The 72,089-nt window shown below is 47.1% G+C and overlaps 2 protein-coding genes across 2 annotated transcripts in view; both read left to right on the top strand.

Moving 5' to 3' along the window:
- Positions 1-1,390, top strand: part of LOC146838965 (uncharacterized) — a 1,593-nt gene extending 203 nt beyond the window's left edge. Inside the window, exon 1 of the mRNA XM_085599993.1 lies at positions 1-1,390. This exon is cut by the window's left edge and continues 203 nt beyond it. Within this exon, the coding sequence (XP_085456119.1) occupies positions 1-1,390 (1,390 nt within the window).
- A 40,369-nt stretch (positions 1,391-41,759) lies between these two features.
- On the top strand, positions 41,760-68,861 carry LOC146838964 (uncharacterized). Its single transcript, XM_085603009.1, has 3 exons — positions 41,760-41,942; positions 47,544-47,635; positions 65,779-68,861. The coding sequence occupies exon 3, from the start codon at positions 66,438-66,440 to the stop codon at positions 68,145-68,147; it is 1,710 nt and encodes a 569-aa protein (XP_085459135.1). The 5' UTR covers positions 41,760-41,942; positions 47,544-47,635; positions 65,779-66,437; the 3' UTR covers positions 68,148-68,861.
- Positions 68,862-72,089: the final 3,228 nt, after the last annotated feature.

The following is a 72,089-nucleotide window of genomic DNA, read 5'->3' as shown; positions in this document are numbered from 1 at the left end:
ATTATCGTACCTAAAGCAGCATCAGAAAACACACACTTGGGATAAACCATTCAAGTGCAATGAATGTGGGAAGAGATTTTGTCGCTTATCAGATATACATAGACATCAGCGAGCACACACTGGGGAAAAACCATACCATTGCAGTGAATGTGTAAGTAGTTTCAGTGAATCTTCAACATTAAGGATTCATCAGCGAACACACACTGGAGAAAAACCATACCATTGCAGTGAATGTGGGAGTAGATTTAGTGAATCTTCAACATTAAGGATTCATCAGCGAACACACACGGGAGAAAAACCATACCATTGCAGTGAATGTGGAAGTAGCTTTAGTGAATCTTCAACATTAAGGATTCATCAGCGAACACACACTGGAGAAAAACCATACCATTGCAGTGAATGTGGAAGTAGCTTTCGTGAATCTTCAACATTAAGGATTCATCAGCGAACACACACTGGAGAAAAACCATACCATTGCAGTGAATGTGGAAGTAGTTTTATGGAATCATCTAAACTCAGATGTCATCAGCGAACACACATAGGGGAAAAGCCTTTCAAATGCAGTGAATGTGGGAAGAGCTTTATTCAATCTGCACACTTAAAACTCCATCAGAGTACGCACACTGGAGAAAAACCATTTAATTGCAGTGAATGTCTGAAGAGCTTTAGTCCATTATCACACCTAAAAAAACATCAGCGAACACACACAGGGGAAAAACCATATCATTGCAGTGAATGTGGAAGTAGTTTTAGTGACTCATCAACATTAAAGGTTCATCAACGAACACACAATGGAGAAAAACCATACCATTGCAGTGAATGTGGAAGTAGTTTTAGTTCCTCTTCAGGATTAATGTATCATCAACAAACACACTCAGGGGAAAAACCATACCATTGCAGTGAATGTCTGAAGAGCTTTTGTAAATTATCGTACCTAAAGCAGCATCAGAAAACACACACTGAGGAAAAACCATTCAAGTGCAATGAATGTGGGAAGAGATTTTGTCGCTTATCAGACCTACATAGACATCAGCGAGCACACACTGGAGAAAAACCATATCATTGCAGTGAATGTGGAAGTAGTTTTAGTAAATTTTCAACATTAAGGATTCATCAGCGAACACACACTGGAGAAAAACCATACCATTGCAGTGAATGTGGAAGTAGCTTTAGTGAATCTTCAACATTAAGGATTCATCAGCGAACGCACACAGGGGAACAACCATTCCAGTGCAGTGATTGTGTGAAGAGATTTTGTCGCTTCTCAGACCTACATAGACATCAGCGAACACACACAGGGGAAAAGCCATTCCAGTGCACTGAATGTGTGAAGAGCTTCAGTCAATCTTCAAACCTACAAAGACATCAGCGAGCACACCACCATCCCTGAAAACACATTTGGTAATAATGTAATTACATCATCAATAATACTGACCCATCCGTGGGTGTGCAATGAAGCAAAAAAGTGTGGTTATTGTGAGATGAAGAAATTATACAAACTGATAAAATTACAAGAATGTGGGACATTCAAATACCAGCTGATAAAAAGCAGGGGATAGAAGACTGAACCAGTAGGAAAGAAGAAGAATACATATATTTGAACAATTATAAAAGTGTCTATTCTCTACTATTGCTTAGTTCCCGACAGCTAGGAAAAACATGAAATATCAGGGAACCCATTGGAAGACTAGCACAAAGTGGACTAAAAGTATAGAAACATTGTTGGGTTTTTTTCTGTGAGAGAGTTATAACGAAAAACTCCAAGCACACCTGACCATGCTACCTGTAAAATCAACACCCTGAACAATGCTTGGACTAACAAGGGTATTTTCAGCTAATTTTAGAGATTAGTAATAAAACATATAAACCCATCACACTCAAAACAATTTAACAAGCACAAAATGAAGATTCTTCAGAGCTGGCTGTGGTTTTGGTCATTTTATGCATCATTAATGGTTCTGTGACAGCGGCCAGAGAACTGTGTAGAAAAGCAGAAGTGAAAGCAGGAGAATGTGAGCTACAGCTCTCCGGGTTAATCCTTGCAGTGCATGACATTTACCTCTGAAGCTCTGATGTGGAACAAATGATAATCATTTCCATCATCATTCAGTCAAATCCGAGGAGACCGAGAAGTTGAAACCTTTAGGGTTTGAATTAGCTCTCGGCGGACGGGTTACTCCATCACAACGGTGACAGATATTCCATCCGCCAAATATCAATCCCATTATATCCAATGGGATTTATATTTCAGCGGACGGGATATTTGCCACCGTTGTGATGGAGTAACCCATCCGCCGAGATCTAAAACAGGCCCTTGGTTATTAACAGGTTTCTGAATGTTTGACGGTCAAGTAAAAATTGAATCTTGAAGAGCAAAGAATTCCAGCGCTTAAAAAATAGAATTCAGAACTCTACTTTACAGTTCTGGACCCTTGGCTTGGAAAATAAATCTGTATTTAGAACAGAAGGAACATTAATGAAATTAATTCTTGACTGAAATTATATTTTGGCTTTGTGTTTACAAGCAAAAAGGGCCCCTCATTTGATATAAGTTGCAGCTGTGTGATAGCCAGGCCGAGTACTTCACTTCAGAAGAGTGCAGGATCAATAATGAAGGTCACAGAGCTGCAGCTGCGTGATAGCCAGGCCGAACACCCAGATATTATCCCCAACTCAGTTAGTATTGTGAAACCAACCCAAAGCCAAGAAGAGTAAAAAAGTAAAAAGTGTTTGTTTTTGGATTTAAGCAAAAAGTGGGAGAGCTGTGACTATATTCCCCATGTTACACCCCGTTAAATTAAAGGAGAATAAATACCATTCACCCTTGCGTGTAGTCATTTTAGTGTAGTATGGCAGGTCACAAGAGTTGAAAGATTTCTATACATAAGTAAGTGAAGGAAGGACAAGACAGAAGTATCATGCTCCATGCCCAAGCTTATGTACGAAGGCGTGCCAGTCCACAAACTACGTGATTGTGAGAGACAATGCAGCCACCTCACCATAACAAACATCCTACTCACCAAATCCAGTATTTTTCTAAAAATTGTATTTGCCGATTATATTAATGGGACCAGAAATCCCTATATATCCTAAACGAAAAATCCACTTGTTACAATTCAAACACCTATTTCTGTTTCATATTTAAAGCAATAAGTCATTCATGTCTTAAAATACCTAGCATTCGTGGTCACCAGGAGTATACCTACTGCATCATATTTGGGGTCATTGTATGTTTGGACATTTGCTCAGGATAATCCTTCTAGGGATATGAAAATGATTCTATTTGTTTTTGTGAATGGGTAGACAAAATAATTATAAAACATGTTTATTTTTCTGCCCCTGGTTTTCTTTAAAACAGATGCTAGCCGATATGTTTATTAAGCTGGTGTGAGATACAGGCTAGGACACTAGGTTGACATCAAGTAGACTGGGACGAGGTCACTTTCAGAACTTGGAAATGAAACCTTTACAGGTCTTGAAAAATCCGCTTTCCCACTCGCTATGGTGAGCCAGATTAAATCAGGATGAGCTATTTTTAGGGCCTACTCGTCCATTGGCAGGCTGACAACAGGTGTTCTGCTTGCTCACAAAGTCAATGAGCAATAAAGATGCCTTTAAATCTTGTCACATTTTCTCGGCTTTCAGAGACAGAGGCCAAAAGTCAGTTTGACTTCTTACATTTACTTTTCTTTCTGTGACTGAAGTTAGAGGATTTTGTAGAGTAAACTGTGCGTTAATAAAGCGGTGTAAAGCATGTGAAATGAAAGGCTGTAAAATTCAGGCTGACGCAGCTAAGTGAAATGCTCAAACATTTCAAATATATTTCACTAGTTATGAAGAGACATTTTTGTAATTCTGTGGTAAAAAAAAGATTTTCATAGGATCAGAACAAATCAGAACACTTTATTTGGTGATGTGTACATTTTTTATATTTTTACTGAAATCCAATTTCCAAATATTGTTTATGTACTGTATATTTTTATCGGTAAAACTACATGTTAGTGGGAAACGTTTGTGGCCATTTCAATGGAAAATGAGCTATCTGTAACTGACAGTGCTCTACCACATCATGCTTTAGTAATCTATTTATGAAAAGTGAGTTTTATAAACATGAACTGGGAATTAATACTGCTCCTGCAAGGATGACAATGCTAATAGTGAACTAAGAGGCAAGCCAGAGAATATGTGTACCCTATATGTCAGCTCGATTCTTATTATACATGGAGCACATATTTAGTCGAGCAAATAAAGAGTTTTTTGTACAGCAGAAATAGTGAACTTGCATATTTGAAGGAGCGTACTCGTGATAATGAAGAAAAAGGCAGCTCCATAAGATTTTTGCCTAGGATCACGCAATTTGGGACCAGTTCCTGGGTCAAGTACATTACAGTTAGGCAGAGTAGAATATTCACGTTACTAGACCTGCAGGTCTAGTAAAGTTTTTGTGTTTTTTCTAGCCCTGATTTAGTTGCTCTTAAATGCTAGAAAGAGCATAGCACATCTATGGAGCCGGAGTGCCGTCCACCCTGACACGTTTGGTGTGGAAGGTCTTGTGAACCAATGACATTTAAGTAAAGAAGGATGACTTCTTATCGACTTGTCTACCTGTCCTGTATGGCATGGTGGGTGTTAACTGAGAACCAACTTCTCAGTCTAGGCTGAGGGCACTGGGGATGCTCCAACTAATTTAAACGGTAGTTTGATTGATCAACAAGACAGCTGTCCCCAGCTTTCACTGAAATGTACGGAATAAGGAGCTCATCAATTTCTGTGATGCCTAGTTGCAGACACCCAGGTGACAGATAAATGGATAACAAAGCGGCAATTTGCCAAGAGTTATGAGCTGAGCAACATTTTCAATGTATTAGGGCCCTTTAAACGAATTTTTTTTTTTAAAGAAAGCTAATGTGAGAATCTCTGGGTAAAGTTTCTTCCTAGCCTCAGATGATCCAGACGTTCTGTAGTAAGTAGCCAAACATATGAAACAAACTGCAACTAGAGAGTTTTAGCTCAAAAAGTGACTTCATTAGCTTAAGAATTCCTTTCATCCGTAGGTTGGAGGATGCTTCTGGTAACATGTTTCCTCAGGTTTGATTTAACTAGCGGTGTGATTAACCATGGACTCTTTTTTTGTCAGTCTGTGTATCCTTCAATGTTTAATCAATCGTGTAATCATTTTTAAATGTAGGATGTATCTTATACTTTTGATGCATCAGTTCCTTGTTTCCTACTAGTGTTTGTGAACTGATTAGTTAATGTAAAAATTCATTTTAGTTATTGACTTGTTCTTCTGTGCTATTGATGTATCAATTTTGTGGAATATTCATGATTTCTGAAATAAATATAGATTTATTTTTTCAATCACATTCTGCCCGCTGATCTGTGATTTTTTTATTCATGAAGAGAGAATGCTTTAAATGTATGTCTAGGGGGGCGCGGCCAAGATGGCAGTTCGAGCAGACGTGTAGTGTCTGGGCTCTGGCCGACGGCCTGTAGCAGCACCGGCCCTCGGGTCGCCATTGCGCCTGTTGACCCTCGCAACGGGGCGGTTGTGCCCCGGCATAGTGATGCAGTCAGTCCTGGGTGCCGGTGGTGAGCAAGGAAACCCACGGAAGGAGTAACGGCGCCGCATCGGTGGCGGGCTGCGGAGAGGCCCGCGGGGGACGGCGTATCCACAGTGAGGCCTAGGTGGCGGACTGAGCGACTGTCTACAGACGGAGGACGGCAGTCGGTCGCCGCGGGCCCGGTGAGAGCTGCCTCAGAAGAGCGGGGCCGCAGCGCTGGTGCAGGGAGACGGGCGTGGCGCCGTGGAGAAGGCGGGGAGCCTGATCACGGACGGCGGAGCGGACCCTGGCTGGAGCTTGCCTGCACGGTGACCTGGTGGGCCTGGCGAAGGCCTGCCCTCAGACAACTCACGGGGATCGCGGCCCCCGCTGTGGAAGCTGCACGAAGTGAGAGGCTGCTGGGTGAGCGAGGGTGCCCGGTAGGGGGTGTGGTCAGCATCCAGGCCCCCACAGCACGAGAGGCCTCGGGCAGTGAACAGCCGTCAACGAGGGTGAGTCCCGCCCCTGGACCCTGGTGAGCAGTGGACCACACACGGAGGTGGACAGTGTGATGCCGGTGGCGGCCGGAATGGAGCAGACATCCTTCTGGGAGCAGGAGGGAGGCGCCGCCGGAGGATTGCTGGAGGGCGATGTCCGCCATTTTGATGGGACGGAGGGAAATGGCGGCCTGATGCTTACCGGCGGCCTGGTTGTGGCATCTGGCGGCGAAGATCGCAACTGAATCAGCGCAGGAGTAGGCGGTGAGGTGTCTGGGCCATTGTCAGAGGGGTCCCTCTCCTGGAGTGGGTAGCGGAGGGGAAGGGACCCTGGTGTTTTCGGCCTTGCAGGTCCTGTGGCCTTCCATGGGGCCGTAGCCGGCTGAAGCGCATCTGGTGAGTGCCGGCTTGCCTCCTCTGTGTGACACCGCTCCGCGCCTGGCTGTAGTGGTGACTCGCTGTGCGCTGCCCCTACCGCAGGACGGGGGCTTAGCGCGGTGGTGGGCATCGGAGCTGGGGGCGTGAGCGCCCGGTGGGACTGAGGTATCTGGCTGGACACTGTGGAGAGACTGCCCGTTGGGGGGGTGCCTCGCATTTGGATTGTGGTGCCCCACTGGGACTGGGCCACGTGGGTGTTGGGGGGACGCCCACGCGTCGCGAGTTTGGACCACAGACGGTTGGCTTTCTGCCCTTTTGGCTTGGGGTGCAACACGGCATGGTCCCCCCCGAAAGGGCGCAAAGACAAAACCCTGAAGGACCTGTTCGCAAAGGCGCAGGCGGCCCAGCACTCGGACGACATGGCGACAGGTGGTGCACGCTCGGCAACCGAACGAGGGGATGGTGCAGAGCCGATTACCAAGGCCTTCCTGGAGTCCATGTTTGCAGGCCTAGGGGACGATATTCACACCCTCAAGCGGGAGTTCACGGCAGAACTCAGAGAGGTTTATAGAGATGTGGACGGCATAGGGGAGAGGGTGGCCGAGCTGGAGGGCAAAAGCGACGGACGGGACACAGAGTTGTCGGCCCTGCAGCAGGAAATCCTCAGGATCCATGACCAGCAGGTCGACCTACAAAGGCACGTGGAGGACCTGGAGAACAGGTCCCGGCGCCACAATATCCGGATTCGTGGAGTGAGGATGGATGACGCTTCGAAGGACCTTTTTAAGTACGCAAGAGAGCTCTTTAACCTTATTCTGGGCCGGCCGCTCGAGACGGAGTTACAGATTGACCGAGCTCACAGGGTGGGGACCCCGCGGGCGCCAACTGCCCCACCTCCGTTCATATTGGTGTGCGTTCAAGACTACCACACCAAAGAGGACATAATGCGAAAGGCCCGCCAGATGCACCCTGTGTCGTTTCGCGATCAACGGCCGGTTTGGTTCCAGGACCTCTCGGCCCTTACCCTGCACAAACGCAGGACCTTTAGGCCAATTACTGCACATCTCCAGCAACGCAAGATTCCTTACAGTTGGGGTCACCCTTTCCGACTGGTGTTCCGGATTGACAACACGCTCGATCAACTAAGCTCCTTGTCTGAGGTGGGTAGATTTCTCGGAGTGGAGCTACTGACGGGGGACAGCGAAGATGAGGGTTCCCCAAAGGAGGGCAGTGACACGGGACCCCGATGGCACCAGCAGGGACGCCGACGGCACCCCGGGAAACCTCCAATGGCAGAAATTCTCAAAGGCCATCGGGCCGCGCTGGAGTCTGTATCCACGGAACTGACCGGCTCCCAGTCTGGCTGATCCAGGCAGCAGCGAGGGTCGGGCTGGTTCAAAGTTTTCGATACGGGTCGTTGGCGAGAGGGGAACGTCCCACCGCAGGCTACCTACTCCAAGACACCATCCTTCCATTCACCGGGAGGTGAAGGACAATGGGTTACGATACATGTTTCGTTTTGGGGGTTCTTTCTGTTTCTGTATTTGGGACTTTGTTGAAGGGGGGATTGGGGTTCCATGTCCACCTTTGGGGGGGGACTCCAGGGATCACGTCAGGTGACACTACACAAGCAGATCCCTCACTCTGCACTTCCATCAGGCGTTTTTGCAGATTTGGACCACGCAATTTGGCTCTTTGAGACATTGTAGATGCCAGCTCCCACACTTAAAATACTAACTCTCAATGTTCGGGGTCTCAACAACCCTGTAAAGCGTAGGGCGGTCTTATCATGTCTTGAAAACTCACAGGCCGACTTATGCCTTTTACCGGAAATGCACCTACTAGCCAGGGACTGCCACCGTCTCCGCTCACGGAAATTCCCGACACATTTCTTTTCCTCTGGTTCCGCCAAGTCAGCAGGGGTGCCGATATTGGTGGCGCAGCGGTTCAAAGGGGAGGTCCTTCGGAACGAGGCAGAGATAAGGGGTCGGCTGTTGGCTTATAGATTCGCCCTGGGCACCATGACTTTCACTGTGGGTTCCTTTTACGCCCCGAACGAGGGTCAGGAGCAATTTCTCCAATCCGCCCTTACTGACATCACAGCTGCTGCGGCACACTGGATAGATCCTGCCAGCGGACGCATCAAGCTGGTGCGCTCTCTGCCTTGGGGAGGGAACGGATGCTGGATCTCGTGCTTTGTGACTTGTGGCGTAGTTTCCATCCACAGAGCAGGGAATATTCCTACTACTCGCACGCCCACAAGACTTATGACAGACTGGATTATCTGCTGGCATCTACCTCGGCCCGGGCGATCGCAACAGGGGTGGAGATAGTGGTTGCCTCACTCTCCGATCATGCACTGGTGATTGCCACCTTCGCCCTTCCGCCCCTGTCACAGCCTGCTAGGATATGGCGCCTGCGAGACACCCTCCTACATCGCACAAACGTGGTCACACACATACAGGGCTCTATTACTGATTTGCTGGCACATAACGCTAACACTGACACGACCCTCGCTATTCAGTGGGCGGCACTGAAGGCAGTTCTCAGGGGGAATTCATTGCCATATCGGCAGCAGATAATGTAGAGCGACGGCGTAAACAGGATGATATCACCCGGCGGACAAGAGAATTGGAGCAGATGCACCAGAGAACGGGAGCTCCCCGTGTGTGGCGTCAGCTAAAAGCGACACACCAACAACTCGCGGCCTTAGATCAGGATTGAGCAGAGTTTGCGGCCCTGAGGTTGAAACATGCCTACTACACGGGAGGGGATAGGTGCGGGCGCCTTCTTGCCCATAAGTTACGTGAAGTCCGACAAAAGCAGGGGGTTCACGAAATCTGCAGAGGAGACGGCACGCGAGTCTCGGAGGACGGTGCCATTGCCAAGGTGTTCCATGATTTCTACGCCACGTTATACACAGCCTCACCGTTGGATGAGATGGAGGGGGCCAATTTTCTGGACTCGGTCACTCTCCCAGCCCTGTCTCAGACTCAGGCCGATCTGTTAGACCAGGATATACGAGTCGAGGAGGTCATTGCTGCCATATCCCAGCTGAAGCTTGCAAAGTCCCCAGGTGTCAGGCGCTGAGCCTGGGCGCCTACCAGGAACACGCAAGAGAAGACTACATTTCCCAGAAGTCCGGCGGCCGAATGGGAGGAGCCGCGGCTTCATAAACAATGGACGCGCCGAGCCGGTGCGCGTAATTCTGACTATGAGATTAGAGTCGGGAGGGCTCTTGCTAATGGACCATTTTGCCTCGCTTCTTCATGCCATCAGTTGGGGGCTGCAAGCGAGGCTGTTTCCATTTCACTCGGGGCGCTGACGTAAGCGCCGCCGAGTTTTGCTCGGCGTCTGATCGAGATTCCGTAAGAATCTAACATTTCCTACGGGGCGCTGAGGCAAGCGTTGCCGTACTGTGCCCTGCTCCATTCTCGCACCAAAAGGGACGCGGGGGATGCCGGTTGGTACACCGGTGTACAGGGACACTACCGAGGAGGAAGCGTGGCGGATGCAGATGGCTCTGATGTAAGCGCTGTCAGCTTGCTCTGTGGTAACCGCGGAAGGAGAAGAGGGACAGGATCCTGATGGAGAAGGACTCCGGGCCGCCAGTGCTAACCAGGTTTGGGTTGTGATGGTGCAGAAGCACTACAGAAGAATAACGAACAATTTCTGTGGTGTTAATTTGTTGAGCCTGATCTCAGGAACACGAGAGACAGTGCTTCCTGGAACTTTTTGTTTTGGTGCTTTATTTTCCTGAGTTAGGGGAGAGGAGTTCAGTGGATTAAAGGCCGCAATTCCTTAGCTCATCAAACGGTCCAGTGCAGAGCAAGACACGTGAGGTTCACGGACCTGTTAAACTGTTGGGCCTTTCTTCTGCGGCTAAAGGGGGAACAGGGTATGTATGACTGGGCATGGGTGATTGATTCCAGTCAAAAAGGGGAATGCTGTGAAGGCTTGATGTGTTTGTTTTGTGTTTTATTGTATTAGGTGCGCAGTGTGACGAGCAGTGTGCGACCAATTTGTGTACAAATTATTACGGCTCCCTTGAGCTAACGGGCTGACGAGCCTTGGATCTGCACCTGCGCGCCATGAGAGGTACTTGACCTGTTTTTAATTACATTTTGGCAGTCCACACGGCACCCCTTTACACTGTCCTACTCCCTGCTGACGAGAGGCAACTACCTCGAAACACGTGTCCAGGGATGGCTGAATGCAACACATACTGTTCTCTTTACACATCGTGGCATAGGCGTACCCGCCGTCGCCACTTCATTTACCACAGTCCTTTGGGGCAACTTGCTGGTGTGACGAGCAGTGTGCGACCAATTTGTGTACAAATTATTACGGCTCCCTTGAGCTAACGGGCTGACGAGCCTTGGATCTGCACCTGCGCGCCATGAGAGGTACTTGACCTGTTTTTAATTACATTTTGGCAGTCGACACGGCACCCCTTTACACTGTCCTACTCCCTGCTGACGAGAGGCAACTACCTAGAAACACGTGTCCAGGGATGGCTAAATGCAACACATACTGTTCTCTTTACACATCGTGGCATAGGCGTACCCGCCGTCGCCACTTCATTTACCACAGTCCTTTGGGGCAACTTGCTGGTGTGACGAGCAGTGTGCGACCAATTTGTGTACAAATTAGGTGCGCAGTGGCACCACTGGAGAGAAGTATCTCTTGTTGACACGCAAGAACCCCGAACACACAAAGAGAGGGCTGAAGGTAAATAGGCGCGTGTAGTGAGACCTTATAAGAGTAGCAGTCTTGAGATATATATATATATGTGTGGTAACCGTGTATTCTTTTGTTACAGGTATCCTCCTCCCAGCTGCTCCCTTCCTAATTCCTTTCCCTCGCCTGATTGCCCTATTACTCTGTGTGGGTATAAAACAGAGTTGGGGGCGTCTGGAGGGGGACCCCTTTGTGCTTCGCCCGGATCCTATGGAGCCGCGGTGGACCGTTACACCAGGGCCTGATGGCTTCGAAGCCATCTTCTATAAAAAAAATTGTGCCAGGCTTGCTCCGCTCCTCACCCAGCTCTTTAACTCCTTTTCCGAACCTGGGGCGATCTCTCAAGATCTGTTAGAGGCCTTCATAGCAGTGATCCCTAAACCAGGGAAGGACGGGACTCAGTGTGGCGGGTACCGTCCTATTTCCCTTTTAAATGTAGACCTTAAACTGTACACAGGGATTTTGGCCAATCATCTCGCACCCCACATGCCCGGACTCATTGACCCGGATCAAGCTGGTTTTATTCCGGAGCGCCAAACATCAGACAATACGAAACGCGTTCTTCATCTGATTGAGAAGGCCTCGCGGACAGAGGGAGAGTATATGCTCCTCACAATCGATGCTGAGAAGGCATTCGACCGAGTGCATTGGCCGTATTTGGAATGGGTATTACATCGGATGGGTTTGGGGGAGAAATTTTGCACACATATATTTGATTGTTATAAGTACCCGTCTGCCTCGGTCCGGGTGAACGGCTACACGTCCACCAGATTTCCGATAGAGAGAGGCACCAGACAGGGGTGTTCTCTGTCGCCCCTCCTCTTTGCCGCTTATATGGAACCGCTGGCCCAGCGGACTAGGCAAAACCCAGCGATCTCTGGAATCCGGTTCGGGGGCTATGTCCACACCATCTGCCTGTACGCAGATGATGTGCTGCTTTCGTTATCGAGTCCGCGCACGGCGTTGCCGGCATGCCTGGTGGAGTTGGACGCTTTTGCACGGGTTGCGGGGTTCAAGGTCAGTGTCGACAAATCGTTGGCCCTTGATCTCTCCCTGTTGCGATTCACCCGGGAATATCTTCAGGGTCTGCTGACCATCCAATGGGCCCAAGACACAATTCCATATCTGGGGATTCAATTGGCGCCCACTCTTCCGCAGGTAGTGGCTATCAATTATGCTTCCCTGTGGCGGAAGATCCGTCGGGAGCTTGGCCAATGGAAGTATAGCCCTCGCTCGTGGCTGGGGAAATTTGCAGCGGTCAAGATGACCATTCTACCTCAAATTCTTTATCTCTTTCGCACCATTCCTCTATATCCGCCCACTGGCTGGATGCAGAAGACCCAGGCTGACCTCACCCAGTTCATATGGCACGGTCGGAAGCCACGTATGAAGCGGCTACTGTCGACTGGGAATCGGAGAAACATTGGTTATTTCAGGACCAAGCGGTGGCAGCGTGGCCACTGCAGGAGATCCCCTTTCTCTGCAGGCAACATAGGCCCCCTAACTTGTACGCCTCATATATAACTCGTGTTCCTCTTGAAGTGTGGGACCGCACTAATATTAAGCACGCCGTTACCACCTTTCCCTCCCCACTGACTCCCCTGCTGGACAATCCGGATTTCGCTCCGGGAAGGTACCAGGTGGCCTTTGCAGCATGGAAACCGGCCGGTTGTCGTTTCCTGTACCATTTATATGGGGCAGACGGAGTTATCCCCTTTCAGCAATTTAAACAGCATTACGCACTGCCGGAAGCGGAATGGCTCAGGTATTTGCAAGCCCGTTATTGGGCGCTTGATGCGCGTGTTCGTCCGGCGGCAGATAGACGCTTCTCCTCATATGAACGATGGCTCATTACCCGCACATCAGATAAACAATTAATTTCGGACTTGTATAGGATGCTTCAGATTAGACTTGCATACATTCACAACCCTGGCAGGGCTCGTTGGGAGAGGGAGCTGGGCCGGTCACTTAGCCACAAGGAGTGGGAGGGTATTAATTATAGGGCTCGGCATTCCGCTTACCATATGGGGCTCACAGAGACTCTCACGAAGGTGGTAACCTATTGGTACTACACTCCAGAACGTCAACATTCAATGGACCACACGAGGGAGGCGCGGTGTTGGAGGGGGTGCGACCATATTGGTACACTGGTGCACTTATTGTGGGAGTGTGAACACATTCAGCCCTATTGGACACAGGTGATTGATGAGGTCGATAAACACTTTAACACTGCGCTACCTAGATTCCCAGCGTACATTTTGCTTGGTCTTCCCACCCCCCTGACTTATCTGCTTCGATCACGCAGAGGTCGGCAAATAGCAATAGCGCTGGGGTCGGCGATACAGAACATACTTACTCATTGGCGTACCTATACGGTCCCGACCTTCACGGGTTGGCTGTATCGTTTGTGGTACGTCCTCGGAATGGAGAAGCTCACGCTGACCATGGCGGGTGAGGGCTCCAAGTACAGAGAGTTGTGGCAGCCTTTTCTGGCACTTTTGGCTACAGAGTTTTGTGAGGTTACCTTCCCACGTTATCTACGTTTATTGCGCCTAGCAGATACACCAGGGACAGACGAGTGAGGGAGTCATGGGGGGGGGGGGTCCAGGGTATTGCGAGGTGGACATGGAACAGGGGGGGGTTATTGGATGGGAGGGGGGGTCTTTGGGATCAGCTTACCGCATAAAATTGTTTTAAGTGTTTTGTTCCTTTGAAAACTCAAGAAAGACTGTCACCGATACATGGAGCACTTTCCAGAGCCCGTAGGCCTTAGCGGGTCTGCTTTTTAGGGACGAGGACTTCTTGCATTTCAAGTGTTCTGCTCGCTAGCATCAGCTCATAGTGGACAGTTCCTTTCCCCCTCCTCACCTTTTCAGAGGTGGCCGGCTAAGATGGGTTGTAGGCGGCATGCTGTGTTTAGGTTTGCAATGTCTGCTTTGACTTCTGCTGTGCTTTGCCTTGCTGATATACCTGAGCAGTAACTTGCCAGCCCACTGGGTTGTAGGCGCTAAGTGCTGATACCATTGACAGTGTTCTTTCAATAAAATAGATTTAAACCTAAATGTGAGGTGTGAGGGGCCCGATGTGACACTGTTAGTCTAAGCTTCAAAGGGAGGTTACACACACTCAAAGCCAGAGGATTTCAATGTTGAACCTGTATATCGCTACTTAATTGCCAGATGGGCTACTAGCTGGGTATACTCAGCACAGGTTTGTAAATCAAGGTTTTGTGATGTAAAACATGAAAGTGTTGGAAACATACAAGCATTGCAAAGTAACGGTGAGGGTGGTTTTCCCTCTTTTTCCAACTATCAGCCTATACCAAAGCTTTAGTCATTGCAATAGTTTGTTGTGGAGTATGTTGGCTTATGGTGTTGTCTCCAGAAGAGATTTTGGTTCTGCTGCACCATTGTGCATGTGTGTGTGTGCGCGCATTGTTGCACCTGCCAGGTAGGGGGCCTGTGAAACAGTGGAACATACATGTCTGTGCATTCTTAAAGTGCCTCAGCAGGAGGTTTTGTGTATTCAGGTTGGATGTGTGTGAATGTGAAGAGGGTAGGGATGCCTTTGCAGAGTGAGGAAGATGCGTGCACGCCTGACGGCCGTGTGGCGAACTCTGTAACTTTGGAGCCACAACAGGCCCTGCGACACGCTTCTCCAGAGATGCGGCGACGACGTTTGCGGTGGCGACACGCTTCTCCGGTGATGCGACGACAAGCAACTGCGGCGGCGACACGCTTCTCTGGGGATGCGGTGGCGGCCTCTGCGGCGGCGACACGGTTCTTCAGCGATGCAACGGCACAGCTGCGACTGCGATATGCTTCTTCACGTTGAGTCGCGCTTCCAGCGACACGCAGGCTTCTGCAGACAGAATTCCCAGCAAGAAAATTCAGAGGGGAGCTGGTGGTGAAGTCTTGTAGCCCTGAGATTTCAGCAGGAGGCAAGCAAAAGTTCAAGCCCTTGGAGAAATATTCTACAAGATGATGAAAGTTCCTTAAAAGTTCCTTCTCTTTTCCTTGGCAATAAAGAAACCACTGCAGGCCAACCCACCAAAACAGCACACTGGCAGAGGGGCAGTCCAAACTCCTGCAGCTTCCCTGGTTCTTCTCCTTGGCAAAGGTTTGTCTAGTTTTCCCAGAAGTGATCTAAAGTCTTGGGGTCTGGGCCCCCATATTTATACTACTATTTTCTTTGCTCTCTGAAGGCAGAGGGTTCTGTACCTAGTCCAAACCAGTTCTGGGTGCATTCTGCCAGTGCACACCTTCTTGCTTTGTCAGTGTGGGCCACGGTCATCAGACGCACCACAGGAGGTGGAGCCAGCATTGTGGAAGGCAGGCACAGCCCTATTCAGGACCAGGTGCTACTCCTCCCACCACTCCCAATGCAGGTAGGTCTATTCAGCCTTGTGCTGACTCACCCTGTCTCCTGGAGCCCCCCAGCCCCTTTCACTCACAAAACCAGACATACAATCTAGCAGAGGCAGGCTGGATGGTTAGGCAAGAAAATACCTACTTTCTAAAAGTGGTATTTTCAAACACAAAATGTTAAAACCAACTTCACTAAAAGATGTATTTTACCGTTCAGGCATACTAAATGTGAGAAGGTGGCCTGATATATGCTGTCCACTAGTTCTAGTGGGCACCCTGTATCAGTCCAAACAACCCCTTATGGTGATAGGTTAAAGACAACCTTTATTGAAAGCTCTCCTAGTGGTAGCTATGGAGAGCAGCCTTCAGGCTAAGTCTTGAAGGAATGTAAAGCACCTTGTTTTACCAGTCTATATTCTCTTGAATGATCAAATGAAAAGACAACCACACCAGGTAAATATTCAAATTATATGTATTTAAGATAAAACACACCCCTCTGGTCTCTTTATGAGACTGGAGTTCGGAGTTCTTTGTTTACAAGTCAGCAATTATCAGTAATAGCACTAATACACGTTTGGGCCCTAGGGGGGTACAAAACCATATACCAACAAAGTGGTATAAGAACCACGACTGGAATAGACACTAGGCCTAGATCCTGTAGAATCGCCTGGACCCCAAGGAATCACCCAAGGTAGTGACACAGGGGACCCACGGGGACTGTATGCAGTGTGTAAACACAACCGCGGGTTACCGTTATCTTCTATGGGCAATGTCGCGGTTGGAAATTTAAAGATTAGGGACACTTCTAATCGAGTCAGGACCAAACCCTTTTGGACTTAAGAAGTTCTAGGGCTAACACCCACAAGAGCACCGTAGTACTCGAGTTACCTCACCCAGGGAAGCCGGGTGCATAGGTGTCTTTTGGTGTCTGGTCGCGTCGTCGATTTCAATGGAAGCTTGCAAAGAACTGCTGCTGCCGTGAAGAGGAGAAGTGTCCGGGAGAGATCCTAGCCTGGATCTAGGATGGAAGGAACCTGAAAGCAGAGGGGACAGAGTCTGGGTCACTAGCCAGTGACCAAGGGCAGGATAGACCAATGCCCACAGATGTCGGCTGCTACAGGTGAGTTGAAGGGTGTCTTGACTCTTCAGCCACGAGGTCCAGGAGGCGTCGACGAAGTCCACGAGCCGGATTTGAGCTGTCCCACGAAGTCTGTCGAGTGCTGCGGTGTCAGCGACCAGAATGGACCCAACAAGCCTTGGCAATGGCAAGTCACTGGAATTCAGAGAAAGGACTGCGGTGCAGACCGGCAAGGTCTGAGGGACTCACCCAGTGAGGGTAAGTCAGGTCACGTCTGGAGCAACCAGGAAAGCCCAAGTAGAAAAGGAGTTGCCTTCGTGGGGACCTGCTAGCCAACGGGCTAATGATCGCGAATGAGCCTCGAGCGGTCGCACTTGAAGCTGGTCCACGGGTCACTCGTGGAGTGGAGGCCAACTATCTTCGGTGCAGGAGGTGCTCAAGGCTGGGGCTACTCGGAGCCCAAAGCACAACTTCGAGGAGGACCAGGAAGATAGTGTTGCTGCTAAAGTTCACGGTGTCCAGCGGTCATGGTTTCACGTCACCCACGATAGCCACGGGCCTCAGCTTTGCTGTGGACTCAGGGAAGCCTTGGTGAAGTCTGGAAATCCACCTCTAGTGATGCAAAAACTTCGGCGTCAGGCAGGAGCTTCAGCGATGCAGACCGGTCAGTTGCTTCTTTGGTGCCTGCTAAGCAGGGGAGTCACTCCTTGACCCCAAGGGAGATTTCTTCAGACTTCTAGTTGAAGTAGAACATCGACGGTCCAGGATATATGTTGCAGAGTTTCGCCCAGGGTAGTCCTAGGGACTGGATTCCTATAGTAAGTTTAGGGGATGGACTAACTCTAAGGCCCCACCTATGGGTGGGCTTGGAAAGAGGGGTGGTTACACCCATTTCCTTTGTCCAGTTTTGCGCCAGAGCAGGGGCAAGTAGCCCCTGCAACCGGTTTGAACTGGGCTATGCACCGGGACAGCAAACGTGCCCCCAATGCAGGACTTCAAAGCACCAGAGAGTGCTCCCACCCAGCCCCAATACACATCTGCCTGTCTGGGGAGGTGGTGACACCTCCCTTCGACAGGAAACCTATTGTCCAGGCCTCCCCTGCCGGAGTTTCGGTCAGCAGCAGGAGGCCAGACCCGTGTCTGTGGCAGAGGCATCCATTTTGTGATGCCAGGGCTCAGGAAAGTCTTACCGGGTTTGACCAGTGTGAACATGTCTTTCCCTCTGAAGGGTGGATTGCTACCCCCGCCGCCAGAACTGGCGGGGGGGGGGGTAGTATTCAAAAGCGTTTGACACCAAACATGACACGTTTTGATGCAGCCATTCCAAAGTTAGCATTATAATGCACTTAAGAGTATATGGTATGGCTGTATCACAGAACAGCCATAAGGAAGTATTTCCGAAAGCTGCAGAGGGGCTCAACTCATGCTTGGGCACCCTCTCACATAAAACCAAGCACTCTGCCTTCAGGATTGTCAAGGCCTGCCATAGGAGTGGCTTATAGGTTTATATGTGTCTGCATATATGTGTAGATATAGGTAGCCTATACCACTGTAAGGGGCACAAGCACACCCTTACCCAGGCTGCAGTAGCAGACCCGTGGTGCCATTTTGGAGTGCTTCCCAGAGGTGACATAATACATGCTGCAGCCCCTGGTAGGCATCTGAGGTATCTATGCCCTAGGTACATAGTATACCATATACTAGGGGCTTATAAGGCACTCCAGAATCCAATCCAATTAGATATGTACCTAATGTACATGCAAACAATTTTAGAGAGGAAGGAGCTAGGCTGTGGTCCTGATTAGCAGGGCCACAGCCAGACTAAGGTCGAAAAACAGTGAAACACCAGCAAAAGGTGGGGGTTCCCATGTGAAGCAGATCCTACTCTCATACACTAAACTCGAATTTCTACCATGTTCCCTGGGTCAGTTAGTATTATAAGATATTATAATTAAACTGCCCATTCTGGCCTATGGGGACAGGTAGCCTTGCAATAGTGAAAAACAAAATAGGCTGTAATTCACTATCGGGTCATGCGACACACATCAGGGCATGACCTACCTTTTACATACAATGCACCCTGCCCTAGGACCTACCTTAGGTGTGTCTGATACGTAGAAACGGTAAGGTTCAGGGATTGGCAAGTGGGTAGCACTTGCCAAGTCGACATGGCAGTCACAGACTGCACACAGGCTCTGCAATAACAGTCCTGAGACATAATGTTCAAGCTGCTTCTGTGGGTGGCACAACCAGTGCTGCAAGCCCACCAGCAGAATTTGATTTACACGCCCTGGGCACACATGGTGCCCTATACTAAGGTCTGACAGGTAAATCAAATAATCCAATCATGGAGACACTAATCAACACATACATTGACAATAGGGAGCACTTGCACTGTGGCACTGAATAGCAGTAGCACAGTGCCCAAAGCATCTAAACCAGCAAGACATATCAAAAACAGAGGAGGCAATCGGTGAAAAATGGAAGGGAGACTCATGCCAATGGTACCAGGTCTAACAGTGGTCATTGTGTTTCAGAGGCCCTCTTGGTCTGTATGCAGAGTCTGCTTGTCATCCTCAAGCTCTAAAACGTAGTCACCAGCCCATTCGTGGCGAAGTAGTCTAGCCAGTATTTTGCCTGCCCTATCCCCTTCGCCATTGCGATGGGCCATGCCCTTGTTGCATAGGAAACGTGTCTCTCACGTAGCCTTGTCATTCTTCTCACTTAGTGCCTAATTTAGATTTCAGTGGATGGATCAATCCGTCACAACGGTGATGGATATCCCGTCCACCGAAAATATGAATCCAATTACATCCTATGGGATTTATAATTTGGCCAACAGCAGATCCTTCACCACTTTGAAGGCGTAACCCGTGTGCTGAGATCTAAATCAGGCCCTTAGCTCTGTCTAAATGAGGGGAGGATACTCGCGTCCCCTAAAGCAAAGTACGTCAATTTAATATTGCAAAGGTCAGATTTGAGACAGCCCAGATGAGTATTTATCACTTTCAAGACCCCAGCTGGTTTGGCAATGCAGGCGCCCGTATTACTACCTTGAAGGCCTCCCGTGGAGTGGAGTAAACACAGCAAGATGATGGACGGAGTACTGAAACTATTCGACTACTCACTCCCAGTCAAGAGATCTGGGATGAATCCACTGTTCTTTTGTTCACTATGCCACTCAAGTTTGGACCCAGCCATATGCAAATCAGCATCCTGGGACTGGTTTCAGGGTATCACCCCTCAACAGCCAGGCTAGTTTGAATTCAGTGGCACAGTGAGCAAGGGATCCACCTCTGGGCATACCCTTGGCAACTTAGTACAAACATAGCAAACACAACAACATGATGGATGTATTGCTAAAACCTTTCGACCACTCACCCCCAGTCAAGAAATCTGGGTTGAATCCATTGTTTTCTTGCTTACTATGCCTCCCCAGTTTGGAAACGGCGATATGCAAATCAGTCTTGATCCTGCACCTCATGGGAACAGTTGAGCATGAACTGGAAGGCCAGGTCCTCCCTGGAGCGGAAACAAGCATCCTTGCTCACTGTGCAACTGGATTCAAGCTAGCCTGGGTGATGAAGGGTAATACCCTGGAGCTGGTCCGAGAATACTTGTTTCCGCTCCAGGGAGGACCTGGCTTGGAAGCTCGGCCTGGACTTTCCCATGAGAAGCAGGGTCAAGACGGATTTGCATATGGCTGGGTGTAACCTGGGTGGTATGGTGAGCCAAAGAATGATCGATTTAACCAAGGTCCCTTGACTGGGGGTGAATGTATGTCAGCATTCCGTCCATCATTTGTTTGCGTAGCACTCCCATAGAGTGGAGGCAGAGGTGACAGAAGGGAAGTAATGAGAGAGAAACAATCCAGAATGTCAGTTCTGATTTCATTACAGAACACTGGGTCACGGAGGGCATTAGCAGGGAGCCTCCACCAGTCTGCATGGGTGCGATTCACCTGGAGGGCCAACTCCAGGAGGACTGGTGCATGGACAGAGAAGGGTCTACGTAGATGTTCAGTCACCAGGGCCAAGGGACTACATCCCTCGTCACCAGCCAGTAATCTCTCCTAGACCACGTAATGTGTGCTTTTCCAATAAATGGGCCGTCCCTATCTTGAGAATACGTCAGGCTCCATATGTTTCCTAGTCCATGACCCTCCACAAGGAGGCGCAATTGAGCCGCTTCCCCCGGTTGCAGTCTTTTTGTGCCGCTGGAGTGATCACACTGGGGTCTAGTAGCACATTGAAGTCACCCCCCCCGCACAACAGTAGTTAGCCCCACCCTGCTAATCTAGCACCACAGCTGTGCAAAAAATTCAGAGTTGTCAACATTAGGGCTGTATACAGAGACCAGAGTAAAGTATTATCCCGAAGCGTACCATGTAGGATGGCATATCTGCCCTGCATATCACCGATGGACATTCACAATACACCATTGAAGATCTTACGAATAAAAAACGCTACAACGCATGCATAATTGGGATAGACTGCTGAATGTGTTTCAGCTAACCAACCTGCGAGTAGGGGAGGATGGGATGCAACAGGTAGATGAAGTTCTTGTAGGCAGCAGATATCAACGCGGTGACATTGGAGGTAAGCAAATATGAGGTGAGCTTTTCTCTGATCGTTAAGCTCACACAGATTTCAAGTATGACATCTAAGGGTAGTCAGATCATCATAATGTTTAGCGGTAAGGTGCCTCATGGCTGAGTCTACAGAGGTACCTTAGAGCTCAGTAGAGTACTGGGTGTGCGCTATGGCGCGCAAGTGGAAGTATGCTCTGCGAGAATATAACAAGCAAAAAACTGCAAAATAGTCCCAACACCCACTTCAACACTCCCAACTGGTTGAAGCATCCACGTCCTCTCCCTCCCCTCTCACATGTAAACAAGCAACAAACTTAGCACCTCCGGCATCGCAAGGCAGAGTACAATGTCAATGGGGGCCGCAACGTCGCCAGCGGCCCCCAGCCTCCGTCATGCCCCCTCATAGCGACTGCGGCAACGAGAGCAGATTCCGGCCTGTGGTTGTCAGCCTCTGAGATCATGAGCCGCATTTAAACATGCCGGGCCGCACCCCCACTGCTGCTAGCCAATGTCCTCGGTCAGCCGCAATGTCTCTTGCAGCCCCAGTATTTGCCACGCTCCCACTCAGCAACAATGGGAGCAGGCCCCAATCCGCGGGAGTCAGCCGTCAAACCCTGGAGTCACCGTGGTATGGGTTCTCAACCCCACCACACATGGGTAAGGTGCAGGCCCCAGGGGCACGACTAGTCAGGAGCAGGCCGTCCTCACCCTTCTCAACATGCACACATGAGGGCTAGATCTTCACCGCAGCCTCCTTCAAAGGGACAGAAGCTCCCTGGCCTGGGGGGCAGCTCCAGGAGACCCTGCGGGCACAGCACCAGCACGCCCTCCCCCACAAGTCAACAGGCCACCACCTAGCCGAGGAGGAACTGCTCCCCTGAGCCTTGCACAATCCCATAGGAGAATTTTACCAAGTCCAGCTGATACGGGGCCTCATCACTAGCTGTATCCACCCTCAGGAAAGGGACTGTGGTCCTTGTAGCGAGGCCTTGGGGAGGAGTCAGCCTCAGTGTCGAAGCACGGAAGAAAGTATACACAAACACAAACACACACACACAGATTGGGTGCTGGCAAAAGACTCAGTCGGTCCTTGCCCCTTTATTATATATCCTGTGGCAACGCATGGCCAGAGGATGTTATAGTGTCTCATTTCTGGGTCACTCCAGTACTGCAAGGGCAGTGCTGGGATCGTTACATTCCTCCCTAACTTGGCTTTGACTCTCATCCTGCCTTCCAGCAGACAAAGTCTCTGAGTCTTTGGCTTGGCAGTGGATTTGGCCTCAATTCGTAACACTGAGGGTGGGAGTGGCTGCTCCTCTCTCCAGGCTCTGGCTCATGGTGGGGGTCTGTTCAGCGCTTTCAGTGGTATACAACAGCTCAAGTGTGGAGGGGTTCAAGGGACTTCCCCTTGGGTCAAGCTGTGGTCCCAAGTGGCGCCTTCATCTTCTGATTGGGTTGCTTCTTGAATGGGGCAATCTACTCTTCAGAACCACGATACATTCCGTGTGACGACGTCATGCCTTCTTTTGGTGGCAGCCATGGTGCCACTTGAGTGGGAGGCTGCCCATCTACCTGGTTCAAACGGCTTCCAGAACTTCCATCCCAACTGTCAGTCTTTTACTAACACAAGGTCCCATGGTAGGAGCTGTCGAGATTTAGCGCGCCTCTTCAGGCTGGCATGTTAGTTGGTCCAATTGCGCCTGGCTTCCGGCATCTGCTGGCACATATTGGGTTGGTATCCACTGGCTGGAGTGTCTTGCTGATGTTCGTTCAGCATTAGGGACCACGGGGACCGCTGCATGGTGCAGTGGGGTGTACCTCAGTACTCACGCAGGAAGTGGTGCAAGCTGAGATTGTGGTTACTGCCGTCGACCACCGCAACCTGGAGAGCTTTGTTTAATGTACGCATAAAGCATTCCGCCTCGCCATTTGCTTGCAGCCACAGGGGTGTGACACGGCAGTGCTTGATGCCGAGGGTTGCGAGCAGAACTTTGATAGCTCCTTGAAATTGTCGTGAATGCTTCGCCCGGGCCGCTAGTTGCAGTAGAGGCAGAGCTGCGCACAAACAAAAGGAAACATCAGAACGGAAGGAGCGCTTTGCGTTCTAGTTCTTGCGAGCGTCTTCTTTGCGTCCGGTGTCACTCACCTGCTTACGGGTCCCGCAGCATCATTGATTCCTTTTTCCTGGCATTGGGTTCTCGTCGGCATCGATTCATCTCATCAGCGGCTCTGTGGAAATCTCTCCTACAGAAAGACAAGAAAAGAAGTTAAAAAAGAATTGCCTAGACAAGGTGGTAACGCGCTCACGCTTAGCTACTGAAATATCAGTTAAAGAGTGTATTTAAAAATACATATCTGATGGAGTATCCATGATTGTAATGGACATCTGCATTCCTCATTGTTTTTTTGTCTGCACTGATGTATGGCAGTCAGTACATTAGATTCCTGAAGATTTAAGTTTATTAAGAAATATATTAGCCTGCAATTTTTTTGCATTTTTATATTTGTATTGCTTACTCAAAACTTCTCTATGGGTGATGACTAGGCTATCATTTTTTGGGCTAACTTTCTTTTTTCTATGATCCTATTCATGGTAAGCCTATGGCATAAGTATCTACATTGCACACCAGAGATGAGGTACCCAGTGTGATATTTTATGGTTGCTGTTTCCATGCAGAATTAGTCATTGATTCCTGAAACACTAGTGGAAGAGGAGAAGGCATCAGGTATAGAATACTGACATATTTGTTAGATATTGTTTTACAAACTTGTATCCCTCTATCTTAAATAGGGTCTTACTCTAATGCCTTGTTTACAGGGTCACGTACCTGTCCAGTGACGAAACTTGGCGATCTAGGTCAACCTGAAGAATCTTCTTCTTGCTCCTTCCCTTGTTTCCCCTCTTCCCCCTGTACACTGGTTCGCTTTGACTCTGTTGGGCGGACTAGATGATAGCGCGAAGCATTGGGGCAACGTTGTAGAAGGCTGTTGACTATCACCTTGACAATGGGGTATTTAGAGTAGTTATCGATTAACACAGCAGTGATCTGTCTGTCGGAAAGCCGAGGCTCACTTGGGACCATGGGGCTGTACACGGTTCCTCTGTGATGATCGGGGCTAGGGCCTCTTGAGTATTTGTGAGTTGGCACGAGGGGCACTGATGTACAAAGTCATCTACTGCAGCTTCCAGCCCTGGGAGCCCTGGCTTCTGAGGCCACAGGGGCTGCTCCAGAGCACTGCCACCCTCCCTCCTGAGCTGACTGCAGGCAGGGCTTCTGAGGCCACAGGGGCCGGTGTAGAGCGCTGCCACCCTCCCTCCTGAGCTGACTGCAGGCAGGGCTTCTGAGGCCACAGGTGCCGGTGCAGAGCGCTGCCACCCTCCCTCCTGAGCTGACTGCAGGCAGGGCTTCTGATGCCACAGGGACCGGTGCAGAGCGCTGCCACCCTTCCTCCTGAGCTGACTGCAGGCAGGGCTTCTGACGGCCACAGGGGCCGGTGCAGAGCGCTGCCACCCTCCCTCCTGAGCTGACTGCAGGCAGGGATTCTGACGGCCACAGGGGCCGGTGCAGAGCACTGCCACCCTCCCTCCTGAGCTGACTGCAGGCAGGGATTCTGAGGCCACAGGGGCCGGTGCAGAGCGCTGCCACCCTCCCTCCTGAGCTGACTGCAGGCAGGGCTTCTGAGGCCACAGGGGCTGGTGCAGAGCACTGCCACCCTCCCTCCTGAGCTGACTGCAGGCAGGGCTTCTGACGGCCACAGGGGCCGGTGTAGAGCGCAGCCACCCTCCCTCCGGAGCTGACTGCAGGCAGGGCTTCTGAGGCCATAGGGGCCGGTGCAGAGCGCTGCCACCCTCCCTCCTGAGCTGACTGCAGGCAGGGCTTCTGAGGCCACAGGGGCCGGTGCAGAGCGCTGCCTCCCTCCCTCCTGAGCTGACTGCAGGCAGGGCTTCTGAGGCCACAGGGGCTGGTGCAGAGCACTGCCACCCTCCCTCCTGAGCTGACTGCAGGCAGGGCTTCTGAGGCCACAGGGGCTGGTGCAGAGCGCTGCCTCCCTCCCTCCTGAGCTGACTGCAGGCAGGGCTTCTGAGGCCACAGAGACCGGTGCAGAGCGCTGCCACCCTCCCTCCTGAGCTGACTGCAGGAAGGGCTTCTGACGCCACAGGGGCCGGTGCAGAGCGCTGGCACCCTCCCTCCTGAGCTGACTGTAGGCTGGGCTTCTGACGGCCACAGGGCCCGATGCAGAGCGCTGCCACCCTCCCTCCTGAGCTGACTGCAGGCAGGGCTTCTGACGGCCACAGGGGCCGGTGCAGAGCACTGCCACCCTCCCTCCTGAGCTGACTGCAGGCAGGGCTTCTGACGGCCACAGGGGCCGGTGCAGAGCGCTGCCACCCTCCCTCCTGAGCTGACTGCAGGCAGGGATTCTGAGGCCACAGGGGCCGGTGCAGAGCGCTGCCACCCTCCCTCCTGAGCTGACTGCAGGCTGGGCTTCTGACGGCCACAGGAGCCGATGCAGAGCGCTGCCACCCTCCCTCCTGAGCTGACTGTAGGCAGGGCTTCTGAGGCCACAGGGGCCGGTGCAGAGCGCTGCCACCCTCCCTCCAGAGCTGACTGCAGGCAGGGCTTCTGAGGCCACAAGGGCCGATGCAGAGCGCTGCCACCCTCCCTCCTGAGCTGACTGCAGGCAGGGCTTCAGAGGCCACAGGGGCCGGTGCAGAGCGCTGCCACCCTCCCTCCTGAGCTGACTGCAGGCAGGGCTTCTGACGGCCACAGGGGCCGGTGCAGAGCACTGCCACCCTCCCTCCTGAGCTGACTGCAGGCAGGGCTTCTGACGGCCACAGGGGCCGGTGCAGAGCACTGCCACCCTCCCTCCTGAGCTGACTGCAGGCAGGGCATCTGAGGCCACAGGGGCCGGTGCAGAGCGCTGCCACCCTCCCTCCTGAGCTGACTGCAGGCAGGGCTTCTGAGGCCACAAGGGCCGGTGCCGAGCGCTGCCACCCTCCCTCCTGAGCTGACTGCAGGCAGGGCGTCTGAGGCCACAGGGGCCAGTGCAGAGCGCTGCCTCCATCCCTCCTGAGCTGACTGCAGGCAGGGCTTCTGAGGCCACAGGGGCCGGTGCAGAGCGCTGCCACCCTCCCTCCTGAGCTGACTGCAGGAAGGGCTTCTGAGGCCACAGGGGCCGGTGCAACCAGGCGGCTGTGACACACCTTATGCGGGTGGGGCTCCAGCCGAGCATGAAGCAGGCACACCGCTGCACCAAGGATGACCGCGGGGCTGCTGACAGCAAGAAAGTCTGCACAGGCACACGGGCTGAAGATGAGGCCAGCGGTGACTTTGAGCCAGTTTTGTCGGTTTCTGTTTTTTGGGTAGAAGCGGTGGGGAATGGGAGCCCCACCCTCGTCGCACTGGTTGTGGTTGCAAAGGCTTATTGGTGTACCCCATGGACACCGACCCATCAACTCTCAACATCCGACATGGAACATCTTGTGCATGCCTACTTGTCTTCCAAAGTGTTGCCTTGTCCTGGTCACTCCTGAGTGGCATAGACTCTGTCCCCTCTGCTTGTAGGTACTTCTCATCTTGAATCCGCCTTTGGGTTCCACCTGATACTTTCACCTTCTCCTGGTTCCTAGGGTATCCGCGGGTGGGGTGGTTCTCCAACCTTCTGTCCTCCACGGCGTTTCCATACCGGAAGGGGCCACGAGACGCGCTCTGTGGTGGGGGAGGGGGAGGAGCATTGAGGCGCAAAAGTGAAAGCAGGCTGGCTGGCGAGTGGTGTGCGATGTGCGTCATTGTGCGCGTAACCGCACGCCCGTCGCCAGTGGGCTGAAGCGCTTCACAAAAGCGGATTGCATGGCGGCACGATGTGCGTGATTGTGCGCGTGCTCGCCATGCAATCCGCTTTTGGGAGCACTTTTGGGAGCCCCTTACAATAGTCTCGCTTTGCGATCGCTTACGCGATATCAAGGCGAGACCTAAAAAACGTAATCCTTTCAGCTACAACCAGTGTGAACCAATGCTCCAACTTCCCAGCTAATGCCGTTCCAGCAACGACGAGAAATTCTATTTTATCTCTGTTCATCTGAATATATTTAGTAGTCATCAGGACATAAGTGGCTGTCAAGTAGACCCCCCCAAAGGACCGAGGTAATAGTCAGAATCCTGGTCCAGTGTGAGGAACAGCCGTGTGTCATCAGCATAGGACAGTGTGTTCAAGCCAAAGGCGTGGACTAACCCCTCAGGGATGCCACATACAGATTAAGGGTGAGATAGCATAGCCCTTGAGTTGCTCAGTTATGTTGCTGAGCAGAAGAGCGGCCTTCTGAGAACCCCCACACACGAGCAGAATGATAGGAGAGTCTGCCTCTAAGGCCTTCCATCGAGGGATAGGCGACCAGAAGTGTTTGACAGTCTCAAGAACCGTTTAGACTCGAGACTGAACTCAGTCCTTAAACTTCCTCCACCACTAAAAGCAGTGTCTGAAACTGGAAGCTTTCATGACATGGCAGTGAAATCCTATCCCAGTGGACCCCATACAGGGCACTGACTCAGCACTGCCTTTATCTCCTATTGAGTACCTTGCAACCATGAGACCAATTAGGGTATTAATTAGTCTAACCCTGCACTATGTGTTGACTTGATACCAAACACGGGGCCTAGATAAACTGAACACAGAGTGCCCAAACTGTAAAAAAAAAATGAAAACGTATTGTAGTGGAAATGTCACATTTTATTAACATGCCGTTTCCCCAGGGTGTTTTGCCCTTTCCTCAGTTTGCCTTAGAGAAACCCTTGTACACACCACCAAGTTTTGTGGGTGATCCATTTCCTTTCCCGTCCTAGTAGGAGAGCTACCCCGGCATCCTGCTGAAGAGAAATCTAACCTTCTCCAAGTTGTGAAGGCTTCAAATTGGAGTTTGTAAACTTACAAACTGACAAAGCAAACCGTGCCTGTGTAATTTTACGCAGATGTGGCCGAACATTATACAGTGACAAAATATTCACAGCTGGCAGGTATTCTTTTGTGGGTCGCTGTCAGGCATCAGAGGAACCATCAACGACTTTCCGACTGGACACTGAGACGCTTGGTGCCATAAACCTCACTCAGATCACTTTGGTGGGTCCTTTTGTTGCTTACATTTTTTTTTTTTTGTGGCAAGGAGGGATTTTTTAAAATGTTTATAACTTGAAACACAGTAGCAGGGACTCGGACTCAATGAGGAGTCCAGTTTATATTTGGCACCACTTTCCAATTAACTAGTTTTGCTTGCAAAGGTCAGAAGAGCTACTGAGTCCTAGACAGTTCTGAGAACACCCAAACGCTATCCCCGAGGTTAACATTGGACATGGGATTCAATGTTATTTGAGACCTCAGCTCGTGCACCAAAACACAATAAATGTCTTTGGCTTTTTATCTCTCCCTAAGAGGGTATCAGCATCTTCTGTATATTTTTAGCTGCTCCTTTTTTGTACCTCTTGATGAAAGTCCAATTCCTATTTAACGTTGTAGCCCTGGTTGAATATTGGCCTAATTGTGTCTTTTACTGTGTTGTGCTGTGTACGATTTCTACCCTATTCAAGAGTCATTTAATCAAAGGAAGCAAGCTGGTTATTCAGTTGAAGTGCTGTAGCATTGGTGTCCCTGCGGAACACTGTGCCTGCCAGTAATGCTGCCACATCGCCACTGACTGATCACATGACCCCCAGGAAAGGCCCCTCAAGCTACTGTATCTGACCGCTCCTGCTGAGAGCACCCGGGTGGAGTGTCCAGGAGAGTGTTTTCAGCTGTTCTGGTCATCACCCCTTCCAGCTCCTGCACCTGGCAGCTCTTGCCTGACAGTACCCAGGTGTAGCAGCTTGCTGGGGTGTATTCAGCTGTTCTGGTCAGGACTTCTTCCATCGCCCGTTCATTACACTGCTCTTGTATCCCTTACATGTTTATTTTCACAAAGATGATCTCTCTAATTCCAACAGGTCACAGGACCCGTCTTTCTTACTATAATGTAGTCTCTTCACACTTCTTCTGCAGTACCTACCAAAGCATTATTGTGGTTTGTAACTTTTCAAGTCTCCAAGGCTTACTGACTCAGTTATACTTTAATGCGGCCGTTGGTGTCGAGAGTTCAACTGGTTTCTTTATCATTTCTAGAAGTCTTACTATTTCAACTCTCACAAAATGTCTCAACACCTCAAATGATAGAATAATTGAAATGTTTCGTAGCTGTCCATTATTTACACCACCTCTTCATCCGAAGTCCCTGCAGGGGCATTATTCCAACTCTAGAACAAGATACGGTGTCAGCAGGATTTACTACTAGAACTGGAGTCTGCCAAACTGCATATTGTAAGGTCATATCCAAGCAAACACACTTAAGTGAATTTGATCCTCTTGAGAAAACTCTGGTGCATCACAAATGTTTTATTCCCATTACTTGTGATCTACCAAACAAGTCCATGCGTTGCAGCATGTACCCTGTATCGGCAATCCTCCTTGAGTCTTGAGCTGTTTCTATGCTGTTGTGGTTGCTGATTTTGTTTTTGGAGCCAGGCTAGTGAGCTGAAGTTTTATCTTCCAGTGCACGTGTGAAAGAATGCAGCAAGGTGCGGCTGCAGGATTCTTACTTCAAGATATTTGATAGTTGCAGCGATTCTTTCACAAAGACAACTTCAGTCTAATCTAATGACACAAAGATGAGGTTTGAGCTGTCTATCCAAGCAACCGTAGACATATCCACAAGTAGGCTTCTGGTCCTGATACTTAACCAGGGTCAATGAAATCTTTACACCTTGCTTCTCGCTCAGCCATTCATTGGCCATGTTAGACTTGCCATTAATTTATACCTCATCTCAGGCAACCGGGCATTCCATGTCATCCCCACTGGCCAGGTAGCCTGTGCCAACTGGCACCATGGAGAACCTTGTCCTGTTCGGTATACTTCCTCTCAACCATAATCCTGTAAGCACCTATATCTCTCAGGGCAATAACTTTAATGCCTTTGGGCCTACCTAACAACACAGACCCCAAGATATTTGGATGGATGTCCCTATGAACATCTGTTGCCCCTTCCAAATTGTTGATCGCTACTGGATTGAGTGCAACAGGGCCCGTCACCTACAGTCAACACACTCACTATCATGGATGCAACTGGGACTAGGTCTTTCTTTCACTTGGCAGTTCTTTACTGAATGCCCCTCATTGTGACACCTGTAGTAAGTTATCCCTTTAAGCTTGGAAGAACATTTCTGTCCTCTCTTTTCCTTTTGTACTGACTCGGAACCCAGTGCCTTTTTTCCTGTGTCCTCCCCTTGGGCATTGTCCTGACCCTAACCCTCTGGTGCGGATCCAGTCTGTTGAGACGTCCTCCCTCCCTTTGGTATAAAGGGGTGCTGCTGTAGCCCTTTGTTAATCCTGGTAGCTAAGCAATTATCAGCCAAGACTGCAATCTTCTCGGAATCCTTCTCTGATAGATATTGCCTAACTGGCGTAGAGAAATCCCCCTTGAGTCTCTCAATTCCCTGGTTAAGGGCATGAAAATCTTTGACCTCCATTCCTCTCGCCTTCTCATTTCAGTCACTCAGTACATCATGAATCCAAGTTCCAAATGGAACGACGTCCATTCACTTGCTTTCCTCTGAATGTACTGAGCTGGAATCAGCCCAAACCGCCTGACAAGAGCTTCCTTCATTCGCTCATAGTCCATTTGATCAGCTGCAGCTGTACCTGCAAAGCAATCTCAAAGCTTACAAACCATCCCAGCATATCTTGTCCCCCCTTCATATGTAGTTCGCCCTGATACATGTGCTCTATTTTCCTTTTTCCAGAAGTAGCTCTCTCTGCTACCGTCTTCTACAAGGCTATCATTTTACCCTCCGATATTCTTTCTTTACCTTGTCTTTCCTTTTCTCTTTTCTCTCCCCATATCTCTTTTTATTTGTAATTAAGTCCATTCCTCCTGCTTCTCCTGCCCCTTTCTTCTTTCCTCTTGTTCCTGGCAAGCCAATCTCACCTCTTCCTTTTTAGCTACCTGGTCTTCTCGTCTTGCTCAGTCTTATCTTTCCGGAGAGCCAAATGTAAGTTCACAGTCTCAGTCTGACTTAAATCAGCCCGCTGTGCGGAGGTGCAGGGAATAATTAAGGACAGGAAAATTGACTCGCAACACACCTACACTCGACTTTAGGTAACATCACTACACAGACTGCAGAGATACCTGCTTTTATTGCTTACACTTCAGAAGACTGAGCCAGGAGTTCCCACACTAATAGTGTCTGACTATTCCTTCTGTGTGCAACCCTACAATGCAGATTTACTGCACTGGAGAATGACTGGATTGAGGAATGCAAGAGGGAAACTAATGAAAACGGAGAAAGATTATCATCTTACAACTCTCAGAAAGTGGCAGATGCAAATCTTTTATGACCTAGACCGACATTTGACTGTTTTACAGAAAGCACAAGAGCTCAGAGACGTGCTATTGAATGTCAAGCATCCTGATTCTGCCCCCAGTGAAGGGAAGGTTTGGCTGTTCACAAAAGGGTGAATCCCCCAAGCAGGAGATCTACTGCGCAAACAGAGTCCTGATAAACAAGTATTTGGACCAGCATCTCGCCCACCTTTACCTGTGTTGGGGGTAAAAGGGACACAAACTATAATTCTTCCTTCTCTGAATGGCTCAAAAAGAATTGACAAGTATCAAAAGACCATGACAAAAAGCATTATGTGGCCGCTTTTCTACAGTCTTCTCTTTCACCTACAAGAAAGGAGGCCTCCGGGTAGAACCTCTCATCCTCTCCCTATCCTGCAGGAGATTACGCCAAGCGAGCTCAGCAATAAAGAGAACTTGAGTTCCTGGCGAAGAGCAACAGGGACTGGTGACACTTCCCGTTTACAATCCTGCAATTCCATGGAGGAATCTGATGACTTTGTTTCTACAGGCACAACTGCGCACTTGAATGCCGTGGTTTATTATAAACCCCTTAGAGAGACAATATCTATGGAGATGCTGCCCATCAGATCTAGACCTTTTGGTGAGACTGAATATGGAGACATTGCAGTTGGCTTTTCATCAAAGTCTTCAAACACAGCGTCAGTGCTTAATTTGAGCTGGTGGTTTCCAGTGCTCAGCACTTAATTGTCAACACCAGCACTTGTGACAGTATGCCACAAGGTGGCGCTGTCTGACTAATTTAGAGATGACCACAAGAACAGTTATTTATTAATTTAATACACATTAAAAATAACTATTACCTGCCGCCCAAGTCATTCTTGAGCTTTGGGGGCTTCAAATAATCTGAATTGTGCCACTTGTAGAAGTGTGATCGTTAGTAGTTGTGTTGTTACTATCATTGGAAGTATGTCAGGGACAATGTGTGGTGCAAACTACAGTGGCCTCCTGACGAGAGGCCTGGCAATTATTCTTTTTACAAATCAAGCACTGTCAGCCTGCCAGAAAGTTTCTTCAATATCGCACTAGTTTCGTGACAGGTATTTGATACAACCATGGTCCTATGTTTGGGTTGCTACAGGAATGGTTTTCTTTATCATGTGACTTATAATGCTAACTATTGTGTTATTATTACATTATATTCTTGACAGACGTGCCACAGGCAGTGGAAATGGAACTACAGCCACATCTCTCTTCCCACAGTGTTCAAAACAGACTTTTATGCTCTGAACACCGTGTACCAGATGGCATGGTTTGGGAGAAGGTCCCTTACCTGATTATCGGACCTACTGAGTTCTCACAATTACTGTATGTTAGACATGTGTTCGTGGATGATATTATAACTCCTGGTTCCATATCAGATTAATAGGATATAGACAGTGAAAAGGATGATGCCTGATTTAGAAGCATATACTACTTTTGAAAATGAATATCCATATTTGAATGCCTATAATTGTAAAGAAATGGATTGTTCTCATCACTATGCACAATACCATTAGAGAACTAGTGCTCCCGTGAAATATACAACTACACACAGTGAGAACACTGCAGAGCACCTGTAGCGAGCACTGCAAATATACATGAAGACATTTCCCTATTTCTCTGGATAAAACAGAGCAGATCCATCTGTTTTTTATCACAAACAGCTCGAGGCAGCACATAAACATATATTGACCAGCAGTGAATAGATTTATTTGGATTAATCTAATAGAAAGTTCACCGTACAGGGTATGAGCTTTGGGAAGATACTTTTGAAATAAAGAGACTTGTGGCCATTCAGGCCTGATTTACAAAGCATTTTCACATTTGCAAACAACCCGATTTGCAGAATCGACCGTTTTCAATGAAAAAAGGCATTTTTGTACAGAGGCCCAATCTGCGATTCGGTGACCTAGTACAGAATCTCAAATTGGGCTTGTGATTCGGTATTAGGAAGGGGCGTGTTTAGGGTGTCCCTTCCTAATGCGAATTCCAGTGGTATGTATCAATGCTTTGCGACTGAAATGCGGTCGTAAAACATTCACATTTTACCACCTACTTGAGCAGGTGTTAACCCATTTGGAAATGGGAAGGGATCCGAAGGGATCCCTTCCACTTTGTGAATGTTTGTAAAGAAAAAAACTAAGAGCAGGCAGTTGTTCTAGGGACCACTGCCTACTCTTAAAAAATTAAAAGAAAACTTTTCATTTTATTTTTTGAAACACATCCCAGTTTCCTTTAAGGAAAACGGGCTGCATTTCCAAAACAAAACATTTCTGTATTGAAAAGAAATCCCAGACATGGTGGTCTGCTGATCCCAGCAGGCCACCATCCCTGTGAATTCTTGCGATTTCTAATAGGTCGCAAACCGAGACCTACCTCATGAATATTAATGAAGTAGGTCTATTTGCTACCCACTGGGAATCGCAAAATGTGCTAAACACACATTTGTACATAGCTGTTTGCCATTATCAATAGCGAATCACAAATATTTGCTATTTGGTAATCGCAAACACTTTCCTACGTACATCTGGCCCCAAATTCTTGCAAATACAAAGCAAATTCATGCTACCCATGAAAATTATTTTCTTAAAAAAGATTGTGCAGCAAACTACCTGGTTAGGCTTTGGTGATATGAAAGATGTGAGAAGTCCCTTTATTTCCAAAGCTACATAATTTAAAGATTAGGAGCTGAAAATGAACATGAGTAAAAACATGATGGATAACATGATTAGCTGAGTTTAGGTAAACTTTATTCCGGCGGTGAAACAGGATAAAAGCACATTACAAAGATGAAATGCATTGTTAAAATACATATCTCATAAACACCTTAAAAAATATCAAATCTCATAATAACAAATTAAAATAAATGTAACCAATAAAAACACGATCAAATCCCCTGCAAACAGGTTAAAAGGAAAACCTGCCAAAGGACACTGTGCCCCACCGTCATCGAATAAACAAGCCGGATCGAGCTCTCAAAACAACATTTGTTTTCTCCTGGCAATATCACCCTTTAAGTAGGAACAAATGGGGGTAGACAGTGTAGAGGAATTTATCTCTTGCAGATGAAGCAAAGCCTCAGCACATCTTCTGACACCACAGGCTCGGGTTAGGGGTATTTAAAACTCCTTAGAGAGTACCAAATATTATTTACAAAAGAGAATAAGATGACGCAAACTCTGGTGTGAGGACTCGTTACAGGGACAAATTAATACCTTATTTGGGTCAGACTGGCCCAAAGGAAAACTCAAATGCCACCTTATAATTCCAAGTCTAAATCTAGTTAAAAGAACTCTGTCCCAGGGGGAATCCACCCAAGACAGGTATGGCTCCATATGGCGGGTATTCTGTAGAGGCCCATACGTCCTAACTGAGGCTTTGGCTAATTCCTCAGCCTCTCTTAGTCACATTATCCTGGCAAGAAATGTTTTCTTTACGCAGGTGGTATCGGACTTGGTAATAGCGGATGGGGAAGAAAAGAGTTCTGATTTCCCCAAGATGATTGATTCCTGTTTAAAATAGTATACCCAGGGTATAGCCACACCTCTGTCGCAGGCTAGACAATCCGAGATCACCTTCCTATTAAGACCTGTGGGGGAATTAGCTCATATGTTACACTATAACACCAAGGGGGCCAGTGTAACATGATCTTCAACATACTGAACCCCCAACTCCTGATGAACAATATATGTAGCGCAAGCGGGGGGTACACCTAAGATACGTTGCAAAACCCTATTCTGTCTGCAGAGCAAGGCTGTTTGCAAAGCCCCTAATACCAGCCCCGTAAGTAAGGATCAGTAAACACTTGCTCCTAAAAACTGCCAAAAGAGGAGCCACAGGTTTTTTAGGTCTCGCTGAGACAGCGAAAGCTGTCTCTTTGAGACATTTTGTAAGTGGGTTTTCAAAAGTGCTACCCACATGGTCAGCTGGCCTAGAGCTTGAGTGCACGATGGCGTGCACGTGCACAGCTGCTCCTCTGCTCCTTGCATTCCCCCCGCCCTTCTCACCCAGCCCTTTGATGCTCTGCTTGCATCTCCCTCCTCCCTGGGTGTGAAGGGAGACAGAGCCATCCTGCTTGATTAATGGCTTTGTATTCCCATGTGTTCCCGCAGTAAACATGCCCGAGGCGCCAGCCGAGCACAAGGCACACGGAGACATCCTCTTTACCCTCTTTAGTCCCTGTATCTCTATTTCCTTCAGAAGCTCTTGCTTTTCCTACCTTTCTGCCCAGCGATTTGCTTGCCAGCACTGCGTGTTTACTGAAGCTGCTACTTTCTTTTATTTTCGATTTTGCTCATACCTCTTTCAGCTGATCCTATTTTACATTGTCTCCCCTATGTGATAGCCCTGATTCTCCTGGTCTTCCACCTCCCTCCTCCTCTTATTCCTCTCCATGTATTTTTTCTGCGATTCCCTTTTCCTCCTTGTCTCCATTCGTCTTCTCTCTTTCTTCCCCATTTGCCTAATGGTCATATTTACAGTGTTTATGCATACGTACACGCTTATGCAAAATAACTTTTTCCTTTTATACATATAATTTTTGCATGGGCTGTTTGTGCATGGCCTGTATTCATTATATGAATATAATTTTAAACATTTACACATATCCACAGGTCGTACAATTAGGGTACTTTTTTCACGTGAAAACATGTAAGGCAATGTGCTTCGTTTACATTTGTAGATAGCCTCGTTTGGAACGCTTTTAAAATGTTTTCTTGGATTTTTTCTTTTCTCATTTATTTTTTCAACTGAAAATCTGTCTTCACTTTTTAGATTATATATCAATAATGTGTTAGTGCTCACAGCAATTTCATCGCAGAGACTTGAATATTTTAGGGTGTTTGGGGGAGGGGGCAAGTGTTTTGGAAGGGAGAAAGGCGTGTACCTTGATTTCTTGTCTGTCCTTTGCTCTGTTTTCATCAACGAAGGGGAGTTTGAGGCGTTTTATGTAGAAACACGTTCTTCACTGCTCACTGAGATGGAGCCCCGTTCACAAAGATCGCACTTACAGTAACAGGGCATGTTTTATTTGACCTGCACCCCTTAACGATTCCCTCCCCATTCTGCCCAAATTGTCCGAAGGTTCATTTGAATCACACCGCAGTTCTTAAAATAATACACACACTACCCACAGTGGCATGTTTGTGGTAATGCATCATGTTGGAAACACAGTGGCATGTTGATGGCAGTCTGCATCTTTCCTGACACATGATGCAATGTGCAAAGCCTGCGTTCCTCAGCATATCATCTCACCCTATGCAGTTTTTGACCACTTCCGCTCCGTGAAGCTGATTGCCCAGTCTGAGACGCTATTCTCCTTGTAGAATGGCGGCCGTCCTGTCTGTGCTAGTATGTATCCTTTAGAAGACAAACGATTCAGTCTGTCACTGTATACGTTCCTTGGAGAAAACCTCCCAGACTGTGACAATATCTAGCCCTTTAAATGCCCACTGATGAGTTGGTGGTGTCTGCGGATGGCGTTCTTGTGGGCTGAGTGGCTGTCTGGTGTTTGGTCGTGGAGCCAGTTCTTCTCCAGTTTCCAGCAGTTGCGCTTGGAGGTCCGGAGGTCTTCGGTGAACCAAGCGGCCTTCTTGCTGGAGTGGTTAGTGGTGGAGGTCTTGAGTGGGGCGAAGGTGTTGGCGCAGTCAATGATCCATTGTCTGAAGTTGGTGGCGGCGGTGTCGGGGTCGGTGGGATCTGCGGGAGGTCCCAGGGCGAGGGTGGCGGTCAGTTGGTCCTCGGTGACCTTGCCCCAGTGGCGACGTGGCATCTGTTGGGTGTGGTGGTGTGTGGTGGGTTTCCTGAAGGTGAAGTGGACGCATCTGTGATCTGTCCAGTGGGGTTCGGTGGTGTGGTCGAAGGAGACGTGGGGGCTTGCAGTGAAGATGGGGTCCAGTGTGTGACCAGCGGCGTGGGTGGGTGTTGTCACGAGCTGTTTGAGTCCGAGGTTGGCGAGGTTGGCGAGGTTGTCGATCAGGGCGGCAGAGTTGACGTCGTTGTTGTTCTCGAGGTGGAAGTTCAGGTCCCCGAGGAGGATGTAGTCCGTGGAGGCGATGGCGTGGGTGCTGATGAAGTCGGCGATGGTGTCGCAGAACTGTGGTCGGGGTCTGGGTGGTCTGTAGACGAGTGTTCCTCTGAGGGTGGTGTTGGGGTCGGTGTGGATCTGGAAGTGCATGTGCTCGGCGGTGGTGAGGGTGTCGTCCGTGTTGGTTGATACTTGGAGGGTGTCCTTGTGGATGATGGCGATTCCCCCTCCTACTCAGTTGATGCGGTCTCTGCGGGAGATTTTGTAGCCCTCTGGTATGGCAGTGGCGATGTCTGGTGCCGAGGTGGTGTCCAGTCAGGTCTCCGTCAGGAAGGCGACGTCGGGGGTGGTTGAGTCCAGGAGATCCCAGAGTTCAACGGCGTGCCTGCGGGCGAAGCGGGTGTTGAGGAGGATGCATCGGAGGTGGTTGGGTTCTCTGGTTGGTGGTTTGTCGGGCCGGATGCAGTTGTAGTTGCAGTTCCGGCAGGTGAAGGGTCCTTGGGTGCGCTTTGGGGTGGCATGGTAGCAGGCGTGATGTGGTCCAGGGTTGAGTGCGTGGAGGCTGCTGGAGTCATAGTGCAGTCTGGTGTTGTGGTGGCTTCGGGATCCAGGGGTTCTGGCGCCGGGCGCGGTCCAGGCGCGGACGGGCTCAGACGGGCTTGCCTTTGGCGCGCCCTCGGCACGCCAGCGGCGCGGCCGCACAGCGGCCGCCATAAGAAGAGGAGGTGGGAGGGAGGAGCAGCTGGGAGGGAGCCAATGGGGGCGGGGGGGGCAGGGCCGCAGGGATGCAGCAGCGGTAACGGGCGGGAAAAACAAGCCTAAGGCAAGGCAGCGGAAAAATGGCAAAAACAGGGCAAATAAGGTCACAAGCGAAACGGTCACAGTGCAAAAGGGGGCACAACGAGCAGTGGCAACAACAAACCTGAGGCGATGAGGCGCAGGAGGAGGCCTGCGGGTGGAGGCGGGCCTCGAACCCACAAACGAGTAGCAGCGAGCGGAGCAGGAGCACAGGCGCAGTTTGGTGGAGCTGCGCGGCGTGGGGAGCGACCTGCCTAAGGAAGGGTCAAGGGTCGCTTTCACTGCCGTGCAGCGGCCGCCATAAGAAGGGGAGGTGGGAGGGAGGAGCAGCTGGGAGGGAGCCAATGGGGGCGGGGCCGCAGGGACGCAGCGGTGGTAACGGGCTGGAAAAACAAGCCTAAGGCAAGGCAACGGTTAAACGGCAAAAACAGGACAAATAAGGTCACAAGCGAAACGGTCACAGTGCAAAAGGGGGCACAGAAGCAGCGGGTCACACGGAGAAAAGGTGGCACAGAAGCAGAACGGTCACAGTGCAAAAGGGGGCACAGAAGCAACGGGTCACACGGAGAGAAGGGGGCACAGAAGCAGAACGGTCACAGTGCAAATGGGGGCACAGGGCAACGGGTCACAAGGAGAAAAGGGGGCACAATGAGCAGTGGCAACAACAAACCTGAGGCGATGAGGCGCAGGAGGAGGCCTGCGGATGGAGGCGGGCCTCGAACCCACAAAGGAGTAGCAGCGAGCGGAGCAGGAGCACAGGCGTAGTCTGGTGGAGCTGTGCGGCGTGGGGAGCGACCTGCCTAAGGAAGGGTCAAGGGTCGCACAGCTTCTCCAGCTCTTCTCCTTGGCAGTCTTCTTGATCCAAAAGAGTTCTAGAGTTCAGGGGTCTGGGCCCCAATATTTATATCCCAAAATCCTTTGATCTCTTAGGCAGAGAGTGTCTGTGCCCAGCCAGAACCAGTTTTGCATTCTCTGGTGTGACGTCCTGGCAGGAGGTTGAGACGGCATGTTCAGAGGCAGACAAGCCCTATGAGGTGCAAGAAAATCTCCTCCCCCTTCCCCAATTGCATCCCAAGCCTATTCATCCCTTTCCTGACCCACCTAGACGATCTAGAGCCACTCCTGCTCCCCAGCCTTCTGTCATCCAAAACCCAGACAGGCAATCCAGATTCCAGCAGAGGCACACGGGATGGCTGAGCAAGAAAATACCTACTTTCTAAAAGTGGTATTTTCAAACACCGAATGTAAAAATCACCTTCACTAAAAGATGCATCTTTAGATTCTGAGTTCAGGCATACTAAACGGTATTTTACTACCTAATTCCCCGGGCCAGTTATGTTTATAAGGTGTTTTAAACAAACTCCCCATTCTGTCTTATGGGAAACAGGTAGCCTTGCAATAGCGAAAAACGAAATTGGCCATAATTCGCTATCAGGACATGTCACAAACACCAGGGCATGTCCTACCTTTCACATTCACTGTACTTGGCCCACAGGGGTAAATTGGGCCTACCTTAGGGGTGGCTGACATGTAACAAAAGGGGAGGTGAGGGACTGGCAAGTGTGTGCACTGGCGAAGTCGACATGGCAGTTACAAACTGCGCGCAGACTCTGCAATGGTGGGTCTGAGTTACCTTTTCAGGGCTACTCCCGTGGGTGGCACAATCAGTGCTGCAGGCCTACTAGTAGCATTTGATTCACAGGCCCTGACACACTCAGTCGACTTTACTAGGGACTAACAAGTAAATCAAATATCCAATCATGGAAACACCAATCCATAACATAATTTACCACAGGAGCACTTGGACTTTACCACTGATCAGCAGTGAGAAAAGTGCCCAGGAACACTACGCCACCAAAAACAGAGTCAAAACTGGGAGGTCAGAAAGCAAAAACTTAAGGGAAACACGCCAAAAGATGCCAAGTCTAATACCGGGACATTAAAATACCGGTGGTGTCGGTAGACGCACGGCCAGGTTACAACCCTACCTCGAAGTGTGAAAGCACACACAAACTTGTTTGTTGATATTTACAAACCTTTTCGTGACTCATCACCATTCGACCAAACAGACAGGGGCGTAGCTTGTCAGTCAGATTGGGGGGGGGGGGGGAGGGTTGAGCTTCAGATTTCCCAACAAACATGCTGGCATTTAACGTTACGGTGCATGAGAGGGGTTTAAGGGGCAGTGGAAAATTAGAGAAATGCAGTATGGTAGGGTTAACTTAAAAAGAGAAATGCCAGGATTTTCTCAAAAATAATCAACATTTTTGAACACTTTCAAAACAGAGATAGGGATAGTGTGTGTACGGTTGTCTGTGGATATGTAGCATCTCCGGTAAAATGCGACCGACACCTCTCCATACCTGACTGAAAGCACTTGCACCCAACTGCTTATCAGAAAATATATTTTTAAGAGGAGTTCAACACCCCAAACATGCCCCTGAAGATATGCCCCTGCCAACAGACCAATCGGGTGGGATACTCCCGACTTTTTAAGTTAAAAATTGCTTTCTTTAGCTGTCTCCCACCCACCTGCTTCAATAGAAGTCAGGGCGAAAATACATCTCCTTAATTTATTTTTAAAACTCTCCCACTTTCGGGTTGTCAAATATTGGCATGTATACATTACCACCACCTTTGAAATATTTGTAGATTTACTCCTGTCAGTAGCAGAAGTAAACCTGTTTTCAGAGAGGGAAATGGAAGGGAAACACTCTTCTAAGTGATGGAGGTGGAAAATGTTTTCCCCATGGAGACAATAAGAGAAAAATACAAAGTGTAGTTGTGCTAAGGCGAGACATTGTCTCATACATAATTCAACGCTATATATTAAAAGAAAGGCCTTTGGATTAAGGAAAAAGGGAAATCTCCAACTGTTTTCCAGAAGCATTCCTGAAACTCATGAGTGTGTAAAGCTTCCCAGGAGAACTCGTGGCAGCTGCTTTCTTTTGTTTGAAGGCGCAGAGAAACTAGTCCTACATAGAGAGCAGTAAATAAATAAGTAGTGTAACTAGAATAAGAACAAATATAGATATTTGGAGATGCCATAAATTCGTAAATGTACATTAAAGTAAATTGCACTGAGTGTCAAATCTCAGGGCGTCTTAAAACTAAATGTTTTATGTGAACCCAGTGCACAGTGCAGCGTCTGCTTAGGAGAAAGTAGCTGCACTGTCTTTGAACGGTGAGTGTCTGAAAAGCATCCATGTCTGGGACATCCTGGAGGCGGCGGTTCCAACAGCGGCCACCAGAGGGCGCCCCTCGCCTGCTGATGAAACCACTGAGCTGCACATGGGATGAAAGGGAGAAGGGTTTCCTCTTCCGGGTCAGCACAAGCAGCGGTAGGGAATAGGGACACTACTTTCGGACTCTAGGACCCCCTGTGTGTCTGTGCAGTTATCTTCATCTTCAGACCCTCACCGACCCCCCTTAAATCCCAGATCTGCATCTGCCCCCGCCAGGAGGAGGAGAGAGCCTGGAAATGTCTGCACAGGTTTCTGCTCGGGTAGGAGATTGTCAGCCCCTTCTGCTGTGTTTGTAGAAATAGACTGAATAATCCTGGAGGGAATCTCTGCAGGAGCCGGGGGGTTAGTTGGGCTCTTCTATCCGGGGGCCCTGAGGTGGCTTTCCTTCCGTCCCTGGGGGTGTTTGTGGATCATCATATGTGTTAAAGAGGGATCTGTACGCTGCACTGTATCTTACTGCACTGTGAGGAATCTGTACACTGTACTGTATCTTACTGCACTGTGAGGAGTCTGCATCTGTGCATTGCATTTTACTGCACTGTGAAAGGTCTGTGCGCTGCATCTTATTCCCCGTTGAGGAATTTGTGGACTGCACTACATCTTACTGCACTGTGAGCATTCTGTGCATACTCCACTGCACCTTATGACGAATCTGTACACTGCACTGCATCTTACTGCACTATGAGGAATCTGTGTACACTGCACTGTATCTTACTGCACTGTGAGGAGTCTGCATCTGTGCATTGCATATTACTGCACAAGGAGAGGTCTGTGTGCTGCATCTTACTGCGCTGTGAGGAATCTGTGCACTGCACATCTTGCCATACTATATGGAATCTTTGAACACTGCACTGCACTATGAGGAAACTGTGCACACTGCATCTTACTGCACTGTGAGGAATCTGCACACACTGCCCCTTACTGCACTATGAGGAATCTGTGCACTGCATCTTACTGCACTATGAGGAATCTATGCACACGATTCTGCGTCTTACTGCACTGAGAAATCTGTGCACCCTGCAGTACTCTTTACTGCACTGTGAGGAATCTTTGCACACTGAACTGCAGTTTACAACACTTTCAGAATAACTGTGTGAACTGTATTTCTGTTCACTATACTAGGAGAAGTCTGTGCACACTCCAGGGATTTTTACTGCACTCTGAAAAATCAATGCACATCAGTTGCGCTAAACTTAACAGAAGGGCATTCCTCCTGCCGACACTTAACAGAGTAAGCAAGCAGGTTTATAGCAACTTCCTAAACTGTCCTAGGTACACGGACAGGCGAACTGTTCCAGATATGCACCCCTTGTACCGAGAACGCCCTTCCCCCACCCCAGGAGAGTCAAAAGACTAGCTTCTGCAGACCGTGGCAGACCACCAGGGCAGCACTAGAAGACGTGTTGCGCAAATACTCTGGTCCTCTGACCTCCTGGTCGGAGTCACTGCTCTCCCCCACGCAGCTCCACTGTTAGGGTGCTGCCTTTAGTGCCAATGACCAACGGAGCTGCTCGCAACCCACCGCCGCACCTTGAGACCCTCACGTATGAGTAGTGCACTCTGAAAAAACCCTGATTGATTGATTGAAATACGTTACAAAAGGCCCTGTGCCCAATACAGAGAGATTTAAAAGGGATACTTTAGGCACCGGTAATCAGTGCAGTGTTTTTTTAATGCAGACGAGGATGATGAATCTTGAGAAATCTGTATAAACTGCAATGGTTTTTACTGAAATCAGTGCACAATGCACTGCTGGGTGCTGCACTGCAAGAAATCTGTGCACACTGCAGTGCTATTTACTACACAGATCTGTGGGAACTGCACAGCTTCTTACTACAGTGAGAAAGCGGTGCAAACTGTACTGCTTTTGAGTAAACTACGAAGGGTATTTACAGCCTAAAGAGAAAATTAAAGCACACTGCACTGCTTTTTACCACAGTACTGGAACAAAGTCGGCTGCCCCATCCATCTATACACGTTTGTTAAATGCACATGTCCAAATGTGTATCTGTGTGGTCCATTTATCTTCTGAAGAGTTTAGGTAGGATGGTGTGTGCCCATTCAGGAGTCTCTGTGCATGACTGCACAAGATGGTGGATTTCCTGTAGATTGTGATTTGTCTATTGCAGGCCCCAAAGCCTGTCTGTCCTCTTGTTTAGGGCTTCCCACCTGAGAATTAACTTACCTTGTTGGTGGTGAGAGGCATCCACATCCATTCCATTGTAAGAGATTTAGTCACGGGTGTGGAATTTGATAAAAATTTCTACTTGTCCTTGGGATGTGATGCTTTAGAAATCTACTTGTAAACAAACTTCCTTTTCCCTTTTGGAGTCCTGCAGTAAGGTGACATGCTGTGACAGTACTCTTATGTCAGGACTCCGATACTAGGCTCTCTGATTATGTTATGTCTTAACAACTGTATGCGTAAGACTTTTTACAGGGTGGGCAAAAAAGGGGTGTAGGTAAAGTGAATTTCCAATGCCACATCCTCTCCCCAAAGAGAGGGTTGCTTGCCACCCCCACTCCCCCAAGCAACCAAGCACTGTTGTAAGGCATGCTGCACAGCATCCTGCTCTGCTGTGCAATATTTTTAAAAACATTAACAAAACCAAAGAGCTTCCGTTGAGCTATTTAGATTTGTTAATGTTTTTAAAGAAGTTGCACAATAGCAAGAAATGCTGTGCAACATGACTTAAAAAAACCAAAATGACGTGGCCAATGCTGGCCGCACCATAGCACATTCTTTTCATTTGCTTTGAGCCATGTTGCACAGCAGCCCACGTTCTTGTGCAACATCTTTAAAAAACTTGGACAATGCCGATCGGTCTTGTATTGGCAAAACCTATTGACTTTGCCAATGCTTGTTCAATACTGGCAAGCATTTGTTTTACTGAATGGTTACTCACAGAATTGTATTTAAAGTTGCACAGCAGTTTAGGAAAACATTTTCTCTCAAGGTGCAACTTTTTTATGTATGTTTTATTTTTAAAGTGAACAATTACCAACCCTCCTTTTATGCTTATGGATGTGGTTCCATATAATCAGGGAACGTCTCGAAGAATTAGAAAAAGTATAGAAAAATGCGTACAAGTTTTAATACTGGACCCACTGTACTTCTTTTGAGCGCTTACACTGAAAACAAATGATTTGGTATTAATTATTCATATATGCAAATTTGAAGAAGTTATTCATATGAACTCAGCCTCTATTGGCAGACATTGTTTAACAGATCTCTAACCTGTCCTCTAAAGGGTTTGTGCTTGTGTGGGTTAGTAGAGAAAATAAACGTGAAAACTTGTTGCCCTTGACCCCACTCGAATATGTCCTGTGCATCGGACTGTAGGGGTTCCGCACTGGGACAATGCAACTTCTTCTTGCCCCCTTTTCTGAACATCGAAATTCTGTGGCTTAACTGGTCTAACTCCAATAAACAAACCCACCTAGACTAATTTGGCGTGCTCTTACTGCTTCTAATCCACGCTATTAACCCTGGCAATCTTATCTAAAAAAACACCTTTCTTACTATGTCACCTTGAAGGGCTATGGGCCGGCGATACCACTGGTCCTCTATTTAATCAAATAACAGGTTAAAGACCTTTCATTCATTGTTTAAATCTTTTTACTGATTAGAAAATAATAATTCTTTGCACATTTTAAGCATGCAGTTAGAGCAGTGCTCATGCATCAAGAAAGAAAGAAAGAGAAGTGATTGCCAACAGCATAATGTGCAGTACCCGACAGCAAAAGTAGAGACAGATGATTAAATCGCAGCAACCACAAGAAGTCATGGGATAATATCCATAGAAAGGGCGGATCAGTGCTGATGAGTCTCAACACCGGGTGGCATGCAAACGGTTCAGATATAGTGCAGTTCATAAAGCCCTTTCATTCATGAACCATACGGAAACATTGTCAAGCAGGAACTATGCAGGTTACATGACAGAGAGCTTCTTTTGGTGAGAAATTACCCTCCTTTCTTGTCCCCTAGCCAAATCAGTGAGACTACGATTTATTGACATTCGCTTTCTATGTTCTCCCTTAATGGAGTTTAGACCATCATGTCTAAAGTGGAGTCGGGGAGTAGAGTGCCGTAGAGAGGATATATTGGCGTACAGTGTCATAGAGTGGAATGAAGGATCACAGTGTCGTAGAGTGGATTAGTTGGAGTACAGTGTCACAGAGTGGAGTGAAGGATCACAGTGTTGTAGAGTGTAGGAGTAGAGTGCCGTAGAGAGGATTTGTTGGCGTACAGTGTCGTAGTGTGGAGTTAAGGATCACTGTGTCGTAGAGTAGAGTGGAGTGGGGGAGTAGAGTGCCGTGGAGAGGATTTGTTGGCGTACAGTGTCGTAGTGTGGAGTGAAGGATCACAGTGTCGTAGAGTGGAGTGGGGGAGTAGGGTGCCATAGAGAGGATTGGTTGGAGTACAGTGACGTAGAGTGGAGTGGGGGAGTAAAGTGCCGTAGAGAGGATTTGTTGGCGTACAGTGCCGTAATGTGGAGTGAAGGATCACTGTGTCGCAGAGTGGAGTGGGGGAGTGGAGTGCAGTAGAGAGGATTTGAGTATAGTGTCGCAGTGTGGAGTGAAGGATCACAGTGTCATAGAGTTTCAAAGGTTTTGAGGGCCCCCTCAGGAATGACCTAGCTGCTACATCTGGATCGCCTGGTGTGTGACGATCTATTCCTCCCCAGTGGAGTCATCGTCCAACAGCAGGAGAGTAATCAGCTGTATCATCTATATGGGGACAATCTTGAATAATCAATTCCCATTCCTGTGTGTGGTCTGGACTCCTCGGCCCCTTCTATACTTTGGCTTTTAGTATTGTTTCCTCACATGTGGCCCATTTGATTAGTTAATTTCCCCACTGTTGGAGTGTGGGTCCCCTGAGGGGTTCCAAAAGAGGGTTATCTAGCATCGTGCATAAGCCAGGTCTATATCTGCACATCCTGAAGAAATCATATTGGCTTCAGGTTTAGGAAATACGCCTAGGAGGCAAGCCGCTGGGGAATTGGGTCTGACTATGTTATGCCCTGTTGCGGCATTAATGTAACTTGTCTCTGTTTCCCAACTTTTGGTCCAGTTCATTTTGTACCTGGAAAACGCTTAAAAGTCTGATATGGTGGACATGAATGCAGGCAGCGAACGTTCTGGGGAGGCTAAAGTGAGGAGTTTGTCGTCCGCTTACAGCATATTTTCCAGGCTGCCGGCTTTGGGTTCAGTTCCCCAAATGTCTTCTGAGCAGTATAGCGTGAATGTGAGGGGCTCGGGACCAATCAGGAAGAGTATGGGTGAAAGGGGACATCCCTGCTTCATGCCGCATCCAATGGGTTTCTTCCTCCTCCTTTCCCTTTTGCTCTTCTCCACTTCTTTACTTGTCTGCCATCTGTTTGTTCTCATCCAAGTGCGCACTTCACATTATGTGTTGTATGCATGCTCAGAATGTAGATTTTCCTAAGTGTAAAGAGTCAGAAAGTCTTGAGTATTATGCATTTCATCTCTTGCTTTATCAGCATCCAAGTAAAACACGGTTACAAAATTACTGCACTTCCCAGAGCCCATTGGAATGCATGACGACAGAAAACTGCACCTGGTGCACCTTCAGGGCACACTAGATCTCATAGTTAATCCTCCCGTGCATGCAGCAAGTCCTTTTCTCTGATAATGCGCATTAAAAACAAGATTAATAGGCTTTTCTGTTTTCATTGTCTCTGGGTTCTTTAATTGTGGTGCTCTGTAAAGATTTACAGGGCTGGTGTTTATCCAAAGAATGTTAAGTTTATTTCCTTCTCTTGCTTGTCCCTATTGCCATTTCTAATATCCATCTATCTTCTCCTAACTCTCTATTTTTTAATTTGCTCTTTCAGGTAATGCTTCATTGTTTTGCTCACCTCCAAACCTGTCTCATTTCCCATTGATCACTTTCCAGCAGTCTAGTCCCAGGATGTGCAGGATGGAGGTATGTTTGCATCTCATTATCTTATAAATATTTGATTGTAGCTGGTGAAAGTTTTTTTATTTTGTATTCTTTTAAAACACCAACAAGAGGAAACTCGTTGAGGTATACAGGTTGCAGGGAACATCAATGACATAATATGTGTGACATATGTAAACACATCATGGTTGGGCAGCATTGCCATTTACATCAGTGTCAGAGCAAGATCTACTAAGGTAAAGGGTGATTGCAAGGAGAGGAGGACGGTGAGGACTATAAAACATGTCAATCCTAATCGCAGACAGTGTGTCAATAAAACAATAAATTATAAGGAAGTAGGTGTAAGGGGGAGGCTGCAGGGAACACATAAGGGTAGATCAACATGATGTCTAATCCATGCAATCTGCTGGCGCAGCTCCCGGCCCCACCGTCCACAGGGGAACAGAGAACGCATGGACAGGAGGATATACATCATACTTGGGTACAATTGTACAGAAGTTATGCATTCATGAGGTCCCGGACATAGTTCCTTCATGGTGGTGGAATGTTGGTCTTGGCTTCTAGGTTAAGGATATACATATCCCGGTTCCCCCCATCCACTCTCCCCACTCCTCTATTGAGTAGCATGTGTAGTGTGTTGGCCTCTGCACATGCACAGTGCAGGACAGTATGCAGCCGCCTCTTAGTGTCCAGCACAGAGGCTGCTTTCCAAGACATTTCTATTTGGCACTTCATAAGTACGTATGCAAGGTCTTTAAAACTGTGTATGTGTTTGCCCCCCTTTGCTTTAGGGCGAAGGCCAAGCAGGCAGGATTCAGGAGTAGGTGACAGTGTATGGTCTGCTAATTCCACTATGGTGGCTGTAACCTTGAGCCATGACACCTGTTGTGGTGGCCACTCCTACACCATATGTTAGAAGCTGGCATCAGCCAGTTTACATTGTGGGCACTGTCGTGTCGAATCAGGAAACATGCGCTGGATACGGTGGTGGGAGAGATAATGGTGATGTGTGTAGTTAAATTGTGTGATTTGGAATTGAGGGTTGTAACCCTTTGCAACATGTTGTAGCACCCGCATGCATGACTTGAGCGGTTGCGGGAGCACAGCGTTCCATCTAGCCAATGCAGTCCCCTTGTGCAGCTGGTGAAAGGTTAACGGTCAGCATTTAACACACCTTCCTGTTGCTTTGTTCTTCAAACAATCTATAAAGATTGGCTAAGGTAGGGTGCTCAGTGCTGTGTTATTGGAAGCCAGCATCCTACTACCCAGTTCTTTATCTTAGAATACTACTGAGCTATAAATGTATTATTACTGTCTGATCTGGGCCTGCACCTGCTGTACCTGTCATAGAGGAGAAGCTGCTGAGGAATTAGCACACATGCTGTTAGTTTCAGGCTCTTCGATCGCAATGCAGTAACAATCCACTATCCAGCTACCTCCCCTGTCACTCGTTGACTCTGTCCCTGCCTTGGACGCGATAGGGAGCTCTGTTGCTTTTTGGTTAGGTTTTGTTAGGTTTGGCTGTACAAATACCAGATGAATCACACCTTTTTCAAATGAAGAACACTTTGGTGCCGTTAAGCTGCTGTAGGATGCAGCTGAGATAGTAAAGACCCTTGTGGCCTGCAGCACGCTTTGTATCATTTGCTGGTGGGTTTCTTTTTTTTTTTTTTTTTTTTTTGTCCTCATTTGCCTAACCCTCAATGTTGGACGGACCGACCACCCTACTCCATACATGTGCACAGGTTGTTGTAGTGGTGGCATACACGTCCCAACATCCGAGGGGCTTTCACAAACTCCATCTAGGCATGTTACAGCCTGCCGGACCATTGGTGGACCTAGACAAACAAATGCCCGGTCCAGAGAGAGTTCAAGGCATAATCATAGGACCCGGGGAAGAAAAAAAAAAAAAACCCCGGACACTATCGCCATTCGATCAGCAAGTTCCAAAAAGTTAAATTGTGTTTACTGCATGATCTGTTAAGGTCCGCTTTAGATGTTTCGTATAGAGATGAAAGCCACCCAGAGTGTAATGGGGCTGTTTTCTCTGTCCAATGAATGCAAATTTGCCTTCTAGCCAATAGCATTGCGTAGAAGAGGAAGGACCTTGCCTTGCCAGTGATGTTGTCATCCAAACCAAAGATGACAAGTGGTAGGGTTATTGACAAGGATACGTTTAATATGGAATTTAGGGTGTTCTTCACTTCTTCCCAAAAGCCAGCGATGACCGGGCAGTCCAAGAACATGTGTACATCACAGGCCTCACTATAGTTACATTTGTTGCACTTTTTGTCTGGGAGAAATTTGGAAAGTCTCAGCGGTGTTATATATGCACGATGTACTGAGAATAGATGGTTTCGTTTTAGCCATGATGGTTTAACAATTTTATGGAGTAGACCAAAGGATTTTAGCCAGAGCTCTTCACAATGTAGGCCAGTCGCCCCCCCCCCCCCCCCCATAGCTGGTCTGGAAGGAGGAACTCTCCATCACTTTCCTCCTTCAACTGCCAATACCATATGGCTACTTCTTTCCCTCCCGATGGAAATTCCACTAACTGTTGCTCTAGAATGCTAGCCTTCCCTAGGTAGGGGTCTGTACGCCTTTGGGATCTAGCCCAACTTTCCAATTGGATGAATTTGAATCTGGAAAGTCCGGGCCCTACACATTCGTATAGTTGGTTCCATGCTATTAATGACCCATCCTTAAATAGCTGACCCCATCTCCTGATACCGGCATGTTGTAATGTGGAAGACAGACTATCCTTCAGAAATAGTGGGAGACCCGGCGAATCCCAGATTGGGGAGAGATCAGAATAGTAAGACAGCCCTAGTCTCTTCCTAATACTGAACCAGGTTTTGGTCCATGAGTGTAGAATTTTTAATTTAATTTTTTTGAAGAATTTCTGACTCCCAAATTTGAACAGAAACCCCTCTGCTGATAGATTCGCCCCCATTAGCATTGCTTTGTATATCGACCCAGGTAGAAGGTTAGATGGCATTTTTAAAAGCATCCTGGAGTGTGACAACAGGAATGCCCAGGCATAATACAGTAGATCTGGCAAGGCGAGCCCACCCTTCTCCCTTCTTCTCCTTAACTTCTTCCAAGCTATTCTGATTGGTTTGTAGTTCCATATGAAGGAATTTATTTCTTGTTGACATTTTTAAATTAATTTGGGATCAAATGCCAGGGGGATCGCGTTAAAAATGAACGTAAACTTAGGGAGAATGGACATTTTCACCAGGTTTACCCTACCCGTTATGGAAAGTGGCAGGTGAGTCCAAGATTTTAAAAGTTTTTTAGTCTCGATGTATATTCTATTCAAGTTGGTTTGTCCTATACTGTCCATTTCTTGGGTAATTCTAATGCCAAGATATCGCATGGATGTGGAAATATTTACCCCCAGCTGTATATCCGGTAAGTTCCAGACCATTATTTCGCTCTTACTAGAGTTTATATCATAGCCAGAGATAAGACCAAACTCTTCTGCCCGTTTGATGACTACGGGAAATGCCTTTACTGGATCAGAAGTGAAAATCAGAATGTCATCCGCATAGAGTGCTACCCGTCTTTCCCATTCTCCAAAGCTAAAAGATGGAATATTAGCCTCCTCACGCAAAATCTGAGCAAATGGTTCTATGTATAAGTTGAAGAGGAGAGGGGACAGCGGGCAGCCCTGCCTCGTACCTCTGGTTATATTAAAGGCCTCTGTCAAAACCCCATTGATCAGCAATCTGGCCGAAGGTGTAATATAGAGCTGCTTTATAGTTCTACAAAAACCATCCCCACAATTGAATTTTTTAAGTACATCTGTGAGGTAGAGCCAGTTGACTCTGTCGAATGCCTTAGTTGCATCTAAGGTTAGAGTGGCCATAGGTAGGGAGAAGGCAGTAGCGATGTCAATGGCTCCTATAAGTTGGTGTGTTAGATCGGCTAATTGTCGACCTTTAATGAAACCTTTTTGATCCTGATGGACTATATCACCAATAACACTCGCCAATCTAGCTGACATGATTGTTGCAAAGATTTTATAGTCATTATTTAGTAGTGATATTGGTCTATATGACCCGCACTCAAGGGGAGATTTCCCGGGCTTCGGGATAAGTACAATTGTAGCCTCCCCCCAAGATTTGGGCGGCAACTCACCATCTATTAGGATACCATTAAATAGGGTCGTCAACACGGGGGCTATAACATTTTCCAGAGATCTGTAGATCTCCCCTGGCAACCCATCTGGGCCGGCCGCTTTCCCTTTTTTTTGTTGATGAATGGCTTTAATCACCTCAGCCTCTGTAATCTCGGACTCCAAGGCCCTACTTTGAGTTGTCGAGAGGGTTGGGAGGGTAATAGCTTCCAGCCAACTGTCTCTTGCTTGCTGGTCATTGGGAAGGACCTCCTTATATATTTCCTCGAAGAATTCAAAGAAGGCTCTCCCTATTTCTATTTGAGTGGATCTTGTCTCTACCTCGCCTTCTATCCTAATTTCCTTGATGAATTTGAGAGCTTGTTCAGCTTTTATTTTCCAGGCTAATACTTTTCCTGCGGCTTCACCGAATTCAAATTGGGAGGTTTTAAACGCTTCCCATCTTTTGTTTACTCTCTCCTGTAAGATGTTATTGAGTTGTGATTTTAAGTCGGCTAATTTTTCTTGTTCCTGTATTGTTCCTAAGGGAGAGTCAATCCTTAACACTAGGAGTTTCATCTCTTGTTCAAGACTAGCAACCTTCTCTCTATATATCTTCCGCCTAAAAGAGGCTCTGTTGGTTATCTTACCTCTTAAAAAGGCCTTAAATGTCTCCCAGACAACGGTAGAGCCTACCGAATCCCTATTAATATCGAAGAAGATTAAGGACTCAGTTGCTAAAAATTTAACCTCTTCATCTTCAAACAAGAGGGTCCGGTCGAAGGACCAGGATGAGTATTTTGTGGAGTTTCCCCGTTTTAAGGAAAATGCCAGTGCAGAGGGGTCTGACAGGTGCGAGGGAAGATAGTCTATCATATGAAGAGTGTCCTTTAGGCAATAGCTAAAAAGTGCGTAGTCAATTCTGGACTTATGTTTAAAGCGGCTATTCCGAAGGGACACCCCTAACTTATTGCCCGCTCTCTCTCTCTCCATACATCCGCCAAACCAAGTTGTGCCATGATTGTTATAAGGGTATGCCTGGATTTAACAGAGCTGCAAAATCTAGATTTCACAGATTTGTCCAGCCTAAGATTGAGAACGATATTAAAGTCCCCCATCCAGATTACTGGATCTTGAACTAATACTAGATGGTTCCTGATCACATCCAGATATGATGGATCATCAGAGTTGGGGCCATAATAGCCAACTAAGGTGTAAATCTGAGCATCTAACGAAACTCTCACTAATAGCCATCTCCCTGAGTGATCTTCTTTACATTCCAAAATTTGAGCTTTGGCAGTTTTTTTAAAAATGAATATGACCCCCCTAATGTTGGCATTATGATCCGTTGAACAAAATTTGTCAACCCACTTATGTTTCTTTAACAGAGCTGTAGCCTCTGTTTTAAGAAGATGTGTCTCCTGAAGAGCTATCACCTGCGCCTGAGAGTCTCTCAGATATTGTAAAATACAGTCACATCTACCTCTCCCACGCATGCCATTGACATTCCAGGAGATGTAATGTGTTAGTGTCATTCTATATTTCTTATTCCAGCTCCTTCATTGCTTCGCTCCTCCATATGATTGCTATTTAGATTAATGTATTGGAGAATTTTATATGTAAAAAGCTTGGCCTGAGAAGGTAAAAAAGGTAGACAAATGAGGTTTTTTGATGCAAAACCCTTCCCCCCCCCACCACCACCTCCACTCCCACCCCACCCCCCTGGAAAAACCCACCCCTACCTATTCTAGCCTGATGACTGGCCAGATTACGCCCACCTACAGCCTTGCCCTTCAACCCCCCTGCTGCTTGTAGTGTATAGTAGCTAACTACCTGTGCCAACTATTATAGGTGCAAAAAAATAGTCCAAAAACCAGAAAAATAATAAAGTGTTTCTAAGTGTTTCTAAGTGTTAAGAAGTAATCACACTGCATTATACACTAACAACCTCGTGTATATATATACCTTATACTAAGCTCCATAGAGGAGAAAAGCCAGAAGTTGAAATTGAAGGCAACACCATTAACAGTTATGTATAAGGACCCGGAAAAACTAAAAAGGGAATTACTCACAACCCATCATTTTGTAGTCTGGGCCTGTTCCCTAATGACATTTAGTAAGTCGTCAGCATCGTGAACAGAGCGAATATTGTGCATCTTGTTGTTATACATAATCCGTAAAAAAGCCGGAAACCTCATCTGCACTGTGGCTCCTAAAGACCTGAATTTATCCATGCGTTGCCCCAGCTCCCACTGTCTGTCCAGTGTGGTTTTGGACAGATCCGAACGTATTTCAAAGGAGAAGTCTGAGCACTTCAATAATCTGGCCTTCAGAGCAAGGTTTAAAATCTTTTCCTTAAGTGCGTAAGTCAAAAAGTTGATTAGCACCTTCCTGGGTTTAGATCTAGCTGGATTTAAGCGGAAAGGGTCTCTGTGTATTCGCTGAATGTCCTTATCTAGTTCTTCCACTGTTTCGACTAGATTAAGGGATTCCTTCAGAGACCGAATTATGAATCCTTTAAGGTCTGCTCCTTCTTTACCTTCTGGAATTTTTAAGAGTCGGATGTTGTTGCGCCTTGAGTAATTTTCCAAGACCTCGACCCTCTCTCTCATGTCATCCCCATCTCTTTGAAGGGCTTGTATTTTAGACCTGGCAGTCTCTAGATCAGTTGTTAAAAGACCTACTGAGCTTTCCAATGCGCCAGTCCTTTCGCATAGGCCCTCCACCTTTTGACCTAGGAGCTCACAGGTTGCTCTTATGTCGTTCTGGTTCGACTTCGACACTGCAAAATCATGCCTAATCTCTTCCCTCATTGCATTGATTGAGCTGACTAGAGCCTCCAGAGTGCCTCCCCCCCTCGGAGGTTCCTGACCCCGATCCGTTACATCCTCTGTCCTCACCTCATCCGTTACATTTGAACCTAGCGTCCCTCCCGATAGCAACTCGACTTGTTGGTTAGACGGTTCATTGAGAATAGCAGTCTCTGCAACTGTAACCGCAACCAAGTCTGGTGAAATAGATTCCGATGAACCCTCAGACACTACCACCTTAGCAGGAGGTCCGGAAGAGGGGCTTACGCTGGGGGTAACGTTAGGAATAACCTGTTGCTTGTTGGATTGCCAACTATCTCCCTTAGATGTAGCCATTTCCTGCGTTATCTCTAATATCTGGGGTAACACTTTAAAATAGGAACGCAGTGAGGGGGCTATATCCCCTGGAGCTTTCAAATTCCTGTTTTTGGTTTTTTTTTGTCTAATATTTTTTTTTTGTTCATTGGCTGACCCCCCTTTAATCTCACCCGAAATTAACTTAGAGGCCTGCCCCAAGGTGCACTCTGGGAGCTGTAGTTTTGTTTCGTCCAGGCTATGCTCCCTACCCTGACTCTTATTCTTACTTCTTGTACACCCTGAACGAGGGTTAGCAATGTTTTTCCTGCTCTTATTTGAGCCCGCCTTGCTCTCCCCCCTAATTAGAATGGAGACCTTACTTTCTGGTTCCTCCGAGTCTGCCGCTGCTTGATACACCTCCGGCTCCAATGTTTCCCCCACAAGGCGGAACCTGCGCAGCACTGTGTCCCTCGACGTCGACGCCGGTGGAATCCTTCCTCCTGTTCCCCCACCGAGGGAAGACGCGATGAAGGTTCCCCGAGCAGCGGCCGCACGGCCGCGTCTGAGCTCCACGGCTGCCCGTCTCCAGTTCGGGAGAAACACCGGAACAGACGCCGACACCTGGAAAATCACCGGCAAACACATCCGTCAATGCCTGTGAACGCCAGTGTGTTAGCGGTTACGAGAACTCTTCAGAGCCCTTGATGTCTGGCCGTATGCCCATCGGCATCTCTTGATGAAGCAGCAGGGATCTCGGGAGGCTAGTAGGAGCGTGCGGACCGCTCTAGCTGGCGTCCGCCATGTTTTTGCTGGTGGGTTTCAAACTGAGAATTAATTTTATTTTACATTTTTGACCTGTGCCTATGGCATTTTGAGTGTATTTGAAAATCAGTGCTTAGCATGTGGGCCTATGTAAAAGTTGGGTATGGGCTGTGTACTTGCCGGGCATGTGTGAGAGTCGCAGAAGGCATTTTATCTTTCTGTTATGTGCAGCGTGCACTGTTCTGGTGCATTCTCCATCTTGTGGAAAGAATGAGGTTCTAGAGCCACCAGGCACCTCCAGTTTTTGTGCAGTGTATCTCGGGTGTTGGAGTGTACAGCTTTCGGTGTCATGCAGGCAATTTAACAATTAATTTGTGCCTCGTAAGGGAGTCAGTTTAGTGATTTCAAATAAGGTGTGATGTGGTTATTGCATTTAGATACAGTAATACGCCTTGCAGCTGAGTTAAGGGAGGCCCTAAGGGGGTCAACTTTGATCTAGGAAGGCCGCAAAGCGTTACATTTCCATAGTCCAGCCTGGAAATCATTAGGGCTTGAGCAACTGACTTGAAGTCATCGAGGGGAGGAAGGGTTCGAAGTTCCTTAAGATCCCAATTTGGAAGTAAGCACCATCCTGCTTTCCAGTAAGTCATGGAGGCTGTCATGTTTGACCGTATCAAATGCTGATGACTGGTCAAGGACGCTTAAAAGGAAAAATTCAATTTCATAACACGTCGTCAACTATGTGAGTCAGGGCTGATTCAGTGCTGCGTCCCTGAAGGAATCCGGATTGGTATTGGTTTAAATGTTGGAATTGCTCTATGTGATTGCATTGCTGGGAGTGGGCGCATTTCTAGAGGAGCTTTGAAAGAGTTGGGATGCTAGAGATAGGGCAGAAGTTATTTAGATCAGTGTGGTCTGCCGTGGGTTTTTTAAGAATGGGGGTTATCTGTCAAGACATGACGCAGTCTGGTATTTTGCCTTGAATAAATGGATTGTTTACTATTTTGGTCCAGAGTGGGAGAAGAGAGGTTTTAATCTCACTGAAGAGATTTGAAGGAAGCGGATCGCTGAAATACTTTAAAGGTTTAAGTGTTGACAGGATTTTTTGTATGGTCATTTCATCACAGGATTTGAATGAACTCCACACAGCAATATTTTTAGGATAGTGTGCAGCACACTCAGGCCACCCGGGCGGGTGCGAGCTGATGTGTGAAGGGGCTGGGAGGAGATCCAATGTCGTCTTCAAGTCATTTTCAATGTTTTCCATCTTTCCCAGGAAGTAGGCAGCAAGTTCTTCGCAGTTAGGCTGCAGATTAGACCCAGAAAGCAGGTTGGGTTTCCTGTTAGATTGCAATTTAACGAGTTCAAACTGTTTTTTAGGTCGATTCCTGGCATTGTTTAGCTGTTTCCTAAAGACGTTTGCTTTTGAGCTATGTATGCGTTTGTTGTAAATGATTCTTAGAGATCTTAGGTGCTGGAAGCGTTCGAGCGAGGAGGAGAATCTCCATGACCAGTCAGCCAATCTTAGATTGCATCTTTCATTGTTTAGACTACCATTGTACCAAGGCTGGCAGTCTCTGGTGGATACCCTTTTTAGTTGGAGGGGTGCCATAGAGTCTAGAATGTTTGTCATTGAATTAGTGCAATGATCAGTAAGGTCCTGGACATCTGACATGTCCTCGGAAGGGGGTAGGATGTAATTGTTGATAGATGTCAGTTCATTCAGGTTTATGTTTCGAGGGTTCCTTTTCCAGTGTCTGTTTTTTTTATTTGAATCTTTTTTGAGCACAGCGATTAAGTTATGAGCAAAGTGATGCAGTGGTGGTCTGTCCAGTCACATGGAATGATAGATTCAAGTTGAATGGAATTAGCTTTAGACATAATTAGATCCAAGGTCGCTGTCAGGTTGTAGGTAGGACTTTTGCATATTTGGATCAAGTTTAGATCAGCTAGGAAGGTTTTTAGGCTAATCACTGATTGCTCATTTGGGTCATTCCAGTGGAGGTTGAAGTCACCAAGGAAGATTTGAACGCACTGTAAACCGGAGTTGGTTGTGATGATTTACATAATTTTTTCAAAGGATGGGAGGTTACCTCCTGGAGGGTGGTAAAACGTATGCAGTTTGTATCGAGGCCTATCTTTACTCAGGATATCGATGCCTAGATGTTCACACGAGATGAGAGTAACGTTTTGTGCTTGCTTCACAGAGAGATTGTTGAAGTGAATACAGGGGTTACCTCCACCTGGTTTGTTTGGTCTATCTAATCTGAAGATGTTGTAGCTGGGTGGTACTAGAATGTCGAGCGTTGGTGTGGAGGAGTCATTTGGCCAAGTTTCAGTCAGGACTATAGAGGTCGAGATCATGAGTTTGGATAAGGTTAGCAGTATCCACTGCGTGTTTAGATGCCGATCTGCAATTGAGTTGCATACATTTCAGGTGGGGTATGGCGACAGCAGAGGCAGCCTGAGTGATGGGAATTTGCTTGAAGTTGGAATTGTTAATTGCTCTGGGATTGGGCCTCGGATCTCAATGTGGATTCGACTGAAGTAGGAGGGAGTAAATATTGTTGTCCAATGGAGTATCTTTCATCCTGATGGGTCAGGTGGAGGCATTGAGGTATGTAATTGTCTTCCAGGTCAAATTAGGAGACGGTGCGATTGCTGAGATCCCATTGGGTGTGCGGGGTGACATACATCTAAAGTGATTGTTATTCGATTGTGAAAGTGAGTGTCTACTCTGGCCCATCCGCCTGGTGGGACACCAACAATTCGCAAGCTCAGAAGTGATAGATATTACACTTTGAACCTCAGCCTTAAGTTGATGAAGCTCCTGAGAGATCTCAGGGAGTTTGGAGTCAATAGTAATGTGGGAACAGGAGGTCGTGATGTGGGTAAGGGAGCCAGGAGAGAGGGGTGTGGGACTCAGACACTGGTTGATGAGGAGATAGGCACCTTGTTATTGGTCAAGTTAGGGGGTTCCGAGATAGCAAGTGGCATGCTTTGGTCCAGTGGGTGTCACAGACCTATCAGTGGTGACAGCAGGAGACTGTTCAGAGGTAAGGGGCAGAGATGAGGTGATGGTACTAGTATTGAGTGTATGTCAGTGGTCGCTGCTCTAGGAGTGTGAAGAGGGCTCAGACTAGTATGACGGCAACTGTCAGTTGAATTAAGAGGCAAGGGTAATGGTGAATGAATGCTGTTGGCTAATCTGATGAAGGTGGATGGGGAGGAGGGGAAAGAGGTGGGGAATACAAGTAGTGGGGAGGGGGGAGGATACAGAACTTTCTTCATTTCTCTTCCTTACCTGGAGGCGGACTCATCTGGCAATAGCAGCAGTAACTTGCACGGGACAGCAACGCTGTGTCTCACCCTCGCCGCTAGTCACCTCGCTGGACGCGGCTGGGGGGACTACAGCTCCCATCACCCTCTGCTCCTGGCTTACGCATCCCTCATCACTTCCTGCTACCAGTGCGCCCGGAGGCGCTACTTAACCGGCAGGCTCCCTCGGTGGAGCGGGGGCCATTTCTCTTCCTTACCTGGAGGCGGACTCATCTGGCAATAGCAGCAGTAACTTGCACGGGACAGCAACGCTGTGTCTCACCCTCGCCGCTACTCACCTCGCTGGACGCGGCTGGGGGGACTACAGCTCCCATCACCCTCTGCTCCTGGCTTACGCATCCCGCGTCACTTCCTGCTACCAGTGCGCCCGGAGGCGCTACTTAACCGGCAGGCTCCCTCCGCGTCGCGGGACGCGCGCGGGCGGCGCCAGGAGAAGCCCGGGACAAGGGCGGGACCGTCTGTGGCCGTCCGGGGCCGGTAGAGGCCGGGCAGGGCCACCCCCCTTATGTGCTGCGATACGGACACTGTATTAAGGTACTGTGACAACTGCAAGCGGTGGGACTTTGGTATTCTGTTGCACGTTGTGGATCGTGATAGCCCGGGACAGAAGGGGGCAGTGCCTTTCTCCTTACAAGTTGTGGCACTAATTGGGTCTAGTCATCGTGGACTGTGGAGAACACGAGAGGGTTGTTAGGGTAGATAACTGTTTGTCATCTATGATCGAATTGCAGTAGTTTTGTATTAGTGCACCCCATGTCTAAAGTTAAACTTTCCTCGGCTAAATCAACCATGGACAATTATCTTGTGAAGATGGTTGATAAGATAAATCAAGAGCGGAGAAAATCATTGGGGCGGGTGGAGGATATCGATCCTATTCTCTTAAATATTAACCCTCCTACCCATTTACCTGCTGTAGATAATGTAAATGACGAGATTAATGATCGGATACATGATACGGATGACATCATAGTGGTTGCCACCGCAGATGATAATAGCACAGATGACCCCCCTTTTGAGGATCTAACACGTACTGCAGACCCACCGACTGCTATTTCGACGGCTACAACATCGCAAAGAATATTACGTTCTAGCCGGACACATAATAAGATTGTGCATTCTAAGAGGGGGGGGGGGGGCGATCATTACCTAAGAGAACTGATCCTTTAACCATGAATTCTGTTCAAACCCCTACCGTAGTGCAGGATAGTAACCCGGTCACTATCGAAAGCAGACAGTTGGATCTCCTAATCAGTATGATTGATGCCAAGTTTGATTTACTAATCAAACCATTATTGAATAAACTAGATATGGTAGTTACTGAAGTGGCTAGACTAGGAGGTCTGTTAGAATCACATCTTAACGCAAGTACTGGTACCAAAGTGAACGTTGAAGTTCCAGTAAATAGCCATGTCCTTCGACAGGCCTCTGAGATAGTTAAACCAACGGCCAAGATTAACCCCCCTAAGACATCATATGGTGAACAAGGTGATGAGAGAAGAAATGCTACAGATTCTCTGCAGACCCCAGGTCAACAAAGATTGTCGTATACCTCCATTGCTGCGAATCAATCCGGACCTGGTGTAAAAAATAGTGGTACTTCTAGACCTGACTTGCCCCCAGCTTGTGCCCCGTTTGTGGCGGTTCTTACCAATGTTCCACAAGTTAAAGAAACAGGCCGTAACTATAGCGAAACCCATGCTTCTTTGAAAAACAAAACTGTGGATTGGTTGCACCGGGAATGCGGCTTTCCAGTAGTCTTGGCAAAGGATATCATAAGTACAAGAAGAGTCAATTGGATTGGGAGCTCGCGCAAGATTTGTGGGGGTGACTGTATTATAGTTAATTTCCGTAACCCCCACCTTGCATCCACAGCTTTGTTAAGAGCACAGTCATCCTCCTCATTGGACCAAGGGATATCCCTTCGGCCTCTAGGGTATTTTTATAGGCATCTTAATACCGGTCCCAATATTGTATACACTGGGACGAGAGAAGGAGATAAGCATGTTTTCCCTGGTCCTATCATCACTACGGCAAACCGATTTGAAGCATTGAGCGGACTGGATGGGAATGATTGACTGGCGCCAGTTTCGTCTAAACCAACGGACGCGGCTGATACCATGGGAGGTAAGGGAGGGAATGTTGCTGTGAGGGCGCCAGACTCAGTGGATGCCAGTGGGAATGACATTACCAGTGGGAAGATTGGTCACTGCGAAAGAGAGAATTGTGCCCCCCTGTCCGGTGACCAGCCTTGTAGTTCCATGCCTTCTGATCTTATCAGTCCCTTACCCTGTCTTAGATCCCGGAGACAGAGTGCTTGCTCGATCGCTAGCTGGAATATTGCGGGACACTCTTCTAAGGTCACCTGTCTGGGATGGGTAGAATTTATTACCACTTTTAACATTATATGTTTCCAGGAAACCTGGTGTGTTGACCCAATCAATTACAATGGTTTTGTTTCCTTTAATTTACCAGCTGTGGCCTCATCATCGGGCAGAGCAAAGGGTGGGTTATTGGTTTTGATTTCTGTAGATATACCCATCAAAGTCAAAAAACATGTTTTGGTTGGTGCACATTCCCAGATTTTATGGCTTCAACAGGAGCAGGACAGGAATATCCTTTTAATCAATTTTTATAATAATGTCTTTGACCATTCAAGGTACCAGGTTGTACTTGCATTGGAATCCGCTATGGAAGATATTGTAACTAAATTTGATATTGTTTTTGATATCATCTGGGTAGGAGATTTTAATACAGTGGTGTGTCCTCTTGCCGCTCAAAGGGTATGTGGCTTTATTGACTGTTTGGGGGATGGTGTTTTTCACTTCCCTCACAACTCTTATGGTAATTCCCTGAAATTTTTTTTAACTACATACGACATGGAAATACTGGCTAATCAGGCTAATAACTCAGGTGAAGTTGTCCCCACTTACACGGGTAGGAACGCTAACACAGTGATTGATTTTATTTGTATATCATCTGGTATTGGTCCAAGGTGTTCAACCCCTGTAGTTGTGGACAACTTAATTAGTGATCATAATTGCATCACTGCTGAGATAACCTTATGGAAGGAACGACCTGTGTTTATTCCATGTCCCATTACCAACATCGAGCCCCATCGCCCTAATGGTATTCGTATCAGATGGAAAGGCAATAAAGCGGACATTCAGTCTAATGCCATTGTGTCAAAATGTCTTACGGAAATCGTTACAATTTTAGAATGTGAGGAGGGAAATGCCGAAATCGTGCATACTTTTACTAACCTTAATTTAACTATAGATAGCAACTTCACTGTATCTCATAAGGGTAGGAAACTCCAGCACAAGGGATGGTTTGACCATACCTGCACTACAGCACTTAAAAGGCTCAAAATAGCATTGTCAGCAGAGAAGAGAGATATTGGAACCATTAGGGAATTACGAGGGATTTACCAGACCGCTATTAAGTCTAGGAAAATCGAACTAAGACAAGAGGCATGGGATAAATTGGATCAAGCAGCCTCTAATGCGGATTCTTCTTTATTTTGGGCAACAGTTAATAGTCCCTTTTTGAAGGATGATAAGATCCCAGAACTAACAGCAAATGTCAGTTCGGAGAGTTGGGTCACCCATTTCTCCCAGATTTTTGATTTGGCTAGAAATGGAGAACTCTATGATGACAGGTGGCCTGTTATCCCTTGGACATTACTACCGCCGAAGTGTGGGATAGTATCAAATCTAGCAAGGGTGGGAAGGCCCAGGGACCTGATGGGGTTCCTATCGATGTATACAAAACAGTACCAGAGATATGGGGCCCGTTGCTTACAAAGGTATTTAATACTGCCGTATGCGCCGGGGTTCCACACACCTGGGAGGAATCCATTATTGTACCAATCTATAAGAAAGGAGACAGGGGGGATGCAAAGAACTACCGCCCAATTTCCCTCCTGGACTCCTCGGTGAAAGTCATGAGCCGGGTACTCATGGTAAGGTTAGAAGAATGGGCCGAGTCCAATAATATCCTGGCTGATTCCCAATATGGCTTCAGGAAGGGCAGAGGAACATTAGAACAATGCCTCAACCTTGACTTAATTATAGGGAAATATACTAAGGCAAAAAAAGGATCTCTCTATCTCTGCTTTGCAGATTTGAGTAGTGCCTTTGATATGGTGGATCATAATATTTTATGGACCACGCTATTGGAAATGGGGGCACCAGAGTCTATTGTTTATTTCTTAGCGAGACTCTATGCTAAATTAAATTCTAGTGTTCGCTATGGTCAGGCTGGGGAGTGTACCCCCAAGTTCAGTGTTAGACGGGGAATTAGACAAGGGTGTGTGCTTGCCCCTCTACTTTTTATTCTTTTCATTAACAAAGTGGACACAGTTTTAAAGGAGGTTGTGGCTGACGCACCAAAAATTAATGATTTCAGCGTTCCCGTACTTCTTTACGCGGACGACGCCGTAATTTTGTCTAGGACCCCCATTGGCCTACAGCGCCTGATGGACAGGTTTTTACTGTTCATCAATGACAGGAAGCTGTTGATCAATAAGACAAAAACCTTTATTATGGAATGTGGTGTGGTATGTAAAAAACCCCATGCCTTCTTTTTAGAAGGCCATAAGGTGTCAACAGTGGAGTCTTTTAATTACCTCGGCATCACTTTTTCTAAATCGGGCAGCTGGACTAGCGAGATCAATAGTGTCCAGGCTAAGATGGCAAAAAGCTCGCACGGGGTGTTTAAATTTGCTACAAACATCGGAGATAAACGGATTAAAGATATGCTGACGATCTTTCAAATGAGATGTTTATCGGTGGCCCTTTATGGAGCCGGAGTGTGGGGGCATATCAAGGCAGGGAACCTGCAAGTGGAGGAAAACCTCTTTCTTAAAAGGCTGCTATGTTTGCCTAAATCAGCTACCAATGATTTGGCCCACAGAGAACTAGGTATCTCCCACCTCTCTGATTTACTGGCACTAAGGCCCTTAATGTTGTGGCGTTCCGTATGGTTAAAAGAAGAGACCTCCCTAAGCAGAGCAATTATTGGAGATTGTCTCTCCATTGATGGCCATCTAAAAATTCCCTGGATTAAATATGTCATAAATTGTTATATAGAGATTTATGGTATCAGACTTAAAGATGACTGTAACGCCCCCTCCAGTTTGTCTAAAGAAGTGATGAAGTCGGGTTTTATGAATTTTAAGCTAGAGCAACGGGAAAGGACCAGTAGTAACTTAAGCACATGTATGTTTTACGGCAGATTCTGTGAAAACGAGGGATTTCAGCCGTATCTGAGTTTAGTTACTCGACCCTCCCATAGGTATGTTATTACCAGATTAAGGTTTGGGATAGTCCATCATCTGGTGGCCTACCCGTGTATTAAAAAACATCCGGTAGGCCCATGCCCATGTGATAACGTATCAGCTCAAAGCACCATGCACTTTCTTCTGTTATGTAACCTTTATGATAATTATCGTCAAGCCTATCTTAAACCTATCCTGTTAAAATACGGAGTTAGGAATAGACAAGATGCCATGAAGCTGCTTTTTAAACCATATCCTGATGTATGCTTTTATACTGCAACCTTCCTCCTATCAGCTATCAAAGTAAGGCCTAGTATGCTTTTTTAATTATTTAAATGTTTTAATCATGTAACCTGTCTACAATTTTATAATGTGAAATGTATATTGTATTTGTTGTGTATTTGCTTTGCTTTTATGGACTTGTGTTTAAGCTCCGAATAAAGCCTTATGAAATGAACTTTCTTCATCACAGAGAGTATGATGAGTGAGGACATTTTTGTCAAGTAATTCTAGGTTGCGTTCAGATGCTTGGCTGAGGATAATCCTATTATTATAAAGGTAGATGGTTGCCTCTGCTCGGCAAACGATAGAGGGAGTTACAGAGAGTCTGAGACTGTAGGGGGCTTTACTGGATGCAGTGATATGAAGCAGCGAGCAAAGAGCTTTCCTTCATTGAGCTGGTCTTTTAGTGTAAAAGATAAGGTCACTTGTGGTAGCTCCTTTATTCGTGCAGACATAGGGGGTGGAAATAAGGGTTTCTGGGTGAAATTTGAGAAGCCTGTGTTTGAAGTTCTTGAAAACGCTTTTAGGTAGTTTAGGGAGGTATATGATAGTGTCAGAATTACAGCTAGCTGGAGCCATTTTGGAGTCTAGTGATCTTCATGCTCACGTGGGGGGAAGCTGAGGGGAAAGGGATAGTCAGATGAAGTAAAGAAGGGATGGGGCAAATCATGGGGTGGCTGGAGGAAAGTTCCATGACTCCATTCGACAAGGGCAACCCATTAAACAGCAGCATCATGACAGAAGATGTCCAGAGAGAAGAGGGTACTCTTTCTGTTCTGGGCTTCCCAGCGTTATATGCATGCGATTACTAGGATAAAATCAGCAAATCCTGAAGAGAGGGCCCAGCTGTTGCAATACATTAGGTCAAACTAGATTATGCAATTAGGTAGATAGAACCCAGAGTAGACAGATAGGGGGGATGTGATGAACAGTGGCCTAGGATGCACTTACAAATTCTGATCCATCTCTTACTCCAAGAGCTGTTCTTGTTTTAACAAAACCTTTACCATATGCATCTACCTAAAGCTGTAACTAGTATACGAGTGCTATGCCAGCGCCCTTTTTGTGCTAAGTTACTCCATGCACACCTTTGCTGAAATAAATAAGATTGTGGCATGTTCAAAGGAACTTTTATGTAAATATCTCTGTATGGTTAAATATGCCTTCATAAGTTTCAACAATAGTAATAAACGAGATGCTTTTACAATCAATTAAAATTTGTGTATCTGCATTCCAGTATTTTCCATTTAAGTAATTTAAATCCCTTTACTTCCGACAGAAAATAATCCTTGATTGTACAAAATGTTTAAGAATAATGAAGATCATACTGTGAATCTACAAAAGCAAAGTCCGAAACATCGAAATCCAGTATTCAGGAAAACATAACTGCCGTCGGAGACAGCAGAACCTGAACATAAACTGACAGATCTTGGAAGTACGGGCAAGGGCAATTCGGTGGTTCTACGAGTCTCAGCAGTACGTCTCTGTGCCTCATGATGAAGAAATGACCTCTCGAAATTTTAGGCAACACTGATCAACCACTTCTTGTGTAAACATGTCCAATACCAGCTCTGATCATGAGGTGGTTACAGCAGTACTCTGCTTCCTAAAGTGATATCAGACCACCATTCAGTGCTAGAGGTGTATTGTAAACTCTTTCAGGCCATTCCACGACAACCAGCAAAAAGCACAGTTAACTGAAAGTTAAAAGAAACTAGGGTTCTGCTATATAAAATACAGAGTACTGTCCCAGTGTGCACCGACGAGAAGGACGATGGATCTTTACTCGCAAGCTTGCAGAACCATTATCCAGTCTAAAGACACAATCGCCCTACAAAGAAGCCTTACACACGTTATGAGTGTGGCGAGTATTTCGTGACCTTTGCACTTTTGTGTTTAGTCAGAAAGCAAACGTGCAAAATACCACACACATACAGGATGTGTGAGAATAACACAAGTGCTTTATCGGTCATGTTGGCCCTTCAGAACGCACAGTCAACAGATGTAGAAAAATACATACCCGACTCAGAGGCACCAACCAAGAAAGAAAAAACATACACTTGCAGTGAATGTGGAAGGAGTTTTACGGAATCATCTAAACTCAGAAGTCATCAGCGAACACACACAAGGAAAAAGCCATTCAAGTGCAGTGAATGTAGGAAGACCTTTATATATTTACCAAGCCTAAAACTGCACCAGAGAACACACACAGGGGAAAAACCATACAAATGCAAGGAATGTGCGAAGAGCTTTAGTCAAACTGCACACCTAAAACGGCATCAGGGAACACACGCTGAGGAAAACCCGTTCATGTGCAATGAATGTGGGAAGAGCTTTATATATTTATCAGACCTAAAGCTCCATCAGAGAACGCACACTGGAGAAAAACCATATCATTGCAGTGAATGTCTGAAGAGCTTTAGTCAATTTTCGCACCTAAAAAAGCATCAGAAAACACACACAGGGGAAAAACCATATCATTGCAGTGAATGTGGAAGTAGTTTTAGTGACTCATCAACATTAAAGGTTCATCAACGAACACACACTGGAGAAAAACCATACCATTGCAGTGAATGTGAAAGTAGTTTTAGTTCCTCTTCAGGATTAACATATCATCAACAAACACACACAGGGGAAAAACCATTCAAGTGCAGCAATTGTGGGAAGAGCTTTATAAATTTATCAGCTCTAAAACTCCATGAGACAACACACATGGGAGAAAAACCATACCATTGCAGTGAATGTCTGAAGAGCTTTAGTCAATTATCAGGCCTAGAAAAGCATCAGCGAACCCACACAGGGGAAAAACCATATAATTGCAGTGAATGTGGAAGTAGTTTTAGGAATTTGTCAACATTAAGGAATCATCAGCGAACACACACAGGGGAAAAACCATTTAAGTGCAGCGAATGTGTGAAGAGCTTTTGTCGATTAACTCACCTCAAACAGCATCAGAAAACACACACTGGGGAAAAACCATACCATTGCAGTGAATGTGGAAAAAGTTTTAGTGATTCTTCTACATTAAGGATTCATCAGCGAACACACACTGGAGAAAAACCATACCATTGCAGTGAATGTGGAAGTAGTTTTAGTGAATCTTCAACATTGAGGATTCATCAGCGAATACACACTGGAGAAAAACCATTCAAGTGCAGTGAATGTGGAAGTAGTTTTAGTTACTCTTCATCATTAATGTATCATCAGCGAACACACACAGGGGAAAAACCATTCAAGTGCAGCGATTGCGGGAAGAGCTTTATATATTTATCAGACCTAAAACTCCATCAGAGAATACACACGGGAGAAAAACCATATCATTGCAGTGAATGTGTGAAGAGCTTTTGTCGATTATCAAGCCTAAAATACCATCAGAGAACACACACAGGGGAAAAACCATTCAAGTGCAATGAATGTGGGAAGAGCTATATATATTTATCAAGCCTAAAACTGCATCAGCGAACACACACAGGGGAAAAATCATTCCAGTGCAGTGAATGTGGGAAGAGATTTGGTCACTTCTCAAACCTACATAGACATCAGCAAACACACACAGGGGAAAAGCCATTCCAGTGCAGGGAATGTGTGAAGAGCTTCAATCAATCTTCAAACCTACAAAGACATCAGCGAGCACACCACCATCACTAAACACACATAGAAATAAACATAGAGCTGCAGTGAATTTGGTAATAATTTAAGTACATCAACAATGATACTGACCCATCTGAGGGCATACACTGAAGGAAAAAAGTACAGTTATTGTCAGATGAAGTAATAATACAAAATGATAAAATTACAATAATGCGGGACATTCAAATGCCAGCTGAAAAAAGCAGAGGATATAAGACTGAACTAGTAGGAAAGAAGAAAAACATATAGGTTTGAAAAAATATAAAATTGTCTATTCTCAGCTTTCGTTTATTTCCCTACATCTAGGAAAAACATGAAATATCAGGAAACCCATTGGGAGACTAGAACAAAGTGGACTAAAAGTAAAGAAACATTGTTGGCTTTTATTCTGTGAGAGAGTTATAACGAAAGAAATCCAAGCACACCTGACCATGCTACCTGTAAAATCAACACTATGAACAATGCTTAGACTAACAAGGGTATTTGCAGCTAATTCTGTAGATTAGTAATAAAACATATAAACCCAACACACTCAAAACAATTTAACAAGCACAAAATGTAGATTCTTCAGAGCTGGCTGTGATTTTGGTCATTTTATGCATCATTAATGGTTCTGTGACAGCGGCCAGAGAACTGTGTAGAAAAGCAGAAGTGAAAGCAGTAGAATGTGAGCTGCAGGTCTCTGGGTTAACCCTTGCAGTGCTGACATTTACCTCTGAAGCAGGAGAATGTGAGCTGCAGCTCTCTGGGTTAACCCTTGCAGTGCATGACATTTACCTCTGAAGCAGGAGAATATGAGCTGCAGCTCTCTGGGTTAACCCTTGCAGTGCATGACCTTTACCTCTGAAGCAGGAGAATGTGAGCTGCAGCTCTCTGGGTTAACCCTCGCAGTGCATGACATTTACCTCTGAAGCAGTAGAATGTGAGCTGCAACTCTCTCGGTTAACCCTTGCAGTGCATGACATTTACCTCTGAAGCAGGAGAATGTGAGCTGCAGCTCTCTGGGTTAACCCTTGCAGTGCATGACATTTACCTCTGAAGCAGGAGAATGTGAGCTGCAGCTCTCTGGGTTAACCCTTGCAGTGTATGACATTTACCTCTGAAGCAGGAGAATGTGAGCTGCAGCTCTCTGGGTTAACCCTCGCAGTGCATGACATGTACCTCTGAAGCAGGAGAATGTGAGCTGCAGCTCTGTCGGTTAACCCCTGCAGTGCATGACATTTACCTCTGAAGCAGGAGAATGTGAGCTGCAGCTCTCTGGGTTAACCCTTGCAGTGTATGACATTTACCTCTGAAGCAGGAGAATGTGAGCTGCAGTTAAAGCTCTGATGTGGAACAAATGATGATCATTTCTATCATCAGTCTAATCCGAGGAGACCGAGAAGTTGAAACATTTAGGCCTGATTTAGATCTCGGCGGACAGGTTACTCCATCACAATGGTGACAGATATTCCATCAGCCAAAATATAAATACCATTATATCCAGTGGGATTAATATTTTGGCAGACGGGATTTTCATCACCATTGTGATGGAGTAACCCGTCCGCCGAGATCTAAATCAGGCCCTTGGTTATTAACAGGTTTCTGAAAGCTTGACGGTCAAGTAAAAATGGAATCTTGAACAGCAAAGAATTCCAGCACTTAAAAATAGAATTCAGAACTCTACTTTATAGTTCTGGACCCTTGGCCTGGAAAATAAATCTGTATTCAGAAGAGAAGGAACATGAATGAAATTCATTCTTCACTGAAATGATATTCTGGCTTTGTGTTTACAAGCAAAAAGGATCCCTCATTCTATATAAGCTTCAGCTGTGTGACAGCCAGGCTAATTACTTCACCCCAGAAGAGTGCAGGATCAATAATGAAGGGCGCAGAGCTGCAGCTGTGTGATAGCCAGGCCGAGTACATGGATTCTCTTCAGGAGAGTGCAGGACAATAATGAAGGTCTTGGAGCTGCAGCTGTGTGATAGCCAGGCCGAGCACAAGACTTTTTCCTGGTGCCCGTAGTCCCCGGTCCGCCACGGCAGTTCCTGCTGATTGCGCGGAGGGACGGAGCTCCTCCCCTTAGCTGCACCAATATCCGGCAGGTGTTGGGTGGCTACTTAAACATAATGTGTTGCAGACGCGCAGCACTAGGTAAGCAGCACGCCAAAGTTTAACTGGCAGACGATATTGGTGGATTGTTCCTTTTTAAAACAAACTTGTTCTTTTATACATTTTAAATTGCATTTTAGCTTGGTTTTAATTATCGTAGCACACTGCACATTGCACTTTACCTTTCTCCTGGTGTTCGTAGTCCCCAATCCGCCACGGCAGTTCCTGCCGATTGCGTGGAGGGACGGAGGCACGCCAAAGGCAAGCCTGTCTGCCCCCGTCCGCGCCTGGACCGCGCCTAGTGACAGAGATGCTGCCTGTTGGTTGAGCCCGACCTTACACCGCACGACTTACACAGGCAAGGAATTACGAGCACTAAATCAATCAAATACTACTCTTTCCAATAATTTCGCAAGTTTGTTTGTTAAGAACGTTACCACCTGTCCTAGTTGTGGTTTCTCTCTAATACGTATGCCACAATCTTGCACAATCCCCATTAACATTGCTCCTGTAACAAAAGATACCAGCAATTCCCTGCTAACACTCCGTGGAGCCCTTATCAATGCTAGGTCTTGGCCAAAACACGCATTGGACATTGCTGAATTAACAGACGACCAGGGTCTTGACATGCTCTTCATTACAGAAACATGGGCTGATCAGGCATCGGGCCCTGATTTCTGCATTTGTGTCCCTTCGGGTTTTACAGTTTTCAGGCATGATAGAACCCACAAAAAAGGTGGGGGCGTGGCCTTGATTTTCCGGGACACTTATACAGCTTTCTTTGAGCCGGTACTTTCTCAAGATTGCAAAGCTTTCTTTTTTAATTTCAAGATAAATAATCTCCTTGTATTCAAGAGCCTGTTGCTTCATCTCCCCTTGGGACAAAAATGGTTTTCTTAATTTTTTTTAACACGCTCCTTGAAACCTATACTCTTGAAAACAGTTTTCATATTTTAGGCAACTTTAACTTCCATTAGAGGTTACTACTGACATAAATACGATCTCTCTACTTGATACCCTGAAGAAGGCAGGCCTAGACCAAAGGGTCATTGGCCCTACTCATCAGGCAGGCCATACCTTAGATGGCATCTTTACTAATATTGATCAGCTAAAAATTAAGGAGATCTTACCTCAGACCTGGACTGGCAATTTTGTGGTGATCTTCGAGCTTATTAGCACTCCTAAAGACCAACCCAATATATGTGATAGCCCAATCAGATTCAACCGCAACTGGAAAGAGGTTGATAACTCTTCGCTTAGGCTTCGGCTTTTGCGCTCACAAGCAAAAATGTCAGAAAAGGCAGAACAGGCTTCATCACATTTCAATCCGTGGCTTACACAGACCGCTGAATATATAGTGCCTCCCTTCAAAAAAATCTCACGTAATAGAAAAACCCCAACAGACCCCTGGTTTTCAGAAACTCTAAGATTAAAAAAGTTAGAGTGTAGAAGATGAGAGATCTTGGAGACTACATTATAATGATCATGATCTCGCCAAGTATAAGACAGTATTATGAAAATCTAATTCTGACAGAAAAACAGTACTATTTTTCTAAACAAATTAAGGAGGTGGAAAATTCTACCAAAGAGCTGTTCAGAGTGGTAACTAGTCTAGCTACCTTAACAAATAAAACACCGAATAACTAATCTCAGGACTTTCTGCAACTTATTAGCTCGACATTTTCAAAGTAAAGTGAAGCAAATCTATACCACCTTCGACAATGGGGCAAGGTCTAAAATTCGAGACCAAGGCATCTCGCTACCTCCTAATGCCATTCAGAGCAGTAACAGTGGATGAGGTTACCACCTATATTACTCAGGTCAAATCTGGCTCTCCCTATGACCCTTTCCCCCTATGATTTTTAA

This window comes from Triturus cristatus, chromosome 4_2 (assembly GCF_964204655.1).
Source record: "Triturus cristatus chromosome 4_2, aTriCri1.1, whole genome shotgun sequence".
Classification (NCBI taxonomy): Eukaryota; Metazoa; Chordata; class Amphibia; order Caudata; family Salamandridae; genus Triturus; species Triturus cristatus.
The sequence above is the reverse complement of the archived record's forward strand: the minus strand, read 5'-3'. Positions and strand labels throughout refer to the sequence as shown.

What these genes read in the sequence shown, in the direction of transcription:
- LOC146838964 (XM_085603009.1), top strand. Translation starts at nt 66,438, where the DNA reads ATGTGTGAGAATAACACAAGTGCTTTATCGGTCATGTTGGCCCTTCAG.